This window comes from Benincasa hispida, chromosome 5 (genome assembly GCF_027475165.1).
Source record: "Benincasa hispida cultivar pf3 chromosome 5, pf3_genome.v1.1, whole genome shotgun sequence".
NCBI lineage: Eukaryota > Viridiplantae > Streptophyta > Magnoliopsida > Cucurbitales > Cucurbitaceae > Benincasa > Benincasa hispida.
The window spans coordinates 2,678,488-2,750,576 of record NC_143482.1 but is presented as its reverse complement, the minus strand read 5'-3'; the positions used below and the strand labels follow the sequence as shown (position 1 = coordinate 2,750,576).

Here is a 72,089-nt window from a genome sequence, read left to right as displayed (position 1 = left end):
TATCTCAACCAATATACAGAACAACTCCTTGTTCATGTAAATGTCAATCACCATTATTCGGACTAGAAATTGTTAACTAGCTCATTTTTCTTGTAAGTATAACTCCTCATTTTAGATTCTATAGTTCTGCCCCAATGAATCAACCATATGGAAAAACCGATTGTGGCAAAACTAAAGCAACCCTATTCATTTATGGAGTTTGTATAAATAGTCATGCAAATGTCATCTGTAGGGTGACACAAGCAAAGGTGCCTCGAGGCCTAACATCAAATTTTACTATAAACTGATGAGAGATACCGTGGGATATGTTGACACATGTCCCGCTCTCACTAACACTCTCTCCATTCAGGTATTGACCTATACAAACACCATTCGTAGGCAAAGACAAGCAAAGGTGCCTCGACGTTGAGTATAGATGTCATAGTGTGAACACTACTACAAAAACAGTGTTTCTCGAGTTTTTTAAATGTCAAGAATGACTTTTCTTGACAATTTTAAAAACATCAAGGAAGCCAATGTCAAGAATGTCGATTTTCTCGACATTTTAAAAAGTCAATAAAAGTGACACTTGACATGTTTGAAATGTCAAGAATATGTGCATTCTTGACAAGGAAAAAACGTCAAGAAATTTTGTAAACTTGACATTTAAAAAAAGTCAAGAAACACAACACTTGACATTTTTTAAATGTCAAGAGTATGGGCATTCTTGACAAGGAACAAACGTCAAGAAATTTTGTGAATTTGACATTTAAAAAACATCAAGAAATTTGCTTGTGATTTTTAAGAAAAATCTACAATGTTGACATTTTTACCTATAATTGCTCCTATATTTTGATTCAACAATCACATTTGGTATATATATGACATACATTCATCAATCAAATAAACAATATACACACATTGACAAGTTATATATCAACAAAAAACCACCAATATCTCTTTATAAAAACTCAACTTTTTTAACATTGTCAATATATACAACCTAAGCAACATAATTCTAACAGTCAACTCATATGGACACTTCCAAAATAATATAAGGAACATAATTCTAACAGTCAACCCAATATGAACAGTTTCAAAAATACTTTTCCAAAACTTCTATCAACAAAACCATCCATCTACCCATACATGTACCAATCCAAAACTATATCCCCCCTCCCTCCTTCCACCCCCCTCCCTGTGTATATTTGAATAATACCAAAAGATATTTACACCTATATGGATATGAAGTAAATCCAAAAATTGATCAGCAGAACAAACACATCCAAAATGACCAACCACGATCACATGTAGCAACCTAAAAATTTAGCCAACTCTATCCGCACCTCATCTAACTCGATTTTTTAGTATAGTTTTCTTGCATCAATCTATAAACATAAAAGTCAAATATTATAATGGATTCTATTTTTCACTATGCTATTTAAAATATCGAAATAACGATAGCATACCAAATCTGAGATGACAATGCTTCTTTTGGTCACAATATCCCTCATATACCTCATGAGGTAGTATCCACATTTGGTGCTCCCGACTTGTAGAGGACACTACGGAGAAAAAACTAGTAAATAAGAATGAAGTAATCCTTATGCACTAGATGTCTACTTAATATGATGAATAAGTAGTCATTATTAATTTATACTTGCCTTTACTGTTCTCCATAAGATTTTCTTTCGGCTTTTTTTAATATTCTTTTGAGATTGAAATACAATTGCCCTATTTGTCAAAAAATAACCACAAATTATTCTAAAATAAAATACACGTTAAGACAAACACTACAAATGAAAAAGGTTAACTTATTGTCCTTTATATATCGTATATCTACTCGTGATGTTGTGCTTATTGAGTCTAGGTAGTACACAGTATCATAGTATGCATTTAGAGCAAGTAGTGTCCAATGACCACTAATTAATAAAATATAATTAGTATTTTTATTGCTAATGAAAATTGATAAAAACGAAACGTGTTTTAACTCTCCCAGGATTAAAAGGAGCAAGAACTAATTGGTTTGCTTCTAAGACCATCAGTCTACTACACTGGTTTTGAGTTTTAACATCCTGAGAGTTATGTCTAGAGAAAATGGGAGATGGATCTACAAAACTGTATTGTGAACTTTCCAAACATATAAGGATGAGTGCAAGTACATACAAAAGATTTATAACATAAATATAGACGACCAAAATTGGAAAGAAACATCAGAACTGAAGTTTACAAAAGTAATAACATTACTTACGCCATGTAAGCCACCAAAGTCATTGTCTTGACTTCATCCATATAACAAAAGTTAATTATGTCCTCTCCCGAGATACACTCTTTCGACTGATGCCAAAAAGTCAAACTAGAAGTTGTAAAGAAATACTAGATTCTTTGGCCATCACCTTCTCAGCAAATCTAAGAATGGATTTTAAAGATACAGAAAAAACCAATGTAATTGAGTCACTAACTTCTTTTTTCTTAGTCATTTCTATTGGATATTTCTCCTAATACAGCAAAATCATAGCAATAAAAGTATATAAAGCAGAAAATTAGACATTTGATGAACTTAATTGATTTTATTAGTGTTACTTACCTTGAAGATTTTCAAATCTTCTGCATTGCAATTTACATTCACCTTTATCTTGTCTCTTTGTTTCTCTGGGTACTTAATCTCTTCCACTTCAATCTTCTCTTTCTGTTTCTTTTCATATGTTGCCTTTATCTTTTCTTTTTGTTTATCTTGAGATTCGATCACATCTGCTAAAAATTGTTAGGAGCAACTTCCATGTCCAGAAAATGCTATAGAAGATGACATTTGAAGACAAGCTTCGAATTCTCTAATACGTCCACGAAGTGCTTCATTCTCACTTACAATTTCCTTGTTTTAATCCTTCCCATGTTTTGACTTTCGTTTCACTGTATGAAAGTAAGTCGTTGGAGTAACAAAACTACCAACCCCACGTACATGCCTGTGCCTTTCTTGAGTACCTAAGGCTTGTTTTAAGGTATCATTGGGAGAGTGATGTTTGTAGCACAATGGATCTGTATTATTCTTTGAGATCTCATCCTAAAAAAAATGAAATTTAATATAATTAAGCTATATGTCATATACATCATGTAAATTTAATACTTGTCTTACTATTCAATTGACGACTTCTTGAACATCTTCATTGTCGTATTCTCCTTTCTTATTAACTCGAACCTTCTTCCATAAATTAGCTCGATCGAAATCACTTTCATTTGAAGATACTTTCTACTATATTCAGATGAAGAAAAAATTAGATATTGTTATAAATTTAGGAATCGTGAGAACATATATTAAATTTTTATTATCTCCTCAACAAGGTTAGCATAACTTTTCCTTGAAATTCGATGATTGTACTTATTCTTAGATCGACGTTATTTTTTCCTATACAAATGTAATAATTATTAGTAGGGAATGACATAACAAATGTTGATAAAATTAATGACTTTGATCAATATTACAAACTCTTCCCAATGACTTTGATCAATAAATGAATACTTTTCTTGTGGATTTTTCAGAAGTTGAGGTTCATCTTTGACTGACATAATGTGTTTTGTTGTTAACTAATTCTTAAACTGACGAAAAGCTATGCTTGCAGTTTTCATAATGTTCTTCCTAGATCTTCTATCAATTACAAAGGCGGCGTAAACATTGAAAGGTTAGTGAAAACATTACATATACATCTACAATATTATCAAGATAAAAAATTGAATATATATACCTCAACTATACTATATATCTTATTTTTCAACTCAGTAGGCACATGTTTCCAAGATGTATGTATAATAGGTACATGATAATGCGTAGAGCACTCAACAAAAGACTTTAACTTAGCTCCATTTTCACCAATGGGTACGTCATTTTCTTTGTATTCCACAGACTTCTTTTCTCCCGCACTCCTAATGCGTGTTACATCAAACATAATAGTAGCTCCCCATTCTCTCTTCTTTTGATTGGTGGCTTCATTTGATCTAACAACTACTATTTCTTTGTCACCAAACTCTAAATCTTTGTCATCCGCTGTACTATGCTCCATCTGGTGTATAAATCAAAAAATGCAATCAAATTTAAGAAACAATTAGCATATCTAACTTTTAACTTATACAATTTGACTAATGTTTTAAGAAACAAGCAAAATTTCCTTTAAGGTTTTGACTAGTTATGAAAAACTAGTATCACTCCATCCACATCTAATTTTTAAAGTATACAATTTGACTAATGTAGACAGCTTAGTGTATTTTTTGCACCCTTCGTATAATGGTTTTTCAGCATCATTAAACAACTTCTCAAATCCATTTGGATCTCTTGAATATTCCTGAGCAACTTCAACCATTTCTTTTAAACTTCCAACACCAGTCTCTTCATACATGTATGTGTCAAACATAAAAGATTCTCCACAAAATGATGAGTTAAGGAGTTTTTCCCCATGCCAAAACCAAATTTTATAACTTTCATCAATCCCATGACATATAAATGATCTGTAATATCCTTGCTACTATGCTTTTCACAATTCCCACGTTTTAAACAAGGACAACGAATAAGGAGCTATTTGTATTAGAAAATCCAAAATTTATGGAGTTTTCCACACCCAATTCATAATATTTGGATAACATACTCTTGTGCATGCATGATTTATCCATGATAGTAAATGTAGTAAGAAAGGATGATAAACAATGATCAACTTCAAAAAATAAGTCGTGGAAAAGAAACAAGTTCCCAATACATACAACTTGTCATTTCTAGCTCTACAACATTCCAACCTCAAGAAAGTAAGACAAATGAAAGAACCTCAAGACAAATCAGAGAACAAAGACAAACACTTCTAAAAAAATTGGACCCAAGGTGTAATTGAACCTAAAAAAATTGAACCCAAGATGTGCACATGCTGTAATGTGCTAAACATATATCAATTCCAATAACTAAAAATTGAACCCAAGTTTGGCAAAACATTACTTAGTTCATAAAGCCCTAACAAATTAGACACATTGACATATCTAACTTAGGCAAGCATTTAATTAAAGAAAAGTGTCAAGTTCTCTAAAATTAAAGCCATAACTTTGGCAAAGTGGCAATCCCAACTATGGCAAGTTCTCTAAAATTCAATCTCATTCAAGAACAATATAAAACAAGAGTTTATTATGAGATTCAAGAAAATACATGAGAGATTAAACCCTAACTTTGAAAGTTTAAACCTCAAACCAAAAAATCAAGCCCTAACTTTCAAAGTTCATGCCTCAAAGAAAGAAAATCAAGTCCTAACTTTTAAATTTCATGTCTCAAACCAAGAAAATCAAGAATTAAACCTAATCTAAACAAGATTAAGCCTAATCTAAACAAGAAAATCAAGAGCCTAATCAAACCAAGAAAATCAAGACTTAAACCCAATCTAAACAAGAAAATCAAGATTAAGCCCTAACTTTGAAAGTTCATGCCTCAAATCTACTTACCTCAACGAAGAACGTCTTCAAGATTGATGGAATAATAAAGATGCATCAAAGGGAAGTGAAAAACCAAGAAGATTTCGAGTGTATTGAGCAAAAAATCAATTGCATAGATTGCAAATCGACTGTTGGAATTTCTTTTAAATCTGTCCGATAACGTCCCAGCGCTACTAAAAGAGCGTTGCAACGCTGTTCAAAAGGCACACAATTTTTCCGTCAAAACCCGTAGTGTTGCAACGCTGCGTGTGTGAAGCGTGCGCGTTTTTCATTTTTCCATCAAAATACGTAGCGTTGCAACGCTTTTTTTCAGCGTTACAACACTACCCTATATATTTTACAATTCTTGACGTTTTTAAAACGTCAAGAATTCATTAATTGATCTTGACATTTTTAAAACTTTAAGTACTGTATTTTTTAGGAAAAACGCACAAACCCCACTTTTTAAAATCAATTCTTAATGTTTTTCTTTAAAATCACCTATTTCTTGACATTTTTTCATAAAAAAAGGTGAAGTATTTAAAATTGCAAACGTCAAGAAATATTGTTTTTCTTGTAGTGGAACTATAAGGAAGAAACGTGAAAAGAAAAAATGAAGTATCGGATACTCTATTTTCCTCTCACTAAGTCTTTCACCTAGGGTTAATTTAACTTAAAAAATACGACTAATTATTTTTATTAAGTGATTGTTTAAATTTTTCCCAAAGTAACACTTACTTTGGATAGTTAAACAATTTTCATTAATGTTCATTAAACATTTTAATAAATTTTAATCAACAATTGAATGCTTGTAATAAATCTATCTAATTCACCTTCCAAGTTAATTCTCAGGTAGGGATGTTACGTTTCCTTAAGTTTAAATACCCAACCTAGACAGAACTAGCCTTAGACAAAGGTCCCTTATAGATACATTTTACTACAATTTTAATCTCTTATTAAAACCAATTTAATCCTATTAAACTGATTAAAAATATTAAACTAATTTCTAATCTCACTTGAAATGTTGTGAACTTAGGTCTATGTGAATAATATTTTAAACTATTTAAAAAAATGAGTTTACATGTAATTCTGAATTATTGATTTTAATTTCTAATTTTATTTAATTATAACGATTAGAAAATAAATGAAACAAATTAAAATCATATATTGCATTCCATATCATACTTAGGAAAAAATTATAACTATTATAATATTACCTAAAGCAATGACATGCTTCATGATATTTCCATTTCATTACTCAACATACATAGCACTTATATACTAAAGTAATGAAATTCAAATAATAACATTCATACATACATCTAACTATATATTACAACTCTTATGATATAAATGATGCATGATAATGTTGCTATGCATGCAAACATATATTATAACACTTATATTATATGATGCATGAGCATGCTATAAAATAAATCATGCAACTATATTATAGCATTTATAATATACATGGTACATGAAAAATGCATAACCTATGGTGGGTTTTACTATATGACATACATTATGACATATAAAATAATAAAATTAAACCATACATCAAATGCATAATTTAAAGAAAAATTTATGGACCGAGTGTCACACCCCGCCCCGAACCCGCCTCCTGAGCCCGAGGAGAGGTGTGAAGGACCGCGGATACCACCCTTTTGTGATACCTACTGCCTATCTGTACCTATTTACTCTCAGTAAAGTTTAAGTCAAGGAAATAAACAACAGCTGACTGATTAAACTCATTTTATTACAATAGTGTAATGTTTATACAACTCCAAGACTTAACTACAAAGTTTACACCAACAACTCTAAAACTCAAAAGTGTGACTGTGGTGTGATAGACATTGATCTTAGCAGCACCATGGAACTCCTCGCCTTTCGCTACTTGGGAAAAAACATGAAAAAAAAAAAAAGAATGAGTTTCACAAAGCTCAATGAGTGGTAAACAACTTCTAGAGTCTATTTCAACTCATAAAATAACAAGTATATCACAAATACATGGTTAATACTTAAACCTCAGCCTTGAATGAGTCTGATCTCAAACTCTACCTATACACACGGTAGATAGTTAACTGCTATTAATCATAATGAGTTTTTTCTCAAACTCTACCTACACACACAGTAGATAGTTAAACTGATATTAGTCATAAAAGCTTACTCTCTTGCATTTGCTATGTTTCCTATGTGCATATAGATCCCTGCTTATGGGCTCAGAAGCTAGGCCTACTGGCCTTCTGACAATCCCATATAAGGTTCCTCCTACAGGCTCAGGAACTAGACCTCTCGGTCCTCTGACCATCCCGTGACGTTCCACTCGGGGCTCAGGAACTAGGTCTATTGACCCTTTGAACATCCCAATCTTATAATCTCGTTCTCATGCTAATTAATCATTCATAATATAAGCATAGACACTTTACTCTAAAGGATATGCTTTAACAATTAAAGGAAATTACCACTCACCTTGGTTTCTCTCTAGAAGTTCCTTGATCCTTCAAGCTCCCCTTTTGAACCCTAAATTTGAAATTCAATTTAAAGCTCCGATTACTTATAGTTTCAAGCCTAACTTCGAGATACTTCCTTCTACAAACATGCTCTAAACTGTCTGAGGAAGCTTACCCTAAGATCTTAGTTTAGAAATTCTCATTTTTTGGCCGGAATTATCAAAACATCAAGACTGGCTCAAGCTTACCCGATAGCTTCACCCTTCTTTCTTTTCTTCATCTTCCAGCCTTATTCCTTGGAGCTTCTTCTTTGGCAGCCCTACCTTAAAAACTAGACTCTTAGAGCTTTCAGGTGGCTTTGAAATCACCCAAAACGCACGAGTATTCTGGGAGAACTTCTCGTCCCAATTTGATGGTACTTTTAGACTTCACTGTCCGACAACATCACCTCCTCTTTGAACTTCATGACCATCGCATAGTCTTGCTACCAACGCATGCCCTTCATGATCAACACATAGTCTCCTTCAAATCTACCTTTTAACACTCTTCCTAACGTTCTTTGAAGAAGATTTGACTTATGAATTGAAGAGACATCTTGTGGTGGTATTTATAGGCCAAAGGAATCGATCCTTCTCATATTTACTAAGCCTCAACGCAAGACACCTCCTACTTTGAAGTGTTTGTGCCACCACCTTTTTCCTTGCCATTCACCTACTCTTATGCCACTCACCTGCTTGAGTTGTCTTCCTCATGCATAAGACTTCTTTGCATGAAACTCAATTCGTCTAGCTCCTACTAACTTAAGCTCAACCTTCTCTCGGTATAGTAATTTGTCCAGGTGAACTCATCAGCCTTGCGTAATGCAAACCTCATCACTGATTAATCACTTGGCCCATCGTTTAGCCTTTGCACTTCATCGCATAGCTTCGTCGTCTAATGAATCTCTTGTTGTTGCTCACCATCCAGCCCTCTCGTTGTTGCCAGTCTAATACTTGCGTCCCATCGCATAGCACTCATGCCCCATCGTGTAGCTCAATCTTTATTAAGATCTCGATCTCAATGATCTCGCTATCGTGTATCTCTCGCTGATAACGATCTCGTTGCCATTCAATGCATAGTGCATAGCCTATCGCATAGCTCTTACATCTATCAATTAGCTCCATTGTTTAGCGCTGACGCCAATTGTCTAACGCATCACGTCCATCGTCTAACGTGTCTGCTTATCATGTAGCGTCATCACCCAGCGTCTGCGTCTATCGCGCATCATCTAGCGCTTCGTCTTTTGTGTAGCGCTCAAACTCATACTCATCGTGTAGTGCCATCGTGTAGTCTATCGCCCAGTGTTCGGGCCTAACGAATCATCTAGTGTCTACGGTCATCGTGTAGAACCCGCTCATCGTTTAATGCTATCGTTTAGTGCTATCATCTAGCGCTATCGTTTAGTTTCCACACTTATCGTCTAGTGCTTACAGTGATCATGTAGTGTTGTTGCCTATTTTGTAACTTTATTGTCTAGCGCATCAGTTCACATCGCTTAACGCTACCTACAGCTACACGATCGTCTAGCGCATCACTCAGTGCCCACATATAGCTATACGATCGTCCACCCAGCACCTTACGCTCATTATCTTGCTCTCCCCACTCTCGCTCACACAGCCTCAACACATGAGCAACCCTTAGCAACGCCTCTTGCCAATGCTTCGGCCAACATGCATCCAACCTCATAAATGCATGGTTGCCCTTGGCCTCAATGCTTAATCTCTTTTAAGCCTCTACTAACTAAACCTCATCTCATACGTTAATGTTTTCTAACACCCAATGCATGATTTCTTTTGACTTTACACTTAGCCAAATTTCACTAGTTAAGGCTCAACTCAAAGCTATTCAAGGAAAATCTCTTCAAACATTTATAAACTTCTCATTCTCTTCAATATAGGATTTAACTTATTCTTAGTTAATTTCCTTAATTACCTACTTAACTAGGGAAATTGAAATCCAAGTTTCACACTGAGATTGCACTCCTAAACCATGAATTAAATTAATATAACCTTTATATTAATTTAATTAATGGAAAAACTAACTAATACATCAAATAATATTTGAACCGGTTCAAAGCAAGTGAACCGGACCTTGAACCGCACGAACCAGACCGCCCAAAACTCGAATTGCCCATGAACCGGTCGAACCAAGCGAACTTAATGCGAGCCGATTGGACCATGAACCGAATTGCCTGATTTTTTTCCATCTCGAGCGTTACAACACTGACCTAGGAAAGCTACAAAAAGAATTTTCGTCTGCCTCTTCTCTCGGTGTGTTACAACACTGTGACCTAGGGCGCAGCGCTGCAACGCTGTTGTACAGTCACCTACTGTACAGTCACGATTTCCTTTATTTCTGCTCCGATTTAGGAGTCATTTTCTTCAGAAACTCGTCGGAATCAGCATGAACGACTAAAAACAATTAATTATAGACTCAATTTCTTAAATAATTCCAAAAAAAAGGCCCTTACAAACACATTTGTCAAGAAAGTAAAGAATCTACATAGTCCAATCCCAAAATATCCAAAGTTGCAAAGAATAAAGATTCCACATACATTCATCAACCATAAATGCAGTAAATGTACAAAACCCACCAAAAGATCTGTAATTTAATTCCAAAAATTAAAAAATTGGGAACAAAAGACCATCACTTTGATACAAATTGAAGGAACCGTGAGGTCTGCAGCGGAAGCATAGATCATTCCCAATTCTCGATTTTACAAAGAACAAAAATTACATAAAATAAAATTATGCATTTCGAAACAAATTTACAACATACTAAGAAAAAGATTAGAGAAGAAATAAGATTAAGTTTACTAACCCTTGAAGAACCAAAACTTTCATGTATTTCCTCTCCAAAAGATCACAATAAAAAATTATCTCGCTAACAGAGAACCAAGCTCCAATGAGGATACCACTATAAATGAGCCTTCTATATTCTTCTTAGGGGTTAAGAATTACAGGAAGTATGGGCTCTGTATATTTTGGGAAGAGGGAGAGAAGAATTGAGAGTAAGGAGCTTTTATTAGAGAAAACACAAGACACTCTATAATCTTCTACGAAGAAGATGACTAAATTTTTTAAAAAATACAACTTCTGTTTCCACGTTTTTTGAGTGAGGAGAGAAAATAGGGGGAGGGAGTTATAACTCCCCCTAAATTAGGTTTTTTTTAAAAAAAAATTATTTAGTAAAAGTTTAAGACATACATACATACATACATACATACATACAATATATATTAAACTACATGTTATATCAAATATAACACATAACGTATAGTTTTTATATTATATCAAATACAATATAACATATAGTTTGAATTTCTCTTAATAATACGTGGTATTTAATATAAATCAAATTTATATTAAATTTAATTATATGAATCCAATTCACATAATTAATCTTTGAATCATATTCAAATATTTAATTCCTCTCAAAATAAACTTTATATTATAATTATCAAATACATTATATTAATTATATCACATATAATTAATTTAAATTAATTATATCACATATAATTCATTTAAATTAATTATATCACATATAATTAATTCCCTCAATTAATTTGAATAATTCAAATTTATCCAAAACTAATTTTCAATAATCCATGTTGAGCTCCAAAGGGGACCTTATAGATTTGTAGATTGAAGCTCTCATAGTACTTGGATAATTAATTAAACTCCTTTAATTAAATTATCCAACATCCATTAACTGTTTGTAACTCCACTAAAGAATGACATTTCTGTGTCCATTGGATATAACCAGTCAACAGTGTCATGACCCTTCACAAATTGGTCGTAAGTATAGTTGAGCCAAAATTACCGTTTTGCTCATGTAGTTACATCTAACTCCTTAAGTACTGCTAGTCCCTCTAATGAACAATAAGTCGTACTCCAACTATGATCAAATCCTTCTCGGGCCAAGAGAGGGTGTGGTGCCACATTGTTTAAGCCTCGAAACCAAGCCTTAAGTGAGTAATTTATCTACTTACCCCGACATTAGAGAAGGAGCGATTTCATTTTGTGTAGCTGTATTTCTAGCTCCCCAATCAGACGAATCACCCACACAAATCAAAAGATCGCCTTCATAGATTGGACTTCCCAACTCACTCAGGATTCGGGTCTATTGGAAATGTCCTAGAACTCGCAGTTCGTAAATTGTGTTAAACATTCTATTTATCAATAAAATATTATTGAGTACCTTATTCAATAAAGTTGTTGATTTTGCATTCTATTATGAAAATCCAATAAACATATCTATGGCTATACTATGAATATTTTAACTTTATGTGGTGACATAAATAGGATCAAGTTAATAGTATATAGCTTAAATAGTCTACAAATATATGGATAAAATTGGGTATCTCATCCTGGTAACACTATTGGATACGACCCATTTTGTATAGGTAATACAGATGACGTGATCCAAAAATCATTCATGTAGAGACATGTGAGTGGGGACATCCTATGCAATGAATTTGAATATAGACTAGACCATGAAATAGTCACTTTTCTTTATAATGACTGTTTACTATTAAAATAGACTATTTCATACTTAATTAATCTAGGATAACTCGATCTTAATCCTGAGCTAGCTATGAACTCCTGTTTATTTGGGATTATCATTAAATCTGCATGGGTGAGAGTAATCCAACAACACTGCTGAATAATCCTTCCATTTTTGGGATAAGATCGAATGGATAGTTGGGGACATAGCTCTTCAAGATGGAATTTACTCCTACCCATTTTAGGGTTAACAGATAGGTTGTTCTCTTAAGTGTTGATTCTTGGTCTTGAATAATCAGGGTCCCACCTTCTCATAATAGAGAAGGATATGATTCATAAGTAGTATTGTGAATCAAATTGTTCATTAGAGGATCAGTGGGAATTTAAGGAACAAGATGTATTTATAGGGGTAAAACGGTAATTTTGACCTAGCTGTAATTACGAATAACCTGTGAAGGATCGACTTATTGATTATGGTTTATATGGACAGAAATATATCTACATTGAGAAGAATGCAATTATCAAGTTATAGTAGTGTGTCTTGATAGTTAACGAATAGTAATTAATTCGATTAAAGAGTTTTAACAAATTAATTACAGATCGTTGGAGCTCATGATCTATAGATCCATTAGGTCCCTCTACTAGCTCATTAAATTGGAATAACAAATTGAGTATTGATATATGAAATTAGGATTATGAATTTGAAATGTTGAAAATCATTTTTAGGGTTTTCGATTGATTTTATATGATACAATTAAAAACATTTAATTTAATTTAATTTAAACGAAATTGGAAAATCAATAAATATTTAAAATATGATTTAAATATAAAATTTGATTTATTGGTTAATTTGATATTTTATTAATTTAATATTTAGATATTAAATTAATATTATTTTAATTAAAAAGTTTAATTAAAAATTAATTAAAATTAGTTTATTTAAATTAATTATTTTTTGAATTAATTTTGTAAAACTAATTTAAATAACAATAATGAAATCATTTTTGAAATCATTTTTAAGTTAATGGGTTTTTCCAACTTTTGGGAAAAACCCATTAACAAATATGATGAATTATCACCAAAATCTATTTCCTTTTTGTGATGATCTTCAAGTTGGAGCTGCTCGTCATGCAACCCTGTATAATTTACATGAGTTCTTTCTATATATAGAAGCTCCATGCATGAAGATTATTAAGCATTATGAGTTTTACTTATTGAAGTAAAAAACCTAAAAACCTTACACATCCCTCACTTGTTCTTCATCAATTTAACTTGATTTAAGTGTTTCCACTGCATGTTCTAGCTTGAGCATAGTAGAGAAGATCTCGGTGGTAGTCCTCTTAAAGTTTCAAGCTCTATCTTGGTGGATTTCAGCTGAATTTGTGAAGGAAATCTTCAAATGTAATATGTGTTTCAAATCCTCTTCTGAATATCATATGAACAACATACTTAAAACTCAAATTAAATGTAGTTTAAGTGCTTATTGATTCTGAACTCTTTCATCGTGTGATATATCATTCCTTCAAGGTCATGTCACCTATGGTCATCCGAGTGAAATATAAGTCTCTACTATTAACGGTATTATATAATTAGACTATTCATTTCGTGGTCCGGTCTTGTACAAACCCTTTGTATAGAATATCCTAGCTCACATGTCTCTATATGAATGATCAGGATCAGATTATTTGTAGCACTTTACAACAATTGTAACATCTACAAAGCGGGTCGTATTCGTAGTGTCACCAGAATAAGGTTCCTAGCCTTATTCATTTACTATAGACTATTTAAGTTATCACTTAGACATGGTCCTCTATGTGTCTCTACATACACATTTAAGCTACAAAAGATAATCTCGGATATTAGTTTATTGGTTTTGTGGGTCAATGCTATTAAATGTCAAATAAAATACCTCATATTTTATAAAATAAATAAATCGATTGTACATTACAATTATAAACTACAGGACCCACAAGATTTACGGCATCAATCTCTACACATTGTTAATCTATCTTTATCCAAGATATTGTACTTTAGTGAGATTCACCATGAGAAAGGTTGAATCCAACTCAAAGAGGGCCCTAAAAGGTAAGATTTGGCTCAATGGTGCACCTTTTGAAACTTCCAGATTTTTCTTTACTTTCTCCTTACTGTTTTTCTTTTATGTTTCTATTTTACTTGACATTTTCCATTACATTGTACTTGACATTTTCCTTTTTTTTCCTTCCAGATTTAGGGCATTCAATTTAATAAAATTATCTTAATTTTCTTTACTTATGAGATAAGTTCTTTTAGGGTTTCATTTTGTAGATAAGCACCATTTCCTTTTCTTCTATTTCTTTGGTAGAAAACTCATGGTATCTTGTTAATTTAAACTAGTCAGTTATGTTAGTATGTTTGTCGAGTTTTAATGTTGGAAAGGTTAGCATATAAACAGATTTCACAAAGGAATATACAACTAAGAGTCTAGACATAGAACATCCTGTAACCTTAGACATGAGGTCCACCGTAAGATTAAAAGATTGCATAAACTATTTAAGACCTAATAAGCTATAAAAATATCGGACTAATTATTTAGGTTTCTAATGGTATTAGAAATAAAACTAAGGCATAATGTTCATACTATCAATCTCGTGGTTTGAGGTTCGATTCCCCTACCTCACACTTTAATTACAATACCTCTTAAATAAATAAATAAATAAATAAAGCTAAGGCTAAATAGAAGATGTTCTCTACTCATAGAAGTAGAGTTCAAAATGGTTGCCAAAAGGCCAAGCCTTAGCCAAGGCTAGAGGAACCCTGGGAGACAGCATGTTCTCAAAAATGGAAGACACAATTTCCATGATAAGAAGAATAATTAGATAAATTATTATACTTTTACTAATAATTATTTAATTGTAAGGTGTTATTCATTTTAGAAATAATTTTTTTTTTTTTTTTGAAAGAAATTTTAGAAATCATTCTTATATCATTATTAGAAAAAACAATGTATTCACTCAATAAGATACCACTTAATGTGTTACATTTCTAACATAATGAGAAAAAGGGTGACTATTACATCAGCAATAAGGTGGAGGAATCTTAACCTCATATGGCAATAAAATTCATTGTTATTTGATTCTAATTATATATAGTAATGCCACCATATGTTGAAGTTGGCAAATACCCTCTGCATGCCTTCATAAAACCAACCCTTATTGTACATATAAGTAAACTTATTTAATGTCCCAAAGGTTATATAATGGTTGGCAAAGAAAGAAACTAATCACATCCCACCAAACCATTTTACAGTATTAGAACACAATGGCAAAGAAACTTAGTGTCAAGTTTACTTTCATTGTTGTGATGATGCTGCTGGCTGTGTTTGCCTATGGTAAATATTTTCAAGCTCATTTCTTTTTTGCTCATAGTTATACATGCAAAGTCTTAAATGTAGATATTTCAATTTTATAAAGATATCAATGGAAATATCGATAAATGCTATATCGATGGATATAATTTTGAGATTTTTTTTTATTTAGATTCTGAATCTTATTTTTATTTGACCATAGATTTCAAAAGGTTAAAGGTGTATATTTATTGAAAAATTGAGACTAAAAGTGTAAATCTTGAAATTTATGGTTGTTGGAATGCCTTGAATTTGTTTGTTGGCGCTTCGAATAACAAAGTACATGGGTTTCGTTGCATGGTCAGCGAGCCGGGGTCTAGAGGTGGCGCGCTCTCATGGTGCCCCCGAAACCTATGCAAAACTTGTATTTAGACTATTTATTTATTTGTATTTATTTACAATTATGACCCTCGAATTAGAGTAGTGTGCTATATAAACTCTCTAATCCTTAGAGACGCCGTTTTGGTGTATTAAGAAAACATGCTCTCTAATAATACTTTTCTCCCTCTGCCCCGTAAACGTAGCTAACACACCGTTAGTAAACCACGTATATCCACGTTCTTTTGTATTCTTTAATTATCAATTTTGTAACAATGGTCAAATTGAAACAAAACTAAAATCTCAAGGGTGAAGTTGAAACCTGGGGCCTATATTGAAACCAAAATGAAAACTTAAGGACTAAAAGTATGGTATTTTGAAGTTTGGGTACCAAATGGAAACTAGACCCAAAATTAAGGACCGAAATTTGTTTTTCTCTTTATTTTTAAAACAATCATAGACATTTCACTCTACTTGGATCAATAAAAGTTCTTTATTATCTACTTCTTTGATCTTTTTTTAATGCTTCATCAATTATTTTACAATGTAAGGAAAATGTGGATTCATTCCTGAATAATAATTGATACATTCAAACTATAAATATATTAAAAATACTAGTCGTTTAATATTTTGATTTCTTGCAAATAGATATGACTAAAATTTTGGAAACAATTGTTTGCAGTTGAAGGCACACCATTGGGATCAAAGGGAAGCTCTTTGGCACAAAAGCAATGCAACACCACTGCTGATTGCAAACAGCTTTCCTGTATTTGCTACTTCCATTCATGCTTATGTGGAAAAACACTGAGCTTCAATTCTAAGAACAACATCAATGATATGCAACTTCAAGAGCTCAAAGGAGAGGATCTCAAGAATTAATTAAGTTCCAAAATTACAACAAAATTTTAAGAACAATCAATATGGTTGTTAATGTGTGTGTGGAACTAAAACTTGTTCTTTGAATTCAATAAATGGTGAACAAATAATGATATATATTTGTTTACTTAGTCATCTTTTATACATCTTGTTTTCACTTCTCTTGAGTACTTAAACTAGTTTGATTAAATATTGCTTTTTGGCCTTAATATAGTCCTAAAAATTTAAAAAGTTTTCTTTAAATTTGAAAGGACATGTCGAGTAGGATCCCACATAAGAAAGGTGAAAAGACCTAACGATCTTTATAAGATATATAAATTACTGCTCTCATTATCAATTAATTTTGAGATAGAATCCATGTTAATTTAACATAGTGTCTCATGTAGCTCAAGTCGGTATTTGATTCAAAAGAAGAATCCTACATTATAAAGATAAGGAGATCTCATAAATTTTTTTACCAACCATGCAACCATGAACAAAAGTTTGACATTTATATTTTATTCATAGAACATCATACATACTCTTAACAATAATAAAAAGTTAAACACATATGAATTCATCCTAGAATAATACTTTTGAGAAATCTAACTAGCTAGTAATAATATTCTTTTTTTCTTTCATAACTTTAATTTACCAACCAGGCAACCATTTGGCATGAAACTCAAACTTATTTTCAGGAACATTTTTAACATAAATTCCATCATCTCTTACTGACCAAAAGCACCCTTGATCTTGACATCTATGGGAAAGCCAAGATTTAGACACTGATTCTGGCCAAAACACTTCTAAAGCAATATGATTTTGTTCTAATTTCTTGTGCATATAGCACCAGTACAATGTTGTTTGCCACAAATTCTCTCTAAATCTCCATGAAAATCTTTGTCCAAATCCTAGATTTTGTTGTCCCAATTCGTTGTCTTTTGACTTGCAATGAAGAAATAAGGTTTGTCTGCTTTGCATGTCATTGGATACCTGCACAGTCCAATGCTGAAATGGAGCTGCAAAGCTTGTTTGAACCATAACTAATGCCATAATAACCCAAACTAAAGCCATAAAATATTTGAGGTTATTCATGACAATTTCTTGCGACCGTTCGAAATAATCAAACAATATAAATATTTAAAGATGAAAGAAAAACACTTGTCATTCACAACTTTTAGAGAAGTTGCTTCAACATTACAAAGGTAAATTCTATTTATAGGATTCTCATGGAGAAATCTAAATCTCATAACTCTCCTTTCTAGAAACATAAAACTCATACTAGCTAACTCTCAATCTTAAATTCATTAAAACATACTAAATTAATTCTCATATATTAACATATACTTTTTCGTTAAAAATAACATATGCTTTAACTCTCTTCCTAAGTAAAACTTAAATGTATTTAATTAAATTTTAATTCATATATAACTTACATAGAATTAAAGAGATTTGACTTCCAACAGTTCTGGATTTTTTTTTTTAAAAAAGAAGATATTCTACAAAAAAAAAAAAAAATAGCTTTAATACACAGTTGAGCTAATTAGCCAAGGGAGATTGGATATGACCTTCTAAGTAACATTTGTTCCGAGTTATTGAGCTATGCTAATATTAAATTTCATTTAGGGGTTCTTTGCACTAATGAGAAATGTATGTTTCTATTAGTCCTAATACTTATAATTGTCCAATTTTAATTCATGTATTTTTTTTAAAAAAAAACATTTATCTATTAACATTTTTACTACTAATTTTGAAAACATATTCACATGGTATATTTTATTGCATTAAAACTATTACTAAGACTAAATTTAATATTTATTAAAAGTACAGGGACTAAAGTGGGCAACTGAAACTATAGAAACCAACATTAAACAAACTTCAAAGTATGGAGACCAAAATGTTATTTTATCCTTAGAAAGGAATAAAATTAGAACTAAAAAAACAACTTTAGAAAACTCTCTCATTGACCAAACAGAACTAGTCACTTTGACTTATTTTCATGTTTTTTAGCACAATAAGGGTAGGAGGATTCATTCCACAGACTTCATGGTTAATAACATTCTTGTTTGCTGATGCTCCATGTTTGCACTATAAGAAAACACCATTTTCCTAACACTTAAAATCACCAAAAAATTGTAAAAAATGTATCAGGAGATTTACACCCGATGACAAACTAGTCGTCGGGAGTATGGTCAAGATATATCCATCGAGAGAACATCTCTCGACATGGCAACATATACCGTCAGAAGTTGATATAAACTCCCAACACTTGATATACGACATCAGTAGTTTGAAACTCCCGATGCATGTATAGACATCGTCGCTAGTCGTCAGGAGTTCAGTTAAGAAATTGAGTTTTTGAATTTGAACTCTCGACGGCTTACCAACCGTCAGAAGATCTAAGAACTCCCAACTTTTTTCGTAGGGAGATGGTCATTTTTTTAAATTTTAAATTTTAAATTTTTTTAATTTGATATGAATAATCTAAAATGTATAACTTTATTAAGCAAATAAAAACTATTCACATAAGGAACAAAAAAAACGAACAAAGTCGACAGTATTCTTTACTACACAAAAGAGAGAAAAATTAGCAAAATGGTCTACGAAAGAAATATTTCTTGACAAATAAATAGAAGAAAGAACTCCCAACATCATCTCCAACACTAGCATCTCCAACAATATTTCCATCATCATCTCCAAACAACATCCTACAAAACAAACAAAAACCATCAGGTGAATCCTGTAATCCTACAAAAACAAAGAAAATCCTACAATCCTACAAAACAAAGAAAATCAACACACTTCCAAGACTACATGTTCTCAACCTTAAACCTCCACAAATACACAAAACCACAAGTTGAACTTCAAAAGAATAACTAATCTCAACCCATCCCACACAACATTCAAAATTCATAAACTTTTACAAATAAACAAAAAGCCATAAGATGAATTCTACAATCGTACAAAACAAAGAAAATCAACACACTTCCAAGACTACATATTCTCAACCTAAAACCTCCACAAACACATAAAAACCACAAGTTGATTTAAAAAAAAAAAAAAAAAAAAACTAATCTCAACCCATCCAACACAACAATCAAAATTCGTAAACTTACACAAACAAACAAAAAATTCTAAGTTGAACTCCAAAAGAAGTATAACTAATCTCAATCCACCCCTCATAACATTCAAATTTCATAAACATCCACAAATACATAAAAACTCCAGAAAACACATTAAAATCCCGTTGTTTGGCTACCATAACTGTAGGATAGCAACTAATTCATTATAAAAGCTACTAGTAAGACATAAATACTTTGCTACCATAACTGAAGGATAGCAACATATTAGCCAACTAGATAATGAAGTAATCATACCTAATTCGATGACCCTTCTCTATGTGATCATATCATATCTTCAATCATTTTTTTGTTTCTTCCATTTGTCTTGCATGGTCCTCTCTCATTTCTTTTTTAATGTCTTCAAGTTCCTTAATCCTCGATTGAGACTGTTCGACATTGGCTTTCAATTCCCTCACCTCCTTACTTTCCATTCCTCGAGTATATGACGAACTCGATGAGTTGCTACCCCTTATTGACTTAGGTTTATGGGCCCAACATAAGTCTTTTACATGACCGGGTTCTATACCCAAAATCGTCTCACAAATTTTGTCCTCTGTTAGTGGTTGGGAACCTTCTGGAGTGGGGTTGGATTATAATTCTAACATTTGATTCTACACATATTAATTAAGTGTATAAGTACGAGTGACTGAACTTACAAATGAAAAAAATGAAAATAAAATAAAATTATTTACATGTGCATCCTAAGTTGCATGATTCACGAACTTGTCACCTTTAGAGTGTGTTTCTTTAAATAGGTCAACACCTCATATTTCTCGACCTTGTTTTCCCGAAGCTCCGATTGAATTTGCAGGAATAACTTTAATTCCCCTACGTGATTGAACGGTAATTTCACTCTATTCTTCCTATTCGTCTCCAAATTTTCCTACATTGGAACAAAATATATATATATATTCCATATGAAGTAAATGATAGATATCCTCAATCATTATAACCTGAAATTCTTCACTCTGAAAATGATTACACAAAAAATGTGAATCTTCTGGTCTATTCTTAAGCCAGCTAGGCGGGTTGACACGTTCTTGCTGAGGGTTGCTACATTTCCTGTAATGTCTATGCAAATATTCTCTGAATTCTGTGAACAAGTTTTGCATTTGATGCTCAATAAAACTATGGAGTATTTGATTGGATAAATCAAGTACGAAATGAGACTACAAAAGAATTAAGAAATCATTAGCATATATGATGATTATAACAATCTAAAAGAACAAACGTACTGGAAATAAAGATCTGACGGCGACACCAAACGCATTACTAAATCGTACAAAATGTTGACAAATCAACTTCTTTTCCCCTTCTTTGATCACGATTGGAATTTCCCATATTTTTTTTTTACGTATTTTTCCAACTCGATATTCCGTGAATTCTCGCATTTCCTACGAGTGGGTGAGAGCTACTATTTGAGGAATAAAAATTTAAAATAGTTTAGGATATATATCAGTCAAAAGTAGATGTATACGAATACTAATCTGAAGTGTCACCCACAGAAGATCTCGTGCTTTTTAGATATATCTCTTGCTCTCGGAATTCTTCCTCTACCTCATGTTACCTATTAGGGGTGACATCATATTTTATAAACAATATAAAATCAACATTAAATATGTGTAAACAAAGAAAGAGAATTAAGTAGATACATGTTTAGTCATCATTGTCATCTAAATAATATTATTTGTCAGTACTTGAACTGTTATTGGAAGATAATTGCTATTCATCATTGTTTATGAAGTCATCATCAGCATGTCGAATAATTGATTATTGCAAAACTATGAAGTCATCATCAGCATGTCGAATAATTAGTCGTTCCATAACTATAGGATCAATGTCGACTATGCATAAAGTAACCTCCTCAATGGATTCATCTACTCGAACTCCACGGATAATTTCTAGTAAATCCAATTATTCATTTTCAAAATCATCTACTTCTGGTACGTTCCATATTCGCTTATTTTGGACTACTTGAACAACTTTTCAGTTTCTACCGTATTTTATGTCGTTGAGGTAAAAGACTTGTTGTGATTGGATAACAAAAATGAAAGGCTCATCAACATACCAAAAGCGAGATGTGTTGATTTATTTGTATCCTGAATCCACGTGTGTCCTATTACTATTGTTGTTATCTATGTCAAATAATCTACACTTGAACATAAAAGCCCGTCTTTTGTTTGCATATTGGAAATCTAATACTTCGTCTACGACATCGTAGAAATTGTTATCAACGCTTCCATTCCCATTAATCTCCTTAGCGACCAGAACTCCACTATTTTGTGTAGCTTGATGATTATCATGTTCTACATTGTGAAATCGACACCATTAACACTGCATCAATTGTAAGAGCGTATGTCAGACGAAGATCCCATTGCCAGTGAAAGAAATCATCAGAGAGATCGTCTCTCTTGTGCAGATGTAGAACCTGATAAGTCATTATCCATTAAAAATTACTATGAAAAATTAATCACCTCTTAACTTCCAATACTATGTATACCTAAGATTTGAACCAATCAGAAAATTTGTGTTGATGTCTAACATATAAATCACAGTCGTTTTGAGCTTTAGACAAATTAATCTCAAGTGTTGCCTAGAATTTATCATTAGAAAGTTAGGTCAAAGAATTTATCTTAGAAGTTAGAAAATTATAAAGTTTGAAACGTACTTGCGATAATCTATTATTTCTTTATAATTGTTGAGAATGTACCAATGTGCGATACGCTATTCCTTTACCAATGGTCGTATTCTCTGCCTAAATAATTCAAATTCACTAAATATCTCATGATTGCGACTGCTATCATCAATTCGTTCATCTCCATTGAATCTCATTTCAATCCGACTTAGATATCGCGAACAAAAGTTCCATGATCCATTCATTACATATGCTTCCGTTATAGACCTCTCAAGACGTGCTTTGTTTCATACAAATTGTTTTAATGTTCGTAAACTTCTTTCAATAGGATACATCCAACTGTAACTAACCGAACCCACCATTTTGGTTTTGTATGGTAGATGAACAGTAAGTTGTACCATTACATCGAAGAAGGATGAAGAATATAAGCTCATACATCAACATCAAGAAGTTGTTTCACATTTCTTTAATCTTTACAGATAGTTATTGTAACTACTTGTATCAGAAATAGTATATAAACTCATCATTTACAAATTTTAGATACAACAACATATACATAGCTTCAAGAAAATCTTGAACAATCTGTAAAGAAAAGGGTCTGTGACTTAGCTTCTTAATAAAAACTCTCTCCTTCCCGTGGACATATGCTTTCATAGCCGAACCACGCACATCGCAGTGTATTTTCTTCTTCTCTTCTCATCTTCTACAAGATCGTCCATCGTTTACCTTTTTCTTCATATCATCTAGGAGAACAATACTATTGTCGACATTCCTTCAAGCAATCGTCTACACGATTGCACGATCATCTACACTTCTTCGAGCAATCGTCTACACGAATGCATAATCATCTACATCTTTTCTTCTGCCATCGTCTACCCGACTGCAAGCATCCTCATCGTTTACTCATAATCAATCGCACATATTAAATAAAACTCATTAGGGTTAGAAGAAAGAAAAGAATATAGAGAGGCAGAGATCGAGAGAATCTGAAAACTAGAGAGAGAGAAATTTTTGTTTTGCATTAAACACCCATCAGAAATCAAAAGTCTTTTTCATTTTCCATTAGACAAAATTAGTGGGATCATCCATGTGTTACCCATCAGCTGGAAAATCGTGGGCACTTCTCAACCAAGTTCTCTACCAACCAAAGAAATTTGGGGCAAAGATTAGGGCCTCGTGAATTGGATTAAGATGAAGAGCCTCTTTATTTTTCATCATTTAGGCTAAATAATTTTTCTTTTGCAGAAGTAGGCCCATTAAAGTGGAAGCAGGCCTAAAAAAGGAAGGCGAGAATATTTTCTCCAACTTACAAAGTACAATTATTACACGTATTGTTTTTGCACATAAATCTTGAAAGAATACACATAATTCAACAATAGCAGTGAACACGTCCTTCGATAGGCATACTCAAATACCAATAGGGAGTAGTCTATGAAGCAAAATATGACAGTCATGTATTTTCAGCCCCGATATTTTTCCATCTTTATCATTCACACATCGTGAACACGTCCTTCGGTAGGCATACTCAAATACCAATAGGGAGTAGTCTAAGAAGCAAAACATGACAGTCATGTATTTTCAGCCCCGATATTTTTCCATCTTTATCATTCACACATCGTAATATATTAGACATGAATCCATCAGGAAATTTCACTGATTTCAAAAACTTACAAAACGCAATCCATTCACTATTAGTCAATGTGTACATTGCATGTGTCTTTACAAATCTGTTAGCAACCTGTATCAAGTGTAAGTGTTTTCTTATCTTCAAATCTTGTAGTCTAACAAAGCGTTTGTTGTGTCCTTCATTTTTTCTTCAATATTTAACAATTTTCCTAACAAGTTGTCACATATATTTTTTTTCAATATGCATTACATCAACTTTATTTCGTAATAATAATTTGAACAAATATGGAAGTTGGAAAAAAAATACTTTTCTTAGTCCAGTTTAGAATTCATTTTCTTTTCTTATCTTGCTTCAATGGATGTTTGCTAAGGATAGGAAAATTCAACATATTTATTTGTTGTAAGATCTCTCCTCCATTTATTACGACTGGAGGTGGTCTATGTTCAACTTTTCCATTATGTTGCTTACTTCTACGCCAACTATGTTAGTTTCTTCATCATTATATATTGAATATGTTGTATGTCTTCCAAAACTTCCAGATAAGTTGACTGACTCTCCGTGATATACCCGCTCACAGTATGAAGGGAATATTCTATATGTTAATAGATGTCGCTCCATACCCTCTAATGACTCCCAAATTGGATTCATACAATTCTTGCATGGTCATCTTCTTTGTTCGAAATCATTAACATGAAACTTTTCCACATGTAAAAACTAGGATACTCCTTCTCTATACTGGACCGACAACTTATTTTTAAGTTTGATCCATTCTTTATTCATCCTTAAAAATAAACCTTTTCTGACCCAACTTGTAATCCAAAAAAAAGATTATAACATGTATTTGATCCAAAAATTAGGAATTTGATTAAAAAAAACACGAAAACATTATCAAATGACGTCTAAATAGTTATTAAACGTAGTTTAAGTTAATTGATGAACACTGCACTATTTTCTATCATTGAAACTCATCTTATTAATTAAAGAGAAAATGACATTACAAAATTTTGATTATTCAATATTGTTTGGGGAACACAACATTTAAGTTCAGATAACACATTTAAATGTTAGACTACAATCAATGAAATTAAGACTAAGGCATTCTTGATTAGTTTTAATAATGGTAAACAACACTAAAAAATTCAAGAACAAATTCAAAATAGAGGGAAGAACAGAGAAAAAAATACAAATGAAACATATTAAGTAAGTAAAAGATGCATGTCTATATCATGTTTTTCTTTTCTTTGAATAGATTCCCCACTTGAGGCCTGCTGAATACAAGAGGTCCAAACTGGCTAGGAACAGTAGAACCGTTAATTGAGCATATGGTGCTGTGTTGTCAGGAAGTGCTGTTAGGGAAAGGTGTGTTCTTCATTGAATTAACCCTGATATTTTTTGTTTCTTTGGATTTTTTTTCTTCTGTAACCAAAGTAGCCAAGTATAAATGTTGTTTCAACATTGCATGCTTATTCGGACTTTTCTCGTAGAAGAGCATATGATTGTGAAAAATGTATTGAAAATTCCAAAGGCAAAGGAAAAGTTAGCTGCCAAGAGTTATGATATGATTTGGTTTAGAAGTGTTTTGAGTTGAGTTTAAGAATTTTAATGTTGATAGTGAGTAGATGTTTCTTCTTTTGCTTAAGTGGATCATCACATTTAGGGAAAACAAAAGGGAGTGTGATAGAATAATTTAGGGCTATTAATGAAACTCTACTAAATTAATAGCTATTAGAAATTAGTTTATATTTTGTTATAAGTTTTGTTATACGGGTAGTTAAATGGTTAGTAACTGTTGTAATTATGTCTGTTTATAAGCCTCTTTTGGTTAATAAATGATACAACAGATTTATTTACTCTGCTTTAATATGGTATCAGAGCAAATTAAAACTCTTTGACTTTTCGTTTTCCCTCCAGCCATTTTTTTCTCGTGACTTTTCTTCTTCTTGGGCCGATCTCACTCCCTGACCTTCCGGACGCTAACGCCGATCTCGCTCGCCTCTGTCCACAGTGTCGAGCGCCACCGGTGAGCGCCGATTTTTCGTTCTCCTTCTTCATCCGAAACGACGATCATGATCAGATCCGACGACCCAACCTCATCTGGAAACTCCAACTCTATGAAGAATGTTCGAGCTTCCCCATCTTTCATTCTTGAACAATATCAGAACCCTTATTTTCTTCATCCTTCAGATAGCACCAGCCTTGTGCTCGTTTCTAATCTTCTTACGGAATCGAATTACGACTCGTGGAGTCAGGTGATGAAGATCGGGCTCACTGTCAAGAATAAACTCAGCTTCATCAATGGTGAAATCCCTTGATCTTCCGGTGAGTTACTCAGTTCTTGGATCATATTAATGGCATTGCCATCGCGTGGATTCTTAACTCTTTTTCCAAAGAGATTTTTGCTAGCATCAACTTCTCCGATTCCGCTCAAGAAATTTGAGTTGATCTGCAAGAACGGTACCAGTGTAAAAATCAACCAAGAGTCTTCCAACTACACCGTGAAATTTTCAACTTATCCCAAAATCAAGATTCTGTAACCATATACTATGCCAAGCTGAAAACGTTGTGGAATGAACTTATCTCCTACCGCCCATCTTGTTCTTGTGGAAAATTCACTTGTGGTAGTGTCAAGAGCCTACAGACTTACTACCAAATAGAGTATGTTATGGCTTTTCTCATGGGTTTAAACGATTCATCTGCTCCTATCAGATCTCAATTGTTACTAATGGAACCAGAACCATCAATCAATCAGGCGTTCTCTCTAGTTGCAAAGGAGATTGACCAGAAAGCTTATTCTTCATCCTTTGGCAATGCGATATCTTCATTTAATGCCACTGCCCTTCTTGTGAAAAATGGTTCTTCTGCTTCCCACCAGACTGCTCCAAGCTATTCTCGCAACACTAATCAAAACAAGAAGAAGGATAGACCGACCTTCACCCACTATAATATTTAAGGGCATACTGTTGATCGTTGTTACAAACTCCATGGATATCCACCAGGGCACAAGCTTTACAAACCTCCCGAATCAGCAAGAGTAGATCATTCTGATTCTTTATCCTCTTTAACATCTGAACATGCCAAGGCTTATTAGCTATGCTCCAGTCCCATCTCAACAAGTCCAAAACAGCCACCATAGCAGCAACGTCCAATAAGGAAAATTCTATCACTCCTACAACTCAAGTTGCAGGTATTTGTTCTCTTTCTGATATATCTTCTGATCAGTGGATATTTGATTCTGGTGCATCAGCTCATATCTGTCAAAATAAGGTCCTATTCACTACTCTAAGACAAATTAAACCGAAAACTGTTACTTTGCCTAATCAGTCTCAGCTTCTGGTTGAATTTGTTGAGGATATTCAAATCAGTACAGATATCATGCTACAGAATGTACTATATATATCAGATTTATGCTTCAACTTAATTTCCATAAGCTCTTTAACTTTCTATCTACCCGTCATGGTTACATTTTTTTTAGTGATTTTTGCCTCATTTAGGACAAGTACTCTTTGAAGGCGATTGGCAAGGCTAACAAATGGAATGGATTATACTTGTTGCAAGCATCAGTTGATAAGTCCTTACATTCATTTTCACATAATACAGAACTTGTTTGTTCTTCCACTACTATATTCTCTGCTTGTACTTGGCATAATCGGCTTGGACATCCATCATATAAACATCTTAGCTTCCTAAAAGACATTTTACATGTAAACATGGATAGTACTTGTAATAAATGCATGATTAGTATTCTAACAAAACAAAAACGACTGTCTTCTCAAAGCCATAATAAACTTGCTACTCATGCTTTTGATCTTATACATTGTGACATTTGGGGCTCTTACAATGAACCTACTCATGCCGGATATCGTTACTTTTTAACACTAGTTGATGATTATTCTCGGTACACTTGGGCTTTTTTATGAGGAACAAAAGTGAAGCTATTATTATTGTCCTTCGCTTCTTTCACTTGATTAAAACTTAATATGGTTTTTCCATAAAAGCTTTTTGATCGGATAATGCACCAGAACTGGCCTTTACTAATTTTTTTGCTGCCAAAGGTGTTCTCCATCAGTTTTCTTATGTTGAACGGCCTCAATAAAATACGGTAGTAGAAAGAAAACATCAACATTTGTTAAATGTCGCATGATCTCTATTATTTCAAGCTTGGTTACCTATCTTGTTTTGGGGAGAGTGTATATTGACCGCATCTTATTTGATCAACCGCATTCCATCTCATATCTTGTCTTGGCAAACACCTTACTATTGTTTGACTGCTGAACATGTTGACTATACTTCACTACGAACTTTTGGTTATCTTTGTTTTGCCTCTACTTTACCTTCTCACAGGACCAAGTTTCAGCCTCGAGCCATTACCTCTGTTTTTTTGGGATATCCCACTGGCATCAAGGGCTATCGCTTATATGACATTGAGAAGAAGCAATTCTTTATTTCAAGGGATGTTGTGTTTCATGAAGACATATTCCCTTTTCATCAAATCAGTTCTCAAGCAGAGGTACTTGACCCTTTTCCTGATCTAGTTTTACCATTATCACTTCCATTTTCAGGTGATTTATCCAGCAGTGAAGTCTCTTCCTCATCTGCTTCTACTACTCCTGAGCTTTCTGACCAGCCTATTTCACATGACGTTTCTCAACCTACTGCTCCCTTTGTTCCCTTTGCACCTGCTGATGATGATGCTGCAGTCACTGATCAGCCCCATCTGTCTTTACTTGACAATTCTTCTCACTGTCGCCGCTCTACAAGGACGACTAAACCACCCTCATATCTCAGGGACTATCATTGCAACCTCCTTTTACACAATTATTCTCAGCAGACAGTTACTAAGTATCCTTTGCAAGTTGTTTTATCTTATGACAGACTGAATCCTATCTACAAGATGTTTGCCCTTAATATCTCAGTCGCATATGAGTCTCAGTTTTATCACCAGGCTGTCTCTCATGAACATTGGCGCCAGGCTATGCACAATGAACTTCTAGCAATGGAAACCAACCGTACTTGGTCTGTTCTGCCCTTACCTCAAGGCCAACACTCTATTGGATGCAAATGGATATACAAAATCAAGTATCGTGCAGATGGGACCATTGACCGCTACAAGGCACGGTTAGTAGCCAAGGGATACACATAGCAAGAAGGCCTCGACTACATCGAGACATTTTCTCCTGTTGCCAAGCTTGTTACTGTCAAAGTACTTCTTACTCTTGCGGTCTTAAAAGGTTGGTCTCTACTTCAACTAGATGCTAATAATGCTTTCTTACATGGTGATCTAGTTGAAAAGATATACATGGATCTACCCTTGGGTTACAAGCACAATGTTGTTCACAAACAGGGGAGCATCTTGTTTGTCGCTTGCATAAATCCATATATGGCCTTAAGCAAGCATCATGCCAATGGTTTGACAAGTTCTCAAAGGCACTCCTTTACTTGGGATTTTCTCAGTCCAAGTCCGATTACTCCTTATTCACTCGAAGTTCTGCTCAATCCTTTGTTGCTTTGCTTGTTTATGTTGATGAGATAGTCATTACCGGTGCTTCTTTACCTGTACTACATGATATTAAAGATCATCTGCACGAGGCCTTCAAGCTCAAAGACTTAGGGTCTCTTCGGTATTTCTTGGGCCTTGAAATTGCAAGATCATCTCAGGGTATTCTTCTATCACAACGGAATTATACATTGCAGCTCCTAGAAGATCATGGTTTGTTGGCTTGTAAACCGGCTCCTCTACCTCTTGATCCGGTTTTAAAGCTCCAATTTGATGTTGGTACCCTCATTCCTGATGCAACATTGTATCGGAGACTCATTGGAAGACTGCTATACTTGACTATTTCTCGGCCCGACATAGCTTTTTCTGTCCAAAACTATAGGATGATATTGACCCAAATGCATAACAAATTAATATAATCTCAAAAGGGTTGATTTTAGTAAAAAGAAAAAAGGGTTAAAAGAAGAAAGACAATATTAGGGTTTTGTGACAAAGGCACAAATTCTCTAGTTTTTAAGCAAGCCAAGGCCAAGAGCCTAAGGGAAAGGCAAATACATGTGAGTTTCTGTAAATGTTGGATTCCACAATCCAAATTTTCTTTTCCTTCTTTTGGATATTTTTGTGTCAAAAGTCACACATCCCATATTTTCAATAATCTTCCTTATCCAAAAAATAAAAATATAACCCCATTTTCAAATTACTCAAATCAAATCCAAATTTAGTACTTTGAAATATAAAGTTTGAATTTTGCCGATCAACTTTCCTCTTTTTGATTAAAAAAAACCTACATATATTTAACTTGCGAGGAAAAAACAAGCCAAAGAAAATAAACATCCATCTTTAAATGACAATGATTTTCTTTGCCCTAAATTAACAGAATCCATCAAAACAACCATGAAAAGAGAATAAACAAACCCTGATTTCACCATCAAAATTCCTAAACAAATCTTGATTTCACCATCAAAATACCTTAAACATAGCCATGAAAGAAAGAGAGATTACCTGGCAATGAGGAAAGGGGATTTCAGGGAGGTAGATAGAGTTTGACGATGTTCAACCACGGTGTAGTGTTCAATGGCCCAACGCTGATCAATGATCTGAGGGGAGTGGCTTTCGAAAGGAGGGGAAAGGTAGAAGACAAAAGGGATTTCAGGAAGGCAATTTTAGACCTGATATTAGTTACTAACTCTCGACGTGTATTATGTAACCGTCAGAAGTTAGTACTAACTCCCGACGATTGTTGTATAACGTTCGGAGATATTATATCTCCAAATGATTGTACTCCTGACGATTGTTTTAACGTTGGGAGATCGTCTTTTTCTCGTAGTGTTGGGTGTTTGTTATCATAGTATGGTTGGCTTATTTATTACGGGAAAAATTGGAACAACATATTTTGGTAATATGTGTGACACATCTTACAACATGTTTGACATTGTAAAGGACATTATAACGTGACAGATAAAAAATTCTGCAAAATATTTTTTTACTTATTTGTCAAGATTTTTATGCAAAATTTGTGGTCTGCTATATTTTTTTTCCTAGGGAGATAATTTATTCCTTTCTTGAATATCTTATATATATATATATATATATTTTGTGGTTTTGTTCACTTCTAGGGTTGACGCTTTTGAATAGTTTTTGTTGAAGCCTTTTGTTTTTTGTGGTGGTCGAATGTTGCAACTCTGATTCTTAATTATCATTGAACTTGAAGTTGTTTCTCCAAATTAATGTTGAAACTTTTTCTTCAAAAGAAGGTTGTCTTTGTCTTAGGGGGAGCCTAAGAAATCATTGCATGAGAATGGATTTTCTATTTTAGGGGAAACCTAAGACATCATTACTCGAGAAGGATTTCTCTAACTTAGGGGGAGCCTAAGTTCTTCAAGTGAAGGTGCGTTCACAAGAAGGTGGGAAAGATTAAATTTGAGAAGGAGTCTCATATTTAGGGGAATCTATGTGATCATTCATTTATATTCCTATACTTAGGGGGAGCCTAAGTACGATGAAGGTGAGAGGATCTCATACTTAGAGGGAGCCTAAGTTTCATTGAGAAAGAGTCTCACACTTAGGGGAAACCTAAGTGATTGTTCTTTATATTGAGCTATTCGAGTGTCACTGTAATTATCATTTATTTACAGATAAGTACATCATTTTTTTACTTTACATTAGTGGCACACTATCCCCCATGGGTTATCAGATGTTGTGTTCTATTCTAGCTTTAATTTCGCATTTATTTGTGATGTTTCTTGAAATACTGAAACATCATATGTAACAAGTTTCGTCTTATGTTAGATAACCTTTATTTCATTTGCTTTTGCGATTTATTTTCACTCGTACCTGATTCATACTTTTATCAATGTTTAAATAAATTGTTTTGTTTGCAATTTGCCTCATCCAATGATACTTTGATTTTCCTTTCATTCTAACATTTTTTTTTTTTTTTGGTTCAACACCGGATGGAGATGGGAAATTTTCATATACTACTATAGCATCCTTTCGAAAGTATCTTACTCTCATAAATTGGTTGTCATATTAGCATCTTTTTAAAATGAAATAGAGTATACTACCATTAAGAGAATATTTGTAAATGTAAAATAATTAAGATCAACAAAAGAAGTACTGCATACTAGAAATAATCATAACATTTCAGATGTAACACAGATTTCAACTTCAAAAAACTCCTTGAATGCATTCATTAAATTATAAAGAAAACATGGCCTCATAAAATTTATATCCTGTCCAATTAAATGCACCAGTACTAAATAAACATTCAATATACAAGGTATAATAAAGTGAACCGTTTTCATAAAATTCTGGAAATTAAAGAATAAAAGATAAAACTTCTTTTTACTAGGTCTTCTTAATTAATAACGACTGTGGAGGTAGGAAATCGAACCATAACTTTCGAGTTGGTAATATTTACCTTTCAAATTGGCTTTTACCTAGTTGGCCCGCCTCATATCGATATAATTTCTCACCCGTTTAGATTGACATTTTAAGTGTTTAAAAAGCGATTAAGTGAAAAAAAAGGTATTTTAGTCCATTCAAATAGATCCCACAAAATTTAAGACATATAAACACATTTTAAACTTTTTTTGGGTAATTACAATTAGTAACATTTTTAAGAATAATCACCAAGTGTATAACATCATTTTAAAAAAAAATGCAAATATAACCAAGTCTATAAACGATGGACTTCTATTGTTGATAGTCTTTTACTAGTAATATGATCTATCACTGATACAATAATATGGTCTATCACAGATAAACTATTAAAATTTGGCTATATTTGATTTTTTTTTTTTTTTTTTACATTATATCATATCTATTAATACTTTGGGTCTAATGTCTATATTTGCAACTGTCCTTTTTTTTTATATATATATATTTTTAACGTTTTAATATTAAGTAATCCTCATTTTAATGAATATTATACATTTAATAAGGACATAACATTGAAAAGATTTTCATCTAACAATTAATAAATTTTAACATTGACAAGGCTATAAAAGGGGAAAAATTTGTTAACCAAAATTTAAATGTATCTCAAAAATTGGTTGAAAGACCACCCAAGACAGAGAAAAGAAAGTAAAATAACATTATTTGTTTTGATTCTAGTAAGAGATATTATAGAATTTTTAATTGATATAACATTTGGAGTGGATATTCTAATATGATTTGACCTTTTATTTGAGCTATAACGATGAGCTATGCTCATATCGACGATTTATTAGATAAAAAGAGAATTCTACCAACCAGGCTCCCACTTACCTATCAATTCAAATCGATTGTAAAAAGCTCTATTTCTCACATAGACTCCATCCTCCCTTATTGACCAAATGCACTCTAACCCCTGACATCTATAGTATAAGTTAGGATCATAAGCATTAAACACTTCTAAAGAGACATGACCATCTTTATTGTGAATGTAGCACCAAAAGAGTGTCGAGGACCATAGATTCTCTCTAAAGCTCCATGTAAGTTGCTTTCCGACATCGAGGTAATGCAGTCCCAAATCGTCGTCTCTTGATTTGCAATGAATGAACAATGTTTCTCCATTTTTCATGTTGTTAAATACTCGAACCCTCCAACGACTAAAGCGGTATGCAAAGCATGGTTCACCCTGCATTACCAATGCCAACAATAACAAAAGGATAGCTAAACAAGATTTTGTACTCATGATCATTTCTACAACTTTTGGAACTTAATTTCTTTATAGTACTTTTTGTTTCAACCACTCAAAATTATTCTTAATCTTGTATTATGTAGAGAGATGGAGAAGTATTTCTTGTATGGTATTCATTACTTCCACAATTAATAACTTCAAACATATTTAATTAACTTAAATATAATTAAGTTACTTTCTTCTCCTCTCTTAACATATATTAACGTATGTCTTAATGTGATCTTGACGTGGAACGACTAACGTTTTTTTTAAGAGTCTCTTAAAATAAAAGTTTTGGAGTCGTCATCATTCATTTTTTTTTTAAATATTCACAAGACAAGAGGGATCACGAGATGTACCAAGACATCTCAATTAGGTTGACATCTCTCTAACACCCCATCATGTCCCAAGAAAAAAAATGATGCTTCATTAAATTAGAAAGTATACAGAGTGAGCTAGAGGAAAGCTCGAAAGTCATAAGTGAAGAAAAAGGTTAAAGAAAAGCTCTCCAGTTACGAGAGATGGAGGCAATGCCATAATTACAAATGAGCGATCTTTTAGAACATCAAAGAGAAGCTAAATTAAGAATATCCTTCCATAAATACCCTGCAGTCCTGCCACCATTTTGGATAGTCCGATCATTGCTTTCCGACCAAAAACACCACAAGGAAGAACCGATAAGATTACTCAACATTGTGTTCCTTCTATAATTGGTCTTCAGATGCATAAAGATGCTGAGGATGGCATCCAAAGAATGGGAATAATAAACAGCCTCTATGTACCTATAAAACAGAGTTCATATTTGTCGGGAATAACAAGTAATAAAAAGATGTTCGAGAGATTCGCCATGGGCCTTGCAGAGATGTTACAAGAACCGGAGACAAGAAATGAAGTTGCAGGTAGTTGCATGTTGTTGTCTTCTTTCTGTTATATTGTTGTAACCACCAGAGCTTCTTCGTTGACCAAGAACGCCTTTATAAAAAAAAACGAATAAGAGAAGAACGAGAGAAAACAAGGCATTCATTTTGTAATAAGTTTGAAGAAGTAATAAAAGAGACCCTCCCAATTTGCACAATGGACGTAGGCCTTTGGCTGAACAACTTAAATTATTGCGTTCTCTCTTTTTTATTCTACGATCGTCTAGCACTTACTTAAGTATCGTGTACACGATCATTTAGTTCCTATCATATTTTTTACAAGATCATTTAGTTCCGCATCGCATCGTCTATACGATTGTCTAGCTCTTCAACTGTCGTCCATACGATCGTTTAGTTCCTTACAACTATCATTTACAAGATTGAGCTGCCTTTAGGTCAATAATTTAAGAGTTTTGAAGCCTTAAACATATAAGTTTTCCTGAGTCTTGAAGTGTACTTGACCATTAATTCTGAGTAGTTTGTGACTACAAATAAGAGAATCATACTTATCTGGGACGGTAAGAGAACACCCCAATTGAGTTTTAGGAAGGCAATTCTTCCACAAAGAGCCAACCTCCAAAGGAGTGGGCTGGAAAATATCACAGTAAATAACATCTTTCAGGGAGCTAACCAAGAAAGAACCATTGGATGCCAGAGTCCATCTCACATAATTGGGCTCATTATCCTCCATGGAGCGATACCATCCAACAAACATAGTATTCCAGAAGTCAATCTTTCTGTCTAAAAGATGCCTACGGAAGGAAGGAGATCACTTAGCTAAGGCAACATTCCATGCTTCTTTAACCGAGATGTGTACAGGATGCAGCTGTTTTAACGAGCTTGAACAAAGTATCCGATCCACTACGGATTTTCCATTGTATGTTATTGCAAACAATGAAATTCAACTTGTATATTTCAAACCATGGGGATCTAGCACTGGTGAACTTACATTTGTCGGGAACAGATCGGCAAAGCTGAAACGGTTCATTATGAAATCGCTAAAGCCATTTCCCAAGAAGAGCATTGTTTTTAATTTTAATCTTATCCACTCCTAGGCTCCCCTTTTCGTTAGGACGAGTGATCAGATCCCATCGAACTAGATGAGAGCCACCAGCGCAATTAGTCCCTTCCTACAGGAAATTTCTCAATTTCTTTTCACTCTCTTTGCAAACTGTAATGGGAGCTTTGAAAAGAGACAAGTAGTATGTAGGAAGATTACTAAGAACTGCTTGTATAAGAGTCCATCTACCACCTTTGGAAATGTATGAGTACTGCCTTGCATCCAACTTGCGATCGATTCTCTCAATAATGGGCTTCTAGAAATCCATAGATTTAGGGTTGCCCCCTAAACGCATACCTAAGTAATCAAGAGGGAGATTTGCAGTTGTTAAGTCAGACAGATGGACATTGTTCTCTAGCATTGACATTCTTCTCTAGCATTTTCAACACTTTTAGGTGTATTTTCAAAGATTTTTTACTTTTATTAAATGAGTTTTAATCTCTTCTCTTAAATATTTGTTTTCTCAAAATGAGTATAGTTTAACTGTTATAGTGCTTATCTTTGTGCGAAAAAAAAAGAAAAGAAAGATACTTATTTCAAGGACGTTGTTCTAAAATTTCTGTTGACGAAATCCATGGTATTTTATGCTATTTAATTTATTATGATACTTCATTAAATCCTGTGTGCGTTTTTGAATATTTAAAAAACTAATATATTATTTCGAAAGGTCTTCTAATAATTTCTTTTTTTAAGACAACTGTTTTCTTAAAAAAATTTCCTAAGATGGAATCTAGGAAATTTGGGGGTATCCCAATAAAAAATAAATTTAAGTAATGTTTTATTTAAAATCTCAATTATTAAAAATCTATTCGTATGACGGATTTTGAGAAATTATAACAATTTCTCACATTCTTGAGGTGAGAAATTTTCCTTCAATTCTAATGTAGTCAAATTCATGAAAATTCTTCCACTTATTTTATGGAATCACTACTTCAAATATTGAAACGATGAGGGTTAAAATAAGACACTTAATTTTAAAAAAAAAAATCTAAACAAATTTTATTTTAAACAATAATTCCAATTCAAGATTTAGATCTTGGCCACCGTTTTCTAAACAGATGTTATGGGGTGCTAACACCTTCTCCATACGCAAATGACTCCCGAATTCAACTCCAGTTTTTGCAGAACATTTTTCGTTCTTTTAATTAAAAATTGTTTAGTTTACTCTGTGTCCAATCACACAGCAAAAAGGATTCGGACTCCTTTTTATTTTTCATTTAAAATTAACCACTTTTTAGGATGTTGATTGGTTCGCATCGTCTCAAGCACATGGCGACAGCTTGACGAGGGACATGGAGTTCCATCTCGAGAGTTCGGCCTTTTTTCCCTTTATCTTGAATTTTTTTATTCTTTAATCATTTTATTTTAATTTTATTTTGTGTATTTAATGTGTATTTTATTTTTGCGCACACACTAACTTTCTATTTTATTTAATGTGTATTTAATTTAATTTTTTTTTATTTTTGCACACACAATTAATTTTATTTTTATTTTCTTTTGTATATTTAATGAGTATGACTACATTTAAAGACGCGGATTACATTGCAAGACATGTTATATTTGTCACTATTGCTTAGAGAAAAGGAACAATTTGAAAGGATCTCTCATTTTATTGAAGCTATCAAAGACAATTATATAAAAACCTATGAAAAAGTCTTCTCTTATGAAGTATTTAAAGATTAAAAAAGGACTTTAGCCTTCAAAGTTGAGAAGATCAAAGTTTAAGTTACAAGATCACTTAGTCTTTTAGAGATTCACTTTTTACCATCGGTCCCAAATATTAGAGATGGTATTTTATTTAGTAAGTAATCACTTCGGTAGATTTTCAAGAAAAGATAGACTTTGCCTTTAAAGTTGAGAAGATCAAGGTTTAAGTTACAAGATCATTTGGTCTTCTAGAGATCCACCTTTTTACTATTGGTCCCAAAGATTGGAGATGGTATTTTATTTGGTAAGTAAACACTTCAGGAGATTTTCAATGAAAGATAGAAGCCTGCTTACAACTCAAGTCTGTGGTACCCAATTGTCAACTTTTGTGGAAAAGTAAACGAGTTATTTTGTATGTTTTAATTTGTTTTATTCTTTTGAAAACAATCTAGAGAAGGGTTGAAAAGAACTACTAAAATAAGCATATTTTAGCAAGCATATACATGCGAACATACATTCATAAATGTCTTTTATCATCAAATTTTTAGTTATGGTGGTGCTTTTCATCCATAGCCCTCAGCGTCTTATTTTGCTACAATGGCACTTGTTTATCTCTGTCCTTTAGCGATTTATTTTATCATGTGGCACTTGTTTATCCTGGCTCTTGACATCTTTTTGCTACTTTCTCTATCCCTAGCCTCCAACTCTTTTATTTTTTCATGAGGTTCTTGTTTATTCCTAGCCCTTGATACCTTTTGCTATGACGGTGCTTATTTATCCTTGACCCCAGTGTTTTCTTTTTGCTGCGATGACGCTTGTTTATCCCTGGCCTCTAGTGTTTTTATTTTGTCATGTGGCACTTGTTTATCCTTAGTGGTTGACATCTTTTGCTATGGTGGTGTTTGTTTATCCCTAGCCCCCAGCGTTTTATTTTTGCTGTGATGACACTTTTATCTCGCCATGAGACACTTGTTTTATCCCTGGCCCTTGACATCATCAATACCTTTGAATTATTTTATCTCAAAAAAATAGTGGCTATACCTTCATCCACCTTCTATTCTACAAGGATGTACAAAGAGGGCATGTTGTAGTCACCTATTTTTTTTCGACCTTATTTAAAGTAAATTTAATTATTAATATAATTTGTCTTAATTTTGTTAATTTTTATTTGATGATTTTTAATTTTTTATGTTAATTTTTTTTATCTCTTTTTAACTTTTATTTTATAAGTTTGGTTAAAGTAACCAATTTAGTTAAGGTAAAAAAAAAAAAAAACAAACAAACAAACAAACAAAACTAAACAAATATGGACAAATTTTAAATTTGGTTTTGGCATCCCAAAATTTGTCCTTCTTTTTAGGGATATGACAAGTTTGGTGAAATTGCAATTTTAAAATAAAAGTCAATAAAAAATAACACTTGGAGTAATGTTTTGGGTTCTAAATACCCAACTTTCTCCTAAAAAAATCCAAGTTTTAAACTCTTTTCTTAAATATTTATTTCAAGGACGTTCTAAAATTTTCGATGATGGAATCTAGAAAATTTGGGAGTTCAATTTTCTAAAATTCTTGAAGTGAGGAGTTGTTCTTTGAGAGTCTGAGATCCATCTCCAATATGTTTTTATTCAAATCTTAATATGTTATTTTATGCTATTTAATTTATTGAGGTGAGGAATCATATCTTTTAGAGTTTGAGATTTGAGAAAATAAATTTAAGTAATGTTTTTTTTAAAAAAAATCAATTATTAAAAAGTTATTCCTACAACGGATTTTGAGAAATTATAATACTTTCTCACATTCTTGAGGTGGGAAATTTTTCCTCAATTCTAATGTAGTCAAATTCATGAAAATTCTTTCACTTATTTTATGGAATCATTACTTCAAATATTGAAGCAATGAGGAATAAAATAAGACACTTATTTTTTTAAAAAAAAAAAAAAAAAAATCTAAACAAATTTTATTTTAAAGAATAATTCAAATTAAAGATTTAGATTTTAGCCATCATTTTCTAAACTGATATTGTGTGGTGCTAACACCTTCCCATACGCAAATTACTCTCGAACTCAATTCTAGTTTTTGCAGACCATTTTTCTTTCTTTTAATTAAAAATTGTTTAGTTTATTTCGGTGTTCAATCACATAGCAAAAATGATTCATGGCAACTCTTTTTTATTTTCATTTAAAATTAACCTTTTTTTAGGATGTTAGTCGCTCCATATCGTCTCGGGCACGTGGCGACAGCTTGGCAACTCCACTAAGGACTAGGGTTCCATCTCGAGAGTTCAGCATTTTTTCCCTTTATCTTGAATTTTTTTATTCTTTAATCATTTTATTTTATTTTATTTTGTGTATTTAATGTGTATTTTATTCTTGCACACACAATCACTAGCCTTCTATTTTATTTAATGTGTATTTAATTTTATTTTGTGTATTTTTGCACACACAATTAATTTTATTTTGTATATTTAATGAGTATGACTACATTTAAACACTACTACAAAAACAATGTTTCTTGAAGTGTTTTAAATGTCAAGAATGACCTTTCTTGACTTTTTTAAAAACGTCAAGGAAGTCAGTGTCAAGAATGTCGTTTTCTTGACGTTTTAAAAACGTCAAGAAAAGTGACACTTGACATTTAAAAAAGTCAAGAAACACTGACACTTGATATATTTGAAATGTCAAGAATATGAGCGTTCTTGACAAGGAAAAAACGTCAAAAAAATTTGTTAACTTGACAATGACAAAACATCAAGATATATCCTACTTGACATGTTAAAAATGTCAAAAATATCAGAGTTCTTAATCTATTAAACATGTCAAGAATATCTATAATCTTGACGAGAAAAATAGTTAAGAAATTTGCTTGTGATTTTTTTAATAAAACCTACAATGTTGACGTTTTTACCTATAATTTCTCCTGTATTTTGATCCAACAACCACATTTGGTATATATATGACATACATTCATCAATCAAATAAAAAATACACGCATTTTCAATCTTATATATCAACCAAATTTTCACCAATATCTCTTTATAAAAATTTCACTTCTTTAACACGATGAATTCAACAACAAAGAAAACTAAATTTCCACCAGTTCAACTACAAAGAAAATCAAGTTCTCCACCATATAAAATTTGATGAATAATGATTACAAAGAGTAATGTACAAACATTATCATAAACCAAATCCAAAAAAAATATTAAAACTAGTATTGAAGGTTTGATGGTCTTTGATTACCCCATCAAGTGGTCATGAATTTGCCAAAGTGAATTACCAATCCAACAGCATCCAACACCTTCCAACCATTAGTCCAATTGACAACACAAATCCATTGATCCTCAAATCATCCGATGGCTCCAAAATCAAGCTTCAGATACCCAATCTGCACAATTTGAAATGAAATAATAAAGCATTAAGAAGAAGACTTGATACACTACTTTAAATTACTCAAAATCTATCAGAAAATTCAAATGTACAAAACTTTAAAAATATATTTTAATCATACTAGACTTCCAATCAAACTTCAATTACGCAGATAAGCATACTTCAATCACACAAAAAGCACCAAATCAAACTTTATTTTTTTGGATAAGGGGGTTCACATACAAGCCTAATATGTCACGTCCAAGGAGAATATGGATTAAATCCCTATTCCAAACAGCAAAATATCAAGAAGAATATATAACTTACATTCAAACGACCTCTCACCTTTAGTCAAGTTTCTAGGTATCTAGAAGAAAGTATCAACCAAAAAAATATGGATTAACCCATATAAAATAAACAGTCGCATGCTTATAAAGTGATGTGTCGAGAAGTTACACCAAATTAAAAACTCAGCTTCACAAGGGAATTGTCGCATGAAAAAGAGACGATCAATTAGAAAGGTCTTTCAGTTCTCTAATCAAATCAAGACATGTGTTGAGAGGGGAGAGAGAATTAGAACGATATTAATTGTACTAACCTTGATACAATTAAATATGAAACTATAAGGAATTACAAAATTGTACCTGAAATTGTACTTGGAACCGGGATGTACCTTTCCGCTCACAGTCATTTCACAATATATCCTGGATTCCAATTCATCATTACACTACTTGTATCTTAACATAAGTCTTAAATAATATCAAAATTATAGAAATTACTTAGGTAGAATCTTTTTCTTAACCTTCAAATTAAAATTCCCCAACTCCTCTGTCAAATATTTGTTTCGTTAGAACATAACATAACACACAGTATCAACAAACCAAGTTATGTGTCAACGAAACTAGTTGTCTCTCATTAACTTCATCAAAACATCAAGAAGATGGTTAACTTAAAATGTTGAAATTCAGGCAAAAAAATTTCACCATTTTGAGGTTGGATTGGAGCCAAATCTTGTAAAATGGGAGTGTATTCAAGAGGAGATTCAACAACAGTGTTCTAAAGGGAGAATGAAACTAGTCTGAAAGAAATAGAGAGAAAATTGTGAAATGAAAGTGAAGCAAAGAGTAAAAAGAGGGCAAATTTTAGAACAACATATCTATGATTTCTAAAGAAAAATGGGTTATCGGATTCAATCTTCATTTCTTGATGAGAACGAGAGAAATTTAGAATGAAGGGATGAAGTGAGAAAAGGTAAAACAGAACACTTTATTGTTTATAACTTTATATTGCCTTTTGGATTGAAGATGAGGACATGTTAAACAATTGTTCAAAGTTTGAATGGTTAATTTCATTGCACAGATTTGTGAAAGACAGATTCCATTTTTCTTTCAAAGGAACTATGAACTCAATATTAGAGTGATTAATGTAATTCAAATTGGAAAGGAGGGACCCAATAATCCTTTATTTAAAAAACAGTAAGAAAGGGTAAATAAACATATTATTGAACACTAGAAACTGAAGTTATGGTGTACAGAAAATTGTACATGAAGCACCATTGAGATAAACTATTACCTTTCGAATAAAGACTTTGAACACAGAACACCTAGGAATTATCCTCTTCTCCAAACTAAAGAGCATCACAGAGGGGTTTGCAATATCCTCTAGCTTCAACCCCATTTTATGCACAACAAAATCCATGGCCTTATTGATCTTCTCCTCACATGTAACCATCCATGACATTTTTTATTGCAGACATTTCTTTTTATTTCTGGCATCTCAATAACAGAAACAAAACGAATATAAGAAACACCTAAAACTAAACAAAAAAATTAAAGCAAAAAAAAAAATCAAAATCAAGATAAAACTCACCTTAGGGCAGATGGACAACCTTAAACGAACAATAAAGGGATGCAATCTTTGCTGTCGACGAAATGCAAATATCCTTTAAATTCTAACCAACCTCTGAAATAAAAAAAAGAAAGGTTGAGTTTTTGAAATACAAACCTCCAAACGCTAAAATACCAAACAAAAAATACAAAAAACCAAAGATTGGGGTAAACGCTTTGCGCAAGAAAACTTTATTTGAATTAAATCCTTTATATTAAATTTATTTTATTTTCTAAGTACTAGTGTTTATTTAAGTTTTTAAATCTTTTCTAAAACCTTTTTTTAAAACTTTATTTGAATTAAATCCTTTGTGTGTGTTTGAACATTTAAAAAACTAATATATTATTTGAAAAGTTTTTCTAATAATTTGTTTTTTTTAAAGACTACCCTTTTTCTAAAAAATTTCGTAAGATGGAACCTAGGAAATTTGACAGTCCGATTTCTTAAAATTCTTGAGGTAAAGGATTATATTTTTTGGGAGAGTAATGTTTTTTTAAAAAAAACTCATTTAATAAAAGGCTATTCTTACGACGAATTTTGAGAAATTATAATAATTTCTCACATTCTTAATGTGAGGAATTTTTCCTCAATTCTTACTTAGTCAAATTCATGGAAATTCTTCTACTTATTTGATGGGATCATTACATCAAATATTGAACTAATGAGGGTAAAATAAGACACTTTTTTTAAAAAATATTCTAAACAAATTTTATTTTAAAGAATAATTCCAATTCAAGATTTGGATTTTGGCCAACATTTTCTAGACGGATATTGTAGTGTACTAACACCTTTTCGATACACAAATGACTCCCGTACTCAACTCTAGTTTTTTAAGATCATTTTTCTTTCTTCTACTTAAAAATTATTTAGTTTACTCCAGTGTCCAATCACACCGTAACAAGGATTGGTGGCAACTCCTTTTTACTTTCATTTAAGATTAACTCTTTTTTAGGACGTCAGCCGCTCCCGTCGTCTCAAGTACGTGACGACAACTTGGCGACTCCATTGGGGACGTGGGGTTCCATCTTAAGAGTTCGGCCTTTTTTCCTTTTATCTTGAATCTTTTTTTTATTTAATTTTATTTTGTGTATTTAATGTGTATTTTATTCTTTCACACACAATCACTAGCCTCATACCTAGGCTTTACCTAATAGGATTAGAATCGAGGATGCAGTTGTATTGACTTTTGAGGAGCTTATGTTTCTGTCTAGGCAAAAATCCTCACTCAATTTAATCATTCTGTCATGTATAACTTTTGACCAATTTGGAGGCCTTTTTCATATAGGATCTTAGAAGAAACTATACCTTGTTTGGAGCCTTTTATGTCGACATTATTTAATCTATTATTTTGCTTCACACACCCTCACAAGCCTCCTACCCAGACTTTAACCATTAGGTCTAGAATCGAGAGTAGAGTAGTGTTTACCTTTGGGAAATTTATGCTTCTGTGAAGGCATATGAATGTTCTCACTCAACTTGGTCACTTGATCATTCCATCATGTATGATTTTTTTACCAATTTGAAAACCGTTATTATTTAGGACCTTAGAATTAGTCTCACCTTTAAAGTGTTCATGTAACGTACTAGTCTATTACTATACATATTTTTTTGTTAAAGGAAACGTTGATATTGAAATCGCAATTGCATGAAAATTTAGTAAATAATTAACAATAAATTTTATCGAACAATTTTGATTTTCTTAATCAATAAAAACTTTGGTAATTCTACGAATGTATTGTGAAGTTTTTTTTTTCATATGTCAAAAAATACTTTTAAGAAAATTGAGCAACATATATTTTTTAAAAAAGAATGATTAAAAACATATTTATTCAATTATATTTGTTTTAAAAAAAATATGTATCTAGTAATTTACATTCACATTACCAAATAATGAATTTTAGGTTGGTAATGAAAAATGGTTAAAAAAATCCATTTTTATAGTTGAAGGAGGAAACCTTATAAAGCTTTTGAAATTTATTATCATTAATGTTATAATTAAAAGCAGGGTTTTAATGAAAAGAGAAAGGATGTATCAATTATATTTTGTTTTTAATAACAAACATGACTAATTAATGGAAAGAAACAAATTTTATTTCATAAACCACCACATAATTATATAAATAATTGAATTTTAGGGTTTCATAATCTTTTTGTGATGGTAATTATTAATTATTAGTTAGTTTTTTCTTTCTCAAAAAATTTATTAATTAGTTTTTCCATCTCTTATAATAACCATATTTTTTTCATTGTATTTTGTTAATATTTACTATTAATCAAAGAAAATGAAGGTACACCGTTTCTCATGAGAAGTTACACTTGATATTTGCTATTTCGTGAATGCTTCGAGCAAACTCTCTTCTTAAAACTTTCGATCCTTAGGCCTTCAATCCGATTGATAAATTAGGTGTGTGATGCTATTATCCTTATGATTTTTACTTTTTCTTATTAATCTTATGCTATTATGACTTTTACTTTTTCCTATTATTGAAAGTTAGGTCCGTGATATTTTGGGCACTTGCAAAAATGGGAAAAAATTACATTAATTAGGTCTATACCCCACATATTTTATTGTTTGTAAAAATGATAAAAACGAAGTCCAACCAACATACAAAAGGCGTAAAATGTCGCAAATGATTTTACTATTGATATACACTTGATACACTTCATATAATTTATCGATATATTTGATATACTTGGTAATGATGCAATTGACTGATATGTTGGTAATAAATTTGTCAATCATGCGTTCGTTTATACTACTGATAAACTTGATACACTTGATTGATATACTTGATAATGATACATTTCACTAATATATTGTTGATAAACTTGACTGATGTACTTGATAATGATGCACTCTTTTATCTTGCGCGATACACTTGATTGATATACTATTAATACATTTGACTAATATATTGTTGATAAATTTGAAAATGATGCACTCGTTTATAGTGCTGATACACTTGATTGACATACTATTGATAAACTTGATAATAATGTACTTAATTATATTGATGAAACACTTGTTGATATAAGTTTTTTAAAAATAAAAAAACAAATTTTTTTCTTATGCAATAGACCTCCCCTCCCAACATCTCTCTTTATTGTCCACAACATCAGCCGCTGATCACTCCTTCGACGCTTACCTCTGTCAACCGTCGTCACCTCCCTACACGTTCAGTTGTTTGTCGCAAGTCGCCAGTCTTCCGACACTTCTCTCTCCATTTTTCTCTTTCTATTCGTTTCCCTCTCTCTGTCTTATCTTTCTTTGCAGTCCATACCATCTGTTGTCAACCACTCGTTCGCCGCTTACCTCAATCACCCGTCATAACCTGTAGCATGTCTAGCCATCGGCCGCCGATCCTCCGCCGCTTCTTCCTCTGTTTTTCACTCTCTGTATTTGTTTCTCCCTCCATTTTTCTCTCTCTGTCAATTGGCTTTTCAAGGTAAATATGAAATTAAAACTAATAAAAAATATATATAAATTTGAAGTTTTTCATATTTACAAAATATGGAATATGGGATACACCTACAAAATAGCATATTCAAATGACTACCTATTGCAATTTTTCTATTGTTTTATATTTAAATTAATTAATCTTATCTTAATTTAAAATATCGATTTCATTTAATAACATATTTCATTGAGTTGTTTGGATATTTAAATGATATCATTTATGATTTGAGTATTTGTTTCTTCCTTTGGTAAATCTAATTTGATATTAAAATATTAAGTTTTACTGTTTTTATAATAACAAAAATCGTTTTTCATTTTTCAAAGCACACAATTAATTTTTTTGGACCTTTATTATTTTTCTAATCAAATGTATAAATTTTATATATTTAGTGGCTGAAAAAAGACCACGATCAAAGTATGTAATTTTTTTTATGATAATTTATATTTTTAAAGAAATATATGGATGTTTATAGGTTAAAATGTCATTATTTAATTTTAGTTTAATATTTTAAAATTTCTAATTTAAGTTTATATACTTCACTAAATCTTAATCTTAAGCTTAGTCTCAAATTTATGGTTGATTTTTCATAAATTTTTAATTATATATTAGGATTTTGAACATAAAATTTGGGAATATATTCACACATGATTATTATTATAATTATTTAACTAATTTCAATAAAAATAAACTTTGAGAGACTGGATTTAAATGTGCCGTATTTATTTTCTCTCAATTAATATTTCTCTTTTCTTTATTATTATCTCTCAATTTTTTACCATTTTTATTTAATATTAGAATTTACACTTCGTAAATAAATATTAAAGTATCTTGTTCTAGTTATAATAGTTAAAATAGGTTTATTACTAAAATTTTGTATATATAATTTTAAATAATTGTTTAGAATGATATATTTTTATTTATTTTAAATTAATTTTTAAATATTTTAAAAAAATAGTATAATATAATATTTTAAAATTTGAAGATATAGATTTGATTAGGTGAGAGAAATAAATATACGAAATGAATCTAAATTGTAAAGAATAGAATTAAAATTAAAAATTTATTTAAAACCATATATGATTTTAGGAGAACCTACAAGTCGGTAAAAAACTGATTTTTAAAAAATAGAAAGCACGTTTTATCTCAAGCATCCTAAGTTGAAAATTTGGTCAAATTCAAAAATAGAAGCAAGTTTTAATAATATTTGATAACTATTTGATTTTTAAAATGAAATTTACAAATATTACTTGCAGTACGTTTTATGTTTTGTCATCTAACATTCTAGCTAAAATTTGAAAATTAAGAATAGTAATTTTACAAAAAAAAAAATAATAATAATAAAAAGAACAGAAAAAAAAACACTATTTTGCTAGTATTTCATTTAACAAAAATGTGAAAATCATAATTTTTAAAATTAGGATAAAACTGACGTAATTTAATTTCAAAAACCGGAAACTGAAAATAAAATTGTTATTAAATTGTGGAACTTCGGTCAAGGTATGAGATTAATTATTATTTCCCTTTCTTCTCTGTTAATGTATATATTTTTCCTTTATCTACTAAATCCTTAATCATAGTATCACATATTTATCTAATGGTGAATTTCCTGAAATTATAATTTCATTGATACAAACTCTAAGACTATATTTTTCATGAGTTTTTGGTTTCTGAACATTATGGTTGTTTACACTTTCTTTTTTGGGTAAGTTTTTCACTTTCCTAAAAAACACATATATGTACTTCAGTTTTTAAGAACAGCAATCACACTTCTTCATAATTTAGTTTGGTTTACGAAATGTGTTTAAAAAAAACGTGGGTAATGGAGTAAAAAAGATAGAAATAGTGATGTAAACTTGATTTATAAGAAAACAAACAAAAACAAACAAACAAAGGTTTTAATTGCTAATCATTTTGTTTTTGGTTTTGGGTTTTTGAAAATTAAGCTCCTCCTCATTTGTTACAATGATTTGCATATTTTTTAATTATAATAATTGAATTCCTAGTCAAATTCCAAATTCCAAAAACAATTTTTTTAAAGCTACTTTTTTTAATTTGCAAAGTTTTTAAAACCATTAGTAAAAAATAGATAACAAAATGAAGAAATTTGGGGGTGTAAGTAGTGTCTAAATTTTCAAAAACAAAAGTCATAGACAAAATGGTTGCCACACGAGCTAGGAAGATGACGATGCGGGTTGGAACTAGGCACGTTGTCTCAACTGTGGCAGTTGAAGGTCTCCAGTTAACTTTAGAGAATAAATATATTTTGCTAGAAAAATTATATGTAATTCCTGGTTCGAAGAAGAACTTAATTTGTGTGAAGTGTTTATTAGAAAGTTGGAAAGAAGGGGCACCACAATCAAGAAATTCATTCTTGTTACGCTAACTCATGCGGATAGATGACCTACCGCAAAGAAGGAGTTGGTGAGAGACCGGCTTATTGTATATATTTCTCTGTGAATAAAGTGTTTATTTCAAAGAATAGTGTCAATATTTGTTGTGTTGAATTGGAAAACAATCTTTATGGCTAAGACCGTTAGCAATTAAAGCCCTCCATAACATTGAAATATTTAAAATTGTGGTAGTTACAGAAAAGACTTAGAATTTGTCCTAATTTTTACTTGTATGTGAGTTATGCCTTGAAGGCAAAATGACTAAAAGACCTTTTACGGGAAAAAGTCACAAGGCCAAAGAACCCTTAGAGTTAGTATATTCAGACCTTTGTGGTCCAATGAATGTAAAAGCAAGAGGAGGGTTTGAATATTTCATCACCTTTATTGATGATTATTCAAGCTATGGTTATGTTTATTTAATGCAACATAAGTCTGAATCCTTTGAAATATTCAAAGAGATCAAGACAAAAGTTGAAAATGCATTAAATAGAACAAATAAAACATTACAATTTGATGGAGGTGAAGAGTTTTTTGATCTAGCGTTCCATAACTAATTCACTTAATAATCTTTTAAGTGAAAAAGAACTTGAATCATCCCATGGACGTAGGCAATCATGCCAAACTATGTAAACTTTTGTGTTTCTTCTTCTTGTCTTTATCTTCTTCATTCGTTCGACTGTAATCTTTTTACAAATCGCGTGCAATACAATCTTGTTTCAAATCATATCAAATCCAGAGTATCGAGTTGAATCATGAATCAATTTTGTCTATCGAGTTGCTTCGAGTCTGCCCTTTCGACCTTCGAGTTGCATTGAGTAAAGATCAAGACTCATTGAGTATCGTTCAGTATTCATCAAGTTCCATCAAGGATTCAACAGATACTCGTCAAACAAAGAAAGAAATTTGCATCGAGCATCGAGTAGAAACACATCGAGCATCTAGTATCCAACATCGAGGATTTGGCACTATATAGGGAAACATAGAAGCCTAAGGATGTGCTTATCATGCTCTCAAATAAAAAGATAAGTTCATAGAAAGATTATGAGATTTATGTTAGTGTGTGCATCTTCTATAAAGATATTTTTGCTCCTCTTTTTTACAGTTTCTAGTCAGCCTCATCAACGGACTCGAAGTCCAAAGACTGTCTCAAATGTAGCCCAAGCTTAATTCAAGATTGGCCCAAAGTTAATATTTGACGAGGCCAACTCATTTATTCTTTGGATTAGGTATGTATCATCATTTTTTATAATTGAGCTCATGGGCTGTTAGACCATATTTGGATCGACTCATTGAGCCTATCCAATGAACAATATTAGACCAACCCAAATATGTAAGCATATGTATAGGTACTTCATATATATATTTAAAGTGTATCCGTTTGAGATCTTAGAATGGATTGGCATGTGGCTTAACATGAAATACATCAAACACTGTGGAGAGGGATGGTGGAAAACGCTTCTCATGTATTGGACTTTAAGCGTTTGCTAAGTCCCTTCGTACATAGTGCATTTTAAAGTTACATGGCAAGCCATTGATTTGAGAAGGTGACTTAGGAACAAGAAAACAATGAGTTCTAAGCTGTTCCAAAATTAAGAACTTTCGTCTGGGGAAAGATTGTACTGCCGTGAGTAGAGGTTAGTTAATTTGATTCCTCATATTCTATTGAGTTTGAAAAAGTTATATGAGATATTTTATATATTAAAAAAGTAAATTTTTGAAAATTTTATTTTAAATATATTTAGATGATAGTTTTAGTTAACCTATTTTTTTAAAAAAGTGTTAAAAACTAATATTACTTTTGAAGACAATTAAAAACACTAAAAAAATATTTATACCATCAATAATTTTATCATGTAAAAGTATTAAAAATATAAAATACATTTAATAAAAATAAATTTTAATAAATTTTAATTACATTTCATTAATATTCAATAGGCAATTCGGCCAAAACCCCAAACTCGTTCCAAACTTTTATCCAAAGAGAAAAGCTCAAGGGGTTGGGCCTAATCCAAGTTTAAAATTCTGACCCTTGGGTTTGAGCCATAGTGAAGTTTGGGGCAACCCTAGTCGGCTCGATACAAGTCTAAACAATATCTTACTCTTATCGATTTGGACCTGAGTCCAACTTGAGCCTTCACTTTTTATCATTGGCCTGGGTCTGTGCCAACCCAATGAAGAGAGTGATATAGTTAGGTTTCCTAGTTCCTGAGTTATCTAAAGCTTGTTTTGTTTTGTGGGGTTTAAGGTTGATAATAAGTGATTGTCTTCTATACCCAAGATGTTGTTAAGAACAATGTTGCATTCGTTAAAACATTAGAACATTAGAATAAAGAGAACAACCAAATAAAAATAGTGATAACAATATTTGGTAACTCAGTTCGATGAAATACGCTTATGTCTGAGGGTAATATGCCCAAGAAAGATAATTTCACTAATATAAAGGTTAAGTAATTACAATGTTGTACTTATCTATAACAAATGCAGGTTTATAGTGATACTGATAGAGCTCAACCACTCAATCAAACAACTAGGCTCCCCCTTACCTCTATTTGAGACATAAGCTCCCCCTAAATATGGAATGTGAAGGATTACTTAGGCTTCCTCTAAGCTTGAGACTCCCTCTCGAAAACTCCCCTTAAGTCGTGAGACTCCCTCTCACAAGAATTTTATCTTTCCCTCTCGAATAAAGATCACTACACTTGAATAGCGTAGGATCCCCAGCTTATAAATCTCTTCTCAAGATGTTGAAAAATTTAACAATGCGACTCGGAGTAAACTTCTAAACTATAGCTACACAACCTTTGTTTCTTCTCATAAGACAATGGCGCTTGTAATTTTAACAGAATGACCAATCTAAAACACCAATCACAAATCCTTAAAGTATGCACAATGGAAAAACAAATAAGCAACCCTAGATTCCAAAAATAGTTGCACACAATAAAAGCAAGAAATCTGCAAGAAGATTACAGACAAAATTTTTCAAATAGGGAAAATATATTTCGTAGGATCAATATTTTCATAAACAATCCTCCTGTTTGGTATAATACATGCAGAGACACCCCAAATAACATTTGCCAAACTTAAACAAATATTATCAATACAACATCTCTAACAAAAGTTAGGATAATTTCTTGATATAGAATGAAAATGAATTTATTACAACCTTGTATATAGAAAGTTATTGACAATTTTCATGTGTTTATAATGCTAAATCAGAGGGTGGAAATGTGGGTGAATTCATAGTGTCTTTTCTATTATTGTACATTTAAACTTTATATACGGTGATAATTCATATTCTAATATATCCACAAATATGAAAGTTCAGTTGTGTATACAGAAGTCATTTAGCTTTTATATTGTAATAGAAATATAGGTTTGCACATGCGCAAACGATATTTCATTTCATTAAATAAACGATGATAGTTATTGTCAGTCACAAAAATTGATATTTAGTATCGGACAAACGTTGACAGATATCAAAGATGGGATCAACATCAAAGGTGACCGACATCGAAGAAGATGATCATAGTGTTAAAGATGCACCTTTAATCAAAATCGTACTTCTATAATATTGATTTTTGACTAACGTTATTGTCCAATTTTGTACTAGTGATAGTTTTAAGGGCTGACTAACATGCATAGCCTTCAAAGGAATCCTTCAATAACGTCCATATTTACCATTATTTACCAAGATGTCTAGAAGATCGATATTCTTGATAACACAAAAAGCTTATTTACATTTACAATAAAACCCTCTCCCATCTATTTTTATTTAAAAAAATCTCATTAACGACACCTCATTCCTTTGAAGGGAAATGGAGATCCTTAAAATCATACACCTAAAAGTTTTCATCCTTCAACACATATTTAATTGAATACAACTTCAAAGCTTATGGTATTTGATTATTCTATTAATTTTTTAAATACAAATTTAATCTATAAGATAAATTAAATATTACATATATAAGAGAAAAATGCAGAAACGATAAAAGCTCAACTCGCAGCTCGAACCCCGCCATCTCTATATCATGTACTAGAAAAACTATAAGGGAATAATTGTGGGGCATCCAAGAATTCTACAAAATACTAGGAATCAAGATTGCGGTATTTGTTTTATGGGAATCTAAGACATCTTTGTATCTAGATATTTCCAAACATTTTTTAGAGTTTTGGTTGCCTTCTTGAAACATGGATTTTTTATACTACCATGTTAAAACATGCTCTTTTTACTTTTTTTATCCTTCCTTTTCTTTTCAGACCTTCACCTAGGTTAGCATGAGGTAAGGTGATGGACAAAAGTGACACACCTTAACCTGGGTTAGTATGAGGATAGCTAGGTGGAAGGTTGTGGACAAAGGCGACACACCTTAACCTAGAGTAGTATGGAGAGTTGGACAAAAGGGTTCCTTCTCTCAGCTAAGTAGTAATGTAGTTAAGTAAGGTAGAGAGCGGACAAGAGGGTTCACTCTCAAATAAGAGGCTAAGTATAAGTATTGAGAGTTGAGAAAGAGGGTCACTCTTAACTGAGGAATAGTCCAACTACGTATAGATATGTTTGATTATGTTAATGTTTATGTGAATGATGGTTGCCTAAGTTTATGTTTCCAGTTAAAGCTTTCAGTTTTATTATTAGTTTTATGTATGATACTTAGGTTTTAAAAGTTAGTCACTCACTGGGCTTCTAGCTCATGGTTTTCAAAATGTTTTTCCCCCAGGTAGTGGTCATTTCCTAGAAGACGACTCTGCTGCTGCTCTACCACTCAAGGACTCGGGTTGAAAGAAGCTTGGTTGATGACTCTGTAATTGTTAGTACACATGTGTCTGTCATACTAGGACTAGTGTTGTATGTTGGCCCATCTAGTGGTAATATACATAAGTTGTATATGTTAATAGTCTATAAAACCATGTGAGATGGATGTGATAAGTTTTGGTTGTTCTGTTCAGTATGTATTTGAAAATGTTTGTATATCATGGTTTCTATACAGGTTATAAACGTTGGTTAGGCAGTAAGTGCCAGCAAAAGGGTTGGTAACTGTTGCAGTCATATTTTCTTTTAGGTTAAGAGGGTAATCTGAGAGGGGTGTGACAAGTTGAAAATAAATATTATCAACTATTGTATAATTTTTCTTTTGTTATATCGTAGGATTTTTTTTTTCTACGAAGATATTCAAATTAACATTTATTTTGTTAAACTCTTAAATTAATATACTGAGAAAAGAACTTATAAAAAATTAATGAAGACTCATGAGAGTGATCTAAATTTTAGACATAGTTATTTTCATATGTCTATTAAAATATTTCTAAAAAGTATAGTTATTTAAAATTTTAAAAATCTATAATTTCGGACATCTATAGTTTTTGATATTTAAAAATTTCAATTATTTACCACCTAAAATGATAACCAACTAGAAAAAGATATATGGATATGGAATCCATCTTATCATGCAAATCCAAAAATATTCCTTTATTATTACTGTATTTTGAAAAAAAAAAAAATAAATAAGTTCCTTAATTTCCTTCACATGTAACAACCCTACCAACCAGCCATTTAGCATGAGACTCAAACTTATTTTTAAGAAATAAATAGATATAAATTCCATCATTTTCTGATCAATAGCATACATTAGATCCTTGTCGCATTGGGCCGGCCTTTAACTTTTTAACGTTGGGTTGGATCTGGCTCAACCCAATCATCTGAGATTTTCACAGAGTATTAGGAATCCTAGATTATCCCTGTTTATTTTGTGGGAATCTAAGATGCATTGACATCTAAATATTTGTAGACATACATGAGAATTTTGGATGATGTCCTCTTGAAATATGGATTTTTTAGATTATCATGTTGAAGCATTTTTTTTTTTTTTTTTTTTTTTTTTGGATTTCTTGGATTTGTCAACTATATATATGACTCTTTTTTTCCTTTTATAATAGTTGTTTTTATTTTTCAAGAAAGATGTTCAAATTAATATTTATTTTATAAGAACTTTAAACTAAAATAGATTGAGAAATAACATATGAAAATAACAATATTAACTTAAAAATAAATTTAATAAAGATATATTTTATAAATTAATAAAGTGAGAATTATGTAAATTTTAGATATTTTCGAGTAGAAATCCACCATATATCTATATATAGGTTATTCTCATTTATTTCACTACAAGAAAAAGAGGATCTCCCAACGCGTAAATCTGTCGTCTGGAGATAGGATATCTCTCGACGACGTATACTATTCGTCGGGAGATTGGAATAATCTCCCGACAGTGTGACATTGCCCGTCAGGAGTTATTGTAACTCCCGATAGGTTATTTAATCATCGGGAGTTCCTTGGAAACTCTCGACGGTTCTCCCGATGACCATCGATGGTCATCGAGAGATCTGGTATAAACCCAAATCTTAAAAGGCAGATCGTTTGCTTTCTCATCTACTCTAATTCTCAAACCCTGGGAGTTTTTTTGGCCGCCGCCGTCGTCGTCACTTTGTCCATCCGAGAGAATGAGATTCACCGTCCGAGAGAGTGAAGTGTTCCTCCATCATCGTTCATCCGAGAGATTGTAGTGTTGTTGTCGGTGGTTTGAAGATTTGCCCTCATTTGGCTTGAAGATTGTTGCCGTTTGGTTTGTCTGCCGTCGTTGGTCGTTGGTCGCCGTCCGAGAGAGTGAAGCGTTGCCTTCGGTGTTCCGATAGTTCGTACGTCGCTGTCGTTGCCGTTTCATGAGTTCTCTTCTCTCCAATTTCTATGATTTTGGCCATTTCTACGATTTTCTATGATTTTTGCCATTTATATGATTTTCTATGATTTTTCCATTTCTTTGATTTTCTATAATTTTTTCCATTTCTATGATTTTCTATGATTTTTGTCAATTTCTTTGATTGTTCCCATTTTTTTAAAATCAATTAAACATATTAAATCAATGGTCATCTTAGAATTTAAATTCATTACTACTGTTAAGTAACTACTAATGTCAATCTAGAGTGCTTTCATTCTTCTATTTTGTCATTTAAATTTGTATCACATCAACTTTGATTCTTCAATTTTAATTAAATTTTCTATTACTAAATCTCTAGAGACAAATTAATAAAAATTGGAAAATGTGAATGAGCATTTCTAAAGTACAAGCCCAAACTTAAACCTAATTAATTCTATAAAAAAATTCTTCAAAAAGAAAAACCCTAGTAAGACCTTTATAGTTAACTTAGTGCCAAGATGGCTTCTTTCATGCATATATATATATGGATGTTAAATAATTTTTTAGTACAATAAATGTAAGGTATATTGAAGAATTTGAACTTTGAACCTCAAATAAAGGATTATACATTTAATACTACAAACTATGAGGCCATTTGGGCCCTTAACATGCCTTGAGTTGAGTGAGTTATTATGCTTTGAGTTGAATTATATGCATTTTTAGATATAAAATTCTTTTGAATTCCATTATCATTGGGTCAGGATTCAACCATAGAGATTTGGAATGACAATGTATTGCTTTACTTAATGAGCTGTATTTGATATCTCATAATATCCTTTAATAGTGGATGTCCTAGAATATTGGTTCTTTTAATATAAAATTAGACATATTGTTTGAAGTTAGAAGCTATTGTTGGTTTGTGCAATTGTTTCAAGTTGGAAGCTATTGTTTGTGCAATGGTTGCTATTTCTGCAATTGTTGTCCTCAATCCCCGCCGATAGTGATGTTTTTGGAAGCTATGAAAATATATCTACAAGTTGTAAAAAGCATGGTCTAGAAAAGCTTGATCTAGAAAATATGATCAAATTTGGCTTTGTCCTTTGTGCTTTGATTAAATTGTTTATTAAATTAATCAAAATTTATGCTTAATAAAAGTTATTGTTTTGGATTACAAGTTGGTCAGAAAAGATTTATTTTTAAGGATGAATAAAGAATGGATTAAAATCAGGAATAAATTATCAGTGGAGTATAGAGAAGAAGTATCCCTATTTTTAGATGTGGCAAAGTTTCATGTTAATAATTCCAAACGAATAAGACGTCCATACAAGAATTGTATGAATTCAATTTAGGAAAAATTAGATATCGTGGAACAACATCTATTAACATATGGAATATTTCCCTCATATTGTAAATGGGTATATCATGGAGAGCCAATAAACTTATCTAGAGGTTTTGAAAGTATACAACTCATTCAATACACAATGTTGAAGTAGATAGTATAGAGGGTAATGTTGTTGAAGAAAATGAGATGTTGAATCTTATAAACGATCTACAAGTTCTAATTGTAACTGAAGATGCAAATGAAGAAGGGATTGAGAATGAAATGTCCTCTAATGTTCAAGAAACAGATACCATGAACTTATTCGAGGATTAATGACCGAAGCACGTAATGAACTATACCCTGGTTGTTCGCAATTTTCATTCTTGAACTTTTTAGTGAAGTTGATGCATATTAAAGTTTTCAACGACTTGTCGTTTGACATGTTGATGAAATTATTAAAAGTAGTGTTTTTAGCTGGCACTGCTATACCTACTTCCTTTTATGAAGCTAAGCGAAAATTGCTTATTTAGGCCTAGGTTATGAGTCTATTCATGCGTGCAAATATGATTGTGTATTGTATTGGAAAGAATTTGCAGATGCAACAATGCCCCATTTGTAGTGAGTCTCGGTACAAAATTAATGATGGCAAGGGTAAAAAATATCACATAAGGTATTGCATCATTTTCCATTGATACCGAGATTAAAACGATCGTTTGCATCAAAAGGAGATGCTTTTGACATGAGATGGTAAAGATAAGCGAGTTGAAACAGAGGATGTATTGCGACATCCAGCTGATGCAGAGTGGTGGTAAACACACTCTAAAGGTGGCCAGTTTGTGAATGAGATAGTTGAAAATGCACATGAACATTTTTTGTATTACTTTCGTGATGTTTTTCATTTCTAACTTTAGTCGCTCGTAATTACACATTTAATTAATATGTCCAGAATCAAATGTTAGAATTACAATCCAACCCCACTTCAGAAGGTTCTCAACCACTAATAGGGGATGAAATCTATGAGAAGGTTTTGGGTAGACGACCCAGATATTCAAAAGGCCTAGGTTGGGGCCCTAAACCTAAGTCAAGAAGGGGTAGTAGCTCATCAAGTTCATCATCTACTCAAGAAATCGAGGGGGAGGTGATGGAATTGAGAGCCAATTTCGAACAATCTCAGTTGAGGATTAAGGAACTTGAAGATGTTTAAAAACAAATGAAAGAGGATTGTACAAGACAAATGGAAGAAATGAAAAAAAATGATTGAAGACATGATACGATCAAAGAGAGGAGGGTCATCGAATTAGGTATGATTACTTCATTATTTATTTGTCTAATTTGTTGCTATCCTGCAGTTATGGTAGCAAAGTAGTATGTCTTTGTAGCTTTATGATAAAGAATTGTTGGCTATTTTGCAGTTATGGTAGTCAAACAACTGGATTTTGATGTGTTTTTTTTTTCTCATTTTGTCGTTTTTGTGTATTTATGAATGTTTATGAAGTTCGAATGTGTTGCGGGGGTTGGGTCGAGTTCGGTTATAATCGTTTTGGAGTCGAATTTGTAGGTTTTTGTGTGTTTTTTGATGTTTATGAGAAGCTTTATGTTTTTCGTGGGGGTGGTAGAGTTTGATTATACTCGTTTTGCTCATTTTGTCGTTGAACTTGGAGTTTTGTGTGTTTATGAATGTTTATGAAGTTCGAATGTGTTGTAGGGGTGGGTCGAGTTTGGTTTAGATTGTTTTGGGGAGAAAGTTTGAGTTTTATGTATGTTCATTCTTGTTTATGAAGTTTGAATATGTTGTGTGGGTGGGTAGAGTTTAGTTATAATCGTTTCGGAGTTAAACTTGTAAGTTTTTGTGTATTTTTTTTTTTTATGTTTATGAGATATTTCATGTTTGTCGTGAGGGGTGGGTAGAGTTTGATTTTACTCGTTTTACTCATTTTGTCGTTGAACTTGGAGTTTTTGTATGTTTATGAAGTTCGAATATGTTGTGGGGGGTGGGTCGAGTTTGGTTTAGATTGTTTTGGGGAGAAAGTTTGGGTTATATGTATGTTCGTTCTTGTTTGTGAAGTTTGAATATATTATAGGGGTGGGTAGAGTTCAGTTATAATTATCTTGGAGTTGAACTTGTAGGTTTTCGTGTGTTTTTTCTATGTTTATGAGCATTGGGAATGTCATGGAAGGGTGGGTAGAGTTTGATTAGACTCGTTTTGCTCGTTCTGTCGTTGAACTTGGATTTTTTGTGTGTTTATGGATGTTTATGAAGTTTTAACGTATTGTGAGAGAATGTGTTCATTCGGTTATAATCGTTCAAAGATAAGGTTGGACGATTATGACATTTGTTGATGTTTTTGTTTATGAAGTTTTAACATGTTGTGGATGTTTAAAGATTATGACATTTGAATGTTTTTATTTTATTGTAGGATGTTGTTCGGAGTTGAGGTTGGACATTCAAAATGTTGTGTTCCAGACATTGTTTTCTTTTCTGTATTTATTGACGTTGTTTTCATTTTATTTCTTCCATGTATTTCTGAAAACAAATTTCTTTTATTTAGTATCGACTTTGTTTTATTGTAGGATCTTGTAACTTTTCATTTATTTGTTATAGTATCGACTTCGTTTTCTTTGTTTTATTTATTATGTAAATCTGTTTGAGTTGGTTAATGATGCTTTATAGGTTATTCAGATCAAATTTTAAAAAATTGCAAATTATAAATTAAAAAAATTTAAAAGCCAATATTCAACCAATGAAAGAACTCCCCACGCATATTTTAGCGCGTCGGGAGTTCCCGTAACTCTCGACGAATAAAACAAATCGTCGAGAGTTCTAGAACTCTCGACACATAGAACAGCGCGTCGAAAGTTGCTAGAATTCCTAGCACATAAAACAGGCCATTGGGAGTTATTCTAGAGCTCCAGACACATAGAATAGGGCATCGGAAGTTCCTAGAACAACTCCTGATGACCTGTTTTATGCATGGGTAGATCCTCTTTCGATGGATTTTTTCCGACCAAACTCCCGACGATCCATCTATCGTCGAGAGAGGATTTTCCGATGCAGTTTCACCCTTTCCCGGCGATTTGGGGCGTCAGAAGAAGTGTGATTTCTTATAGTGTTTCTATAAAACAAAAATAGTTATTAAAAAATTTAGATATCTATAATTTCAAGCATCTATCGTTCTAGACATCTAAAGATTTTATTTATCTACGTTCCAAAGACAAAACAGTCAGAAAAAGATAAACACATAATGAATCCATCCTAGCTCATGATGCAAGTCCAAGATTAATAATCCTTTATTATTACTGTATTTTTGTGAAGGAAATCAAGGAATAACCCTACCAACCAGACAGCCATTGAGCATGAAACTCAAACTTATTTTCAGGAACATTATAGATATAAATTCCATCATTTCTTGCTGACCAATAGCATACATTATCTCTACACCTATAATCAAGCCAAGGGTCAGAAGCTGATTCTGGCCAAAACACTTCTATAGACACATGATTGTGATCATTTCTCATGTAGCACCAATAAAGTGTATTTTGCCATAGATTTTCTCTAAATTTCCATGAAAATTTCTGCCCATATTTTAAATATTGGATTCCCAAATCATCATCTTTGGACTTGCAATGAAGAAATAGAGTTTGCCCATTTTTGCATTTCATTGGCTACTTCCACTCCCCAATGCTCAAATGGAGCTCCAACGCTTGTTTGAATAACCATGAACAATGTCAAAACCAAAACTAGTAAACCCTTGTAATATTTGAGATTCATGACGATGATCATTTAGTCTGCAAAAAAAAGTATATTTTCCCCTTATATTTATTTGTAACGTTTCATTCTAGCCCTTAAATGTTGAAATTTGTTTCAAAAAATGACGTCTATTATGTAGAAATTAAAAGACATATATGGCATCATTTTGATTGTAATTCACGTAAATTGATGTGTTAGTTGATATGTAAGAATTGATTTTAATGATATCTTTTTTATGAGGCAGTTGCAAATATAACAATTAGGCCTAAAATATTTGGTATAGCACATTGCAAAAAAAATTGCGGATATAGCAAAATTTAGATCCAACTTTCAAAGTCTATCAGTCTATCAGTGATAAATCATACCATTTATGGGAGTCTTATCTACTATAATGTATCACTAATAGATTTTGTTATATTTACAATTCTTTAAAAATGTTGGTATACACTTAATTATTAACCTTAAAAGTACTACCCATTACAATTATAGTTATCAAAGTAAGTTTAGCTCAAACGGGAATTAACATGTACTATTTCCCATGAGATAGATTAGATCTCTCAATGCATGTATTAAAAAAAAAAATCCCAAGTGTATAAATGTCCGAAATTAAATTCAATTAAATTATTAGACAAAAATAGGGTTCAACTTAATTGACAATAAAATGAGTAACATATATTATAAAGAATAGATAGTATGAAATATCTTTATTTTTCCATTGTAGGACAACACAAACCATATATATACAAATTGATTTCAATGTAATCCACTTTTTTATACAAAGCAATATATTCAAAAACAAAGTTGACTCCAATGTAATGCTTGCAACTATTGATAGAAAAAGTCAAATTATAAAATAAAAGTTAATTTCAGTTGTTTTTCTACACATTGAAGAAAAAAAAAGTCAAACAAAGCAAAAGCTTGAAGATTTTCTTTTTGTTCAATAATAATAATAATATCTAAAGTTGGAAATTCAAACAGCTAACTTCTCGATTGAGATCTATTGATATTTAATATTAACGAAGTTAGTTTATAGGCAAAGAAATGAACAATAATCTACTTTGAGAAACCAAGAATTTTAAAAGAAGAAAATCATCAGAAATACTTACGACCAAGCGGAAAGCCTTTTGATTTTCCTAGTATTTGGTTTTGTTTACAGGTACTATGATTTATCATTTTGTCTGTATTTAAATACTAATTTATTGCCAATTTGTCTCATCATATGATACTTGGATTTTTCTTATTTCATTCTTTGGATTTAGTTCCTTGAAACAATTTGGTTGGCCTTTCCTTTTATTACCAATGGGCAAATAACCTTTTTCCCACATTTTGAAATGTACGATATCCTTGTTGACATATACAACACATTTCTCTCCCTTCGTAGATTTAGTTTACCAATCTAGCAATCTGTTTTAAATGTTTTAATTTAGTCATATAAATTAGACGATTGAGTTTTAACGAAATAATAAAAGTACAGTTGTTCTACAGCTAGAAAAATAAAGCGGATGGAATTGGTATCGTTTACCTCTTCGTGTGCACGATAGAGTCAAAGAGTTAAACGATGTAAAGTTGAACCTTATCGTTTACCTCGTTGTATTACATGATGGAGCCTCGGAACTTACATGATAGTAAAACGGATTATCGTTTACCTTTTCGTTGTATACAACAGGATTTGGGAGCTACGCGATATCGTTTAACTCTTCGTTGTACACGATGGATGCTTAGCGTTAAATGATGAATGGAGTATTTAGTCGTTTAGCTAGTCGTTGTACACGATGGGACTAAAATGCTAAACGATAGACAGAGAACTTTTCAAATTTGCTTATTCATATTCTTTTCTTACATTGAAAAGTGGCAGCCTGCCCAATTTATACACTATTCCCTATTTTAGGGATTCAAAGAATTAAAATTATATGCTAAATTACTAATGAAATGAGGACACATGGTCCAATACATTAAGAAAGAATATTTGTTTATTATCACCCAATCCTAACAGAAATTTGGAGCACTAAAGAAATAATCCTTCATGATTCACCTCAGTGGCATGGCATTCTTCAACTGATGTGTTTTCTTGACTCCTCCTTGGTAGCTGATATAGCATATTCTCTAATACCTACATTAGAAAGCACTATAAAAAGAGTATATCTTTGGTTTCAAATCCTCCAATTAGAAAATATTTTAAACATTGGCATGGTAACTTAGTGTGAAAAATGATGTGAATAGTCAACAGTTTTGAGAGAGTATTATTGTAATTAGGATCGGGGAGATAATTATTTTGTGTGATTGTAACAATTTTTCACATATAGTGGATTTCTTTCTAGTGGTTCGTGATTTTTTTTCCAGTTTAGGATTTTTCATGTAAATTCTTGTGTTTCTAGTTTTTTTTGTTTTATTTTAATTTATCCATTTTTTGTCTGCTTATTTCTATGGTAATAATGGGAGTCTTTTTTGAACAACTATGTCTCTCATAAATACGAACAGGGATAAGGTTGCAAATATTTAAGAGAAGGTAATGGGGAATAGAGGCTACAATGTTAAAGGAGATGGAGAAGAAGAAGCTGATCAAGCCAATGGATTAATAAATAGTTTGTACTTTGAAGCTGAAAGATTACAAAAAATATATACACTTGGTGATAAATAATTGACTAAATCCTAATAGTTTATACATGATTCTAAACCTTATATATACAGTGAAATCACATAACATGAGATTTCATCTTAAAATTATTTGTCAATGAGAAGAACAATATGGATTAGGTGTAAAAATAGAGTTGATTTGGAAAATATTTTAAAAAAACGAGTTGTTTGAAAAATATTTGCAAAAATGGGGCAAAAATTTTGTCTTATTAGTATATCTACCTATTTTTGCCTGGCCTTTATCTAATGAGTTTGAATTCACATGTAAAATTGCATATTTTTACATGTTTATTTGCTAATAGATCTCATTTTCATTGATGCTTTCATTTGTGAAGAATTGATGATTTTGTGTAGTTTAGTTAGGATAACTAGGTTGAAAAAAAAAACAAAAGAAGTAACTTTCTAAACATGGTTTTGGTTGTCAAAAGTTTATTTCTCCTTAAGGTTTTAGCCAAATTTGGCAAAACCAAAATTTAAAATAAAATCCAATAAAAAAGAAAAAAAAATACAATTGTGGTAATGTTTGGGATTTCTATAAACCCTTCTTTCTCACCAAAAAAACCCTAGCTAGCCTCCATCATTTTTCTTCTCACTAAAACCCTAGAAGCTACCATTTTACTCCAACCTTAGAGAGAAAGTTGCTACGCCTTCGAACCCTCATCATTTCTTCCATAAAAAAATAAAATAAAATAATAAAAAAATAAACATCTACCACTTCAAGAATCCAACACAAAAAAAAAAAAAAAAAAAACCTCTAACTTGAATAAAGTACATTTAGTAGGACTTTAGTCCCGATGATCCGCACTTCAAACAACAAGAGAGAGTTTAGTGTTTTTTATTTCCAGTTTTTTCTTTTTTTTTAAGTAATCTGAAAAAAAAAAAAAGAAAAGAAAAAAGAGGCAAAGTATTAGAGATTTTCGCTAATGTTATTGGCTTTATTTCTTCATTTCTTCCGTTACTTCTTTTTCTTCTTTCGTGTATTTTTTGCCTGCCTTTACATTCATATGTTGTTGATTTCTTTTTTTTTTTCTTAGTTATTTTAATTTGTAGTTTTGTTTAAGCAAAAGAGAAAAAAACAATTGTGTAGTAGAACAAGGGATGAGAGTAACATACTTGGTGGAGGAAGAAGTTTCTCCTCTATGCCCAAAAACATTCTGATTTGGAGATGAACAAAAGAGGGAATGAGGAGAGAAGAAGATTAGTGGAGAAAAGTTTGAAAAGAAGAAAGGTGAGTTTGAAGTTCGTGGGAGAGAATGTTTTAGAGAACGTTTCGGGCAAAGAGTTGATTATTATATTCCTAGGTTTTTATAGTTGGGTTATAATCGTTTGCGAGTAAGGTGTAGATTATTTTAGTTTGGGTCATAATAGTATGTGTTTGAGGTGTAAATTATTTTAGTTTGAAAAGGAAATTGTAAACACTGTAGTAGAGAAGATGAATATAAAATAGTAAAAACTGTTGTACATAATAAATGCTGTAGCAAAAGAGGGTTTTGAAATAGTGTTTACAATAGCTAATGGGAGGTTTTGAAATAGTATTTACTATAACAAGAGATGGTTATCAATCTTATTGAGTTGTGAAGATTGTGTTGCTCTGAGGTTGGAGATCTACTCTAAATCATTTATGTACTTCATCAATAGTCTTCTTGAGAAGGAATTCTCAAGCTTAGAGGGAGCCTAAGCCAATTGAGTGAAGTGATCTTTACTTGAAGGGAAAAGATAAGCTATAAGTGAGAGGGAGTCTCACAACTTAAGTGGATCTTAAGTCTTGCCGAGAGGGAGTCTCAGTCTTAGGGAGAACCTGAAACATTCGTCACTAATATCATTACTTAGGGGGAGTCTAAGTATCCGAAAGAATGAGACTCTCATCTAGGGGAGCCTAGGTGTACGATTGAATGGTTGAGCTTTATAAAGGTCACTGTATTGGAGTTGTCAACATAGATAAGTACCATTTTTTAATTGCATAATATTTATATTAGTGAAGTTATTTTTCCACAGGCACATTGTCCTCAGACGTAGGTGAATCACCGAATTGGGTCAACAATCTTTGGTGTTATTTTTTCTATTATTTCTATTTATTAATTATTCTATAAATTGTCGTGATATAGTTCATAACAACCCTTATCGTGTGGTAGGTATACTATAAGAAAAATGAGTTCTCCCGACGCCTAAATCGATCGTCGGGAGTAAAACGGGGTCGACAGTTCCTCGAGAACTCCCAACACCGTAAATAACCGTCGGGAGTTCCCCGAGAACTCCCGACGAACAAAACAGGCATCGGGAGTTCCCGGGGAATTGAAACTCCCGATGCCATACTTTAACCGCGGGAGTTCCTCCCGACGGATCTTCCTCATTTTCCCCATTCTCCCCATTTTCAACCCTAACCCGCCACCGTCGAACCCCACACACCCCGCCGCTGTGTTTCTTCCCTTTCCCTTTGTCGATCTCTCCCATTTTCCCCATCCTTCTTCCCCGCCAATCTCCTCCCCCCGCTCCCTCCCTCGCACGTTGATCCCTCTCTCTTCCATTTACGGTTTAATCCTTCAAGAAGCCCCTTTCCGCCGCCGCCGCCACGACTCCTTCAATCGTCGTCTAGTCCAGCCGCCACCTCCCCTCCTTCAATTGCCAGCCGCCGCCCGCCGGTAATCTTCCCATTTTATTTTCTCTTATTTTGTATATTAATTTAAATCATTATTTTTCAATTTATGCAGTTTTTTTGTGGATTGAGTTGTTATTATGGATTGTGGATTAATTTATGGATTGAGTTGTTATTGTGGATTGTGGATATTTCAATTTATGCAATTTTTTGTGGATTGTGGATTAATTTATAGTATGTTATTGTGGATTAATTTATAGTATTTATTGTGGATTAATTTATAGCATGTTATTGTAGATTGTGGATGTTTCAATTTATGCAATTGTGGATTAATTTATAGTATGTTATTGTGGATTGAGTTGTTATTGTGGATTGTGGATGTTTCAATTTATGCAATTTTTTGGTGTATGGATGTTATTGTAGATTGTTTTTAATTAGCATTGTTTTTTATTTAAGCCATGGATTGTGGATGTTTCAACATATGCAATTTTTTGGATTATATATGGATGTTATAATTTACTTAATTTTGGACTTAGTTTAGGGGGGAAAATCAATAACATCAAGGGGCAAAAAAAGTCAATTCACGTATTATAAATTATTTAAAATTTTAAATACTCCGAACAAACTTGAAATTTTGTATTAAGTTAATCAAAATTCATGCTTATTAAAGACTTTGTACTTTGTCCTCTATCCAGGTTATTGTTTTGGATTACAAGTTGGTCAGAAAAGATTTATTTTTAAGGATGAATAAAGAATTGATTAAACTAAGGAATAAGTTATTATAGAGAAGGAGTATCCCAGTTTTTAGATATGGCAAAGTTTCATGTTAATGATTCCGGACAAATAAGATGTCCATGCAAGAATTGTATGAATTCAATTTGGGAAAAAATAGATATCGTGGAATGAGATCTATTAACATATGGAATATTTCCCTCATATTGTGAATGGGTATATCATGGAGAGCCAATAAACTTATCTAGAAGTTTTGAAAGTCATACAAGTCATTCAATATAGAATGTTGAAGTAGAAAGTATAGAGAGTAATGCTGTCGAGGAAAATGAGATGTTGAATCTTATAAACGATTTACAAGTTCCAATTGAAAACGAAAATACAAATGAAGTAAGGATTGAAAATGAAATATCCTCTAATGGTCAAGAAAGAGATACCACGAACTTAATGATTTAATGACCGAAGCACATAATGAATTATACCTTGGTGTTCGCAATTTTCGTCCTTGAATTTTTTAGTGAAGTTGATGTATATCGAAGTTCTCAACGGCTGGAGTAACAAATCGTTTGACATGTTGCTAGAATTATTAAAAGCAGTGTTTCCAGCTGGCACCTCTATACCTACTTCCTTTTATGAAGCCAAGCGAAAATTGTGTGATTTAGGCCTAGGTTATGAGTCTATTCATGCGTGCAAATATGATTGTGTATTGTATTGGAAAGAGTTTGCAGATTTGCAACAATGCACCATTTGTGTTGAGTTTTAGTACAAAGTTAATGATGGCAAGGGTAAAAAAATACCACATAAGATATTGTGTCATTTCCATTAACACCGAGATTAAAACGATTGTTTGCATCAAAAGAAGGTGCTTCTGACATGAGATGACATAAAGATAAGCGAGTTGAAACGGAGGATATATTGCGACATCCAACTGATGCAGAGGGGTGGAAACATTTTGATCGTGAATTTCCTCATTTCTCTTTAGATCCCTGAAATGTTCGTTTGGGATTAGCTTCAGATGGGTTCAATCCGTTTGGAAATATGAGCACTTCTTATAATATGTGGTCTGTGGTGATAATCCCTTATAATTTGCCCCCTTGGAAATGCATGAAGGAAACAAACTTCTTCATGCCTTTGCTCATACCTAGTCTAAATCTCATGCAAGGGAAATTGATGTTTACTTACAGCCGTTGATTGAAAAGTTGAAAGAGTTATGGACAATTGGTGTGTGAACTTCTGATTCTGTTACTTGTGAGTTTTTTCATCTATATGCTACCTTATTATAGACGATTAATGACTTCCCTGCGTACGGTGACCTATCTAGGTGGAGTACAAAAGGTTATCAAGCATGTTCAATATGAAAAGAAGATAATTCATCCTTCGGGATAAGAGGAAAAATATCATTTATGAGACATTGACGTTATCTTCCAAAGAATCATAGTTGGCGTTGAAGTAGACAACATGATGGAAAAGTTGAACGTAGACCTCCTCCAGTCGTAATGAATGGAGAAGAGATCTTACAACAAATAAATATGCTAAACTTTTATGTGCTTAGCAAACATCCATCAAAGCAAGATAAAAAAAGAAAACAAATTCTAAACTGGACTAAGAAAAATATTTTTTTTCCAACTTTCATATTGGTCCAGACTATTGTTACGACATAAATTGGATGTAATTCATATTGAAAAAAATATATGCAACAATTTGGTGAGTACATTGTTAAATATTGAAGAAAAGACAAAGGATACAACGAACACTCGATTAGACTTACAAGATTTGAAGATAAGAAAGGACCTACACTTGATACAGGTCGATAACAGATTTGTAAAACCACACGCAACATACATATTAACTAATGGTGAACGGATTTTGTTTTGTAAGTATTTGAAATCAGTGAAATTTTCTAATGGATTTGTGTCTAACATATCATGATGTGTGAATGACAAAGATGGAAAAATATCAGGGTTGAAAACACACGACCGTCATGTGTTTCTTCATAGACTACTCTCTATTGGTATTCGAGCATACCTATCAAAGAATGTATCCACTGCTATTGCTGAATTGTGTACATTCTTTCACAACTTATGTGCAAAGACAATAGGTGTAAGTAATTTGAACAGACTACAAGCAGATATCATAAACATACTTTGTAAGTTAGAGAACATATTTTCGCCTGCCTTCTTCGATGTAATGGTATACCTTACAGTTTATCTACTATATGAAACCAAAGTGGTGGGTTCAGTTAGTTACAGTTGGATGTATCCTATTGAAAGAAGTTTATGAACATTAAAACAATTTGTACGGAACAAAACACGTCCCGAAGGGTCTATAGCGAAAGCATATGCAATGAATGAATCATGGAACTTCTGCTTGCAATATCTAAGTGGGATTGAAACGAGATTAAATTGAGATAAACAAAATGATGATAACATTCCCGATCATCAGATATTTTGTGAATTTGAATGATTTAGGCAGATGGTACGACCATTAGGGGCGTCAACTTTACGGACGGATCATCAGAGGAAAAGCGTATTGCACATTGGTACATTCTCAACAATTATAAAGAATAACAGACTATCACAAGTACGTTTCAAACTTTTTCCTTTTCTAAGTTCTAGGGTAAATCCTTTGATATAACATTTAAATGATCAATTTTGTAGGCAATATTTGAGGTTAATTCGTCGTGAATCTCAAAGCACCTTTGACTTATATATAAAACATCAACGCAAATTTCCCAATTGGTTCAGATTTCAGGTATACATAGTCATTTTGTAGGCAATAGTTGAGAGATGATTCATTTTTCGTAGTCATCTTTAAGTATAATTAATTATCAGGTTCTACAACGGCGCGAGAAAGAAGATATCTCTTATGATTTCTTTTCACTTGCAATGAGACCTTCGTCTGAGGTGCGCTCTTATAATGAATGCATTGTTAATGGGGTACGGCTGCACACTGTAGAGTGTGATAATCGTCGAGCTACACAAAATAGTAGAGTCTTAGTGGCTGGGAAGATCAATGAGAATGCAAGTGTGGATAACAATTTCTACGGTATTGTAGACGAAGTATTAGATTTCCAATATGCGAACAGAAGATGTGTTTTCTTATTGAAGTGTAGATGGTTTGACACAGATAACAACAAAAGTAATAGGACACATGTGGATTTAGGATACAAACCGATCAATACATCACAATTTTAGTTTGTCGATGAGCCTTTCATCTTTGCTATCCAAGCACAACAAGTCTTTTACATTGATGACATCAAATATGGTAGCAATTGGAATGTTGTTCAAGTAGTCTAGAATAAGTGAATATGGGATGTACCAGAAGTGGATGATGTTGAAAACGCACGACTAGATTTACTAGAAATTGTTGGTGGAGTCCGAGTGGATGAAACCGTAGAGGAGGTTACTTTATGTAGAGTTGACGTTGATCCTACAGTTGTGGAAAGACCAATTATTGTACATGGCGATCATGACTTCATAAACGATGATGATGAAGCATAATTATCTCCCAATAACAATTCAAGTGCTGATGAATAATTTGAATTAGATTACGATGATGAGTAATGATGTATCTACTTAATTCTCTTTTCTCTGTTTACACATATTTCATATTAATTTAATATTGTTTTATCTTTTTTGTGTTTGTATAGATACGATGTCAACCCCTAATAGGCAACAGAAGGCTGATGAAGAATTCCAGGAGATATATCTAGGCAACACGGGATTTTCTATAGATGATACCTCAGGTTAGTATATTTTGAAATATATTCTGTTAACTGAAATACATCATAAACTGTTTTAAATTTTGTATTCCACAGATAGTAGCTCAGCATCCACTCAGAGGAAACGTGAGCATTCGCGGACCATCGAGTTGAAAAAATACGTAAAAAAACATGCCAGAATTACAATCGTGATAAATGAGAGGGAGACGAAATCGATATCTCAACATTCGATACGATTTAGTAATGCAATTGGCATTGCCATGAGATATGCATTTTCAGTACGATGTTGTACTTTTGTTGAGGTTCCAAATGAGTTTATAGAATTGGCTAAGAGTTAATTGTTGGTAAGTAATTATAAGTTTATTCTTTTAGAGTCAATATTAGATTAAAAGTCATGACCATCATCTATGCTAATTCTTCATTCATTCTTTTCTAGCCTCATTTCGAACTTGATCTGTCTAGTCAACGACTTAACCATTTTATAAAACATAAAATGCAAAACTCCTTCAAAGAATTTAGAGCAGATCTGCACAAACATTACAGGAAATGTGGAGATCCTCAGTAAGCACATGCCAACTTGCCTAACTGGCTTAAAAATACACTACAAGAAATCTGATTTCTTCCGACATCACATTTCGTTGGAAAAGTGTGGAAAAAGGGTCAGGAGAGCCTCTCTCGACGAATAAAAGGTCATCAGGAGTTTGGTTGGGAGAAACCCGTTGGGAGATCCCGAACTCCCGATGCAGTAATATATACGTGGGCAGTTCATTCATTAGTTGAAAATTATTTTTAATCTATCGTTTGTAATTTTTTAAAATTTGATCTGAAAACCTATAAAACATAGTAAACCAAATAAAGATTCACATAATTAAACAAGGAAAATGAAGTCCATATTATAACAAGTAAATAAAAAATTACAATACCCAAACGAAGTCGATACTAGAAGTTCATAAACATTCATATCACAAATACATAAAAGAAATAAAATCAAAACAATGTCTAGAACATGTCTCGAACACAACATCTTCAACAATTGTCCCAGATCATCTCCGAACAGCATTCTACAATAAAACAAAAACATTCAAATGTTATATCGATAAATATCCACAACACGTTTAAACTTCATTACGGGTGGTAATGAAACTCTACCCACCCCCCATGACAAACATGTAACCTCCCGAATATCAAAAATACACAAAACGAGTAAACAATGACCAAAACACATAAAACTCAAACTTTGTCCCCAAAATTGTTTAACCCAATCTCAACGCACACCCCAACAACACATTAAACTTCGTAAACATTCGTAAACACACAAGAACTGCGAGTTCAAGGACAAGACGGGTGTAATGAAACTCTACCCACCCCCCACGACAAATATAGAACCTCCCAAACATAAAAAACACACAAAACGAGTAAACAATGACCAACATACATAAAACTCAAACTTTATCCCCAAAATTATTTAACCCAATCTCAACGCACACCCCAACAACACATTAAACTTCATAAACATTCATAAACATACAAGAACTCCGAGTTCAAGGACAAGACGGATGTAATGAAACTTTACCTACCCCCCACGACAAACATGGAACCTCCCGAATATAAAAAACACACAAAACAAGTAAACAATGACCAACACACATAAAACTCAAACTTTGTCCCCAAAATGGTTTAACCCTCATCTCTGAATAGCATTCTACAATAAAACAAAAACATTCAAATGTTATATCGATAAATATCCACAACACGTTCAAACTTCAATACAGGTGGTAATGAAACTCTACCCACCCCCTACGACAAACATGTAACCTCCCGAACATCAAAAACACATAAAACAAGTAAACAATGACCAACACACATAAAACTCAAACTTTGTCCCCAAAATAGTTTAACCCTCATCTCCGAACAGCATTCT

The 72,089-nt window shown here is 32.3% G+C and overlaps 1 protein-coding gene and 1 pseudogene across 1 annotated transcript; one reads left to right on the top strand and one right to left on the bottom strand.

Moving 5' to 3' along the window:
• Positions 1 to 17,621: 17,621 nt before the first annotated feature.
• On the bottom strand, positions 17,622 to 18,023 carry LOC150035842 (S-protein homolog 74 pseudogene; annotated as a pseudogene).
• Positions 18,024 to 27,016: 8,993 nt separating this feature from the next.
• LOC150035841 (uncharacterized) lies at positions 27,017 to 53,510 on the top strand. The gene is made up of 7 exons (XM_090313960.1): positions 27,017 to 27,206; positions 27,434 to 27,738; positions 27,846 to 28,249; positions 28,696 to 29,464; positions 29,806 to 30,152; positions 34,623 to 34,909; positions 53,449 to 53,510. Exons 1-7 carry the CDS (start codon positions 27,017 to 27,019, stop codon positions 53,508 to 53,510), a joined length of 2,364 nt encoding a protein of 787 aa, XP_090170086.1.
• Positions 53,511 to 72,089: the final 18,579 nt, after the last annotated feature.

What these genes read in the sequence shown, in the direction of transcription:
- LOC150035841 (XM_090313960.1), top strand. Translation starts at nt 27,017, where the DNA reads ATGGCTTTTCTCATGGGTTTAAACGATTCATCTGCTCCTATCAGATCT. An exon ending in CTAGTTGATGATTATTCTCG is followed by an intron (nt 28,250 to 28,695) that starts GTACACTTGGGC and finishes ACCTTCTCACAG; the next exon opens with GACCAAGTTTCAGCCTCGAG. An exon ending in CTCATTCCTGATGCAACATT is followed by an intron (nt 30,153 to 34,622) that starts GTATCGGAGACT and finishes AATACCCTGCAG; the next exon opens with TCCTGCCACCATTTTGGATA.